The 72089-nt window shown below is 41.4% G+C and overlaps 1 protein-coding gene across 1 annotated transcript; it reads right to left on the bottom strand.

Moving 5' to 3' along the window:
* Positions 1 to 15704: 15704 nt before the first annotated feature.
* Positions 15705 to 54362, bottom strand: LOC101162817 (fidgetin). The gene is made up of 3 exons (XM_023965298.1): positions 53888 to 54362; positions 53234 to 53270; positions 15705 to 22237 (listed from the first exon to the last, which is right to left on the bottom strand). Exons 2-3 carry the CDS (start codon positions 53262 to 53264, stop codon positions 19989 to 19991), a joined length of 2280 nt encoding a protein of 759 aa, XP_023821066.1. The 5' UTR covers positions 53265 to 53270; positions 53888 to 54362; the 3' UTR covers positions 15705 to 19988.
* Positions 54363 to 72089: the final 17727 nt, after the last annotated feature.

Raw genomic sequence — 72089 nt, forward strand, 5'->3', positions numbered from 1 at the left:
TGTCTCTCTAGCCCTTGTGCTATCCTAGGCACTTTAACATTGGGAGTTGGGTCATCTAGACCCACTAGACAGTGCTCTGAACCTTTTTTCTTCAATGATTTGTGATCTTCACTGGTTTCCATGGATTACATGAAATATTTCCACCTTTATCCACTTTTGTCATGGTAGGGAGAACACGTCAATGTAAGGGTGGGGTCATCTAAGATAGCACAAGGGTTAGACCAGGGGTGGGCAATCTTTTCGACTCGTGGGCCACAAAGGGTTCTCAAATTTGTCAGAAGGGCCGTACCAGGAGGGATTTCCTACCAAAAGAAAGAAATATGTATATTTATGTATATAACATGTTTTATCTTTGATTGAAAATGATTATGTATATTTTAAAACAGAACATTTAGGTGCTTTTTATTTTTTATCTCAATACTGTGACTTTTGTTCTCATTTTTAATGCCAGTTGCACAAATGGCTTGATGTCCTTTCATGGAAAGAAGCAAGCTTTGAAAAAATGCTGCATTCATGTGCTGTCAAAGTTACTTTACTGTCATTACTGTCAAAGTCGGAAGACACGACTAAACATTAGAAAAACGAGAAATCTTCCAACACAGCATCAAAACTTGATAAGTTTCTTCACCTAAACAATAGTCGCTTTGTTTGTAAAGTGTTATCTATGGGGAGACACCAATTACTGGGAAAATAAATCAATAAGAGGTATCAATAAAAGTGATTTCAGTGTGGCGGGCCAGACTAAAAAAGATAATGTCTAAATAATACTCATGTTTCAGATGTTGCCTGTGCTTTGAGTGCACTAGGGATATGGGAGGGGCTAGTGGCAACACCCCATGCTGCATCTCAATTCACGGGAGGGCCTACTCATAGCAGCCAATGATGCCCAAACCCCTACAGCACATGTGTCAAACTCAAGGCCCGTGGGCCAAATGTGGCCCTCCATGTCATTTTATGTGGCCCGCGAGAGCATAAAAGTTTTTGATTTTTTATAATGAATAATGTGTGTATTTACTTTATAAATGTGCATTTTTTTAATTCTAAGGGGAACCAGACTTGAAATATTGGATTGGGCAACTATACGTCCGAACTTAGACACTGTCAAAATAACCTAACCTGTCAGAATCAAATTTAAAAGGATTAATGCTAGAGTAACAAGCAAACATATGTTTTCTATTCAACTGTTATCTAACATTAAGGAGCAGTTACATTTATTTTTCATTACATTTACATGTTATATATACAAGTTATATCTGGCCCTTTGAGGACAGCCGATATGCTGATGTGGCCCTCGGTGAAAATGAGTTTGACACCCCTTGTCCTACAGGTTTAGCTACTTGGATCAGTCCATCACATTTTAAGACAATATTGGTGAACTGTGGTGAGGCCAACTTGCAGAGATGGTCCACAGCACAGTTCAGTGGACCATCAGTGGGACAGGGTTCTGGTGCTTTTCTCCAAAGCTATGGCATCCAAAAACTGCAGGCCATAAACCTTTATCTTGTATCTTACAACCACAACTTATACTAAACAGTCGATAGTCATAGTGGTAAATACACTTTATTTTAATCCACCAACAAGCTCCTCTCCCGTAGCTGGAAGTCTGATATCCACTGTTCTTGTCCTATCCTTGGCACTTTACCATTGAGAGTTGGGTCATCTAGACCCACTAGACAGTGCTCTGAACCTTTTTTCTTCAATGATTTGTGATCTTCACTGGTGTCCATGGATTACATGAAATCTTTCCACCTTTATCCACCTTTGTCATGGTAGGGAGAACACGTCAGTGTAAGGGTGGGGTCATCTAAGATAGCACAAGGGTTAAGTATGACGGACACTTAACGCCAAATCACTTAAAGTCGTAAATAACACTGGATTTGATTTTTTGATAGTCTATATTTTGAAAGAGTCTAAAGAGTGAAGCCTAAAAATTAGGCATAAAGACGGAACACTAAAATCTTAGAATGGTGAGGAATGGAAACAGCTAAACGTAAAGATTCTGGTCGAAATGTTCTCTCAGTGGAATGCAGATTTGTCTCCAGCTAGTCTCAGTTTAGTTTTATGGGTTGAGAATATGCCCCCATGTTAGTCTTAATTTAGTTTTGTGGCATACCAATTTTGCCTCCAGTTAGTCTCAGTATAGTTTAATACTTTGGCAACAAAGCTGTCCAAGTTTTTCAAACATTTCTGGAGTACAGATAGATGACAGTTTAAGACAGGTTTGACATGTTCACATCTGATGGAATGTTAAACTTTTTTATTCATATAAAATTAATGGAATTAATGTGTGTCTCAATAATTGCATTAATGAGACACACACTTGTGCAAATATTCAAAAAGCTGGATGTTCCATTAGTCTTTGTCTTACAAAATCAACATGTTGGCGGTTCAGTAAATGTATTGTTGTGGTCTTCAAAAACCTGCTAAAATTCGTGTGGTTATCCCGCAGCTAAAAACTGCAAACCCGAATCCAATTTTAAACAAAAACACTGTAAAACGGTGGGCTTCTTTCCCCGGCAGATCTGCACTGTTTAACAACCTTAGTGTTGGTCTTCATTATTAATCATGTGGCTGCATCAACATGAATACACCACTCTGAGTAAAGGTACGCCATCTACTCATTTCAAATCCAAACAGCTCAATTTACAGGCACAAGAGGAGAAAAGCCAGCATTTCATGAAATATGAAAGCCGCAAACAGCTTCAGGTCTTTTGAAAGCTTTTATTTGTCAGAGCTGCTTCGTCTGTGTGCCTTTCACAGGTTTTTATGTCCATATCAGACTGCTTCCCTGAATCGCTGCCTGATACCTTGAAGTGATTAATAGGATTTTTGTTTTCAGTATCCATGTTGATGTTCACTTTGTTTTTTTAAGGTGGAATCAGTGCACATTATGAGTCAGGGTACTGAACATTGTGCATAGAGCATAAGGACAAGAAAGCCTGTTATAATTTTATAATGGTAATATTTTAAAACCACATTCAAAGAAATACTTAGAGAAATTCAGCTGGAGGTCTGTCCTCCTTAAGTCCTTCCTTTATTTTGTTTTCCTCCATCTTCTGTTGTTTTATTGCTCTGCTAGGTTCATATTTTAGCAACGCCAGTCCTCAGAACCCATCAGCCTGCACGTTTTCCATGATTACTGCTTAAACTCCACAACGATCTATATCATGATCAAGCTGGATTCAGCTCAAGAAGAAGCCTAATATTCAAAGTGGTTAGGAGTGTTTGAGCAGGGAGACAGTGGGTCAGCTTAGTGGGTCCTGAGAACAAGAGTTAAGAAACCATGTTTTAGCAGATGCTCAATTAGAAATGAGAAAAACCTTCTGAAATAGCCTATTGGTCACTTTTATGTTTGAGGATTTCTATGCAGGAAATTCCAAGGTTCTAAAGTTCCACTGCGATCATCTTTTGATCGGTTTTAAAAGCATTCCGAGTGGTCTTTCAATTATCATTATGCCGATTTGAGCTAGAATAAAAAAACATTTCTAGGACAAACTTTCTTCCTTTAGAAATTGGCCTCTGAGTTGTGGTAGGTAGACCATTGGCATGGAGCAACCCTTCCCCAACTTCCCGTCATCCATCTTTTTACACCCTGTCCCTCACTCCCCCAAGCTAACATTACCCATGCAACAAAAATGGTGAGCAATATTGGAGTTATCCAGACGTCCAGTTTTGAGCCAGATGCCAGCTCAGACCAGAAAAATGAAGATGTGCATGGATCTAGTCGTCTACAAGTGGATGCATCAGGATGGAGCGGAGAAGGAGCTTGAGCCCGCCCGGCTTATTTGCTACGTCACAAATACAGTCTTTTTCAAACAGCACTTCTTTGTCTGCTCTTGATTGGCAACGATTTAAACAAAGAGTTACTCAGAAAATACAATTTTAAGCTTAATTGTCTTTATAAATGTCCTCCATCATCAGAAAAATGCCACAAGAACATGTTAAAAAGACCCCAAACCATTTTTTTTAATAGGAGAAGATCTTTCATCTATATCTTATAGTGTGGCTGGATCACATACGGTGCATTTATTTCAATTTTAATTGTGTCAGATATCTTTAGATTTTAATGGATATTGTGGGAACTTAGGTAAATTGTTAAACATACCCTCAATTGCCAGGAACTCCTACTGGATCTACATTGTAGCTCTATATATCTATATATAAGACATATATAGAAAAACTGTCATTTGAAAAATCTGGAGTCACTTGGATAATTATGATCTGATGTTTAGGATGAAGTGGATTATAAAAGTCATAGATGTACAATGCTGCGTATTTTGGACCAAAGTACAGTTTGTTTAGATTTTTTGTGCTTAGATTAGATTTAAAAAGTTCTTTTTTCTTCCACTCTGATGAAAATGGTGTTTTTGGTGTTTTTAACATATTCTGATGATGGAGGACATAAATCAAGAAAACTAAGCTTAAAATTGCATTTTTGAGTATTTGTTCATTCAATTCGTTGTGAATCTGGACCAGACACAAAAATGGCATTGGAAAAAGACTGGGTTGACTTGAGCCTTCTTGCTGTGAGGCAAGAAGCCCCCCTGTTCAAGTCCCAGCTGGGGGACCTGAACCAGAACATCAATGGGGGACCTTTCTGTGTGGAGTTTGCTTGTTCTTCCTGTGGGTTTTCTCCGGGGACTCCAGCTTCCTCCCACCATCCAAAAACATACTTCATAAGTTAATTGGTTACTTTAAATTGTCCCTAAGTGTGAATGTGAGAGTGTGTGGGTGTGTGATTGTGGACACTCTACCCTGCGTCAGACTGGCGCCCTCTACAGGGTGCCCCCTGCCTTCGCCCACAAGTGGCCAGTATAGGCTCCGGCAGCCCCGTGACCCCGAAAGGAAACAAGATGAATGAATGAAAATGACTGTTGGTGTGACGTAGAAGCGACAACGGCAGGCCACAAGCTCCGCCCCATTATGATGCATACGTGTCAGAAGTCAGAACTCTGTCTTCCCCTCTGGTCACCTGTGGGAACTGTCCCCAGAGTTCTAGCCACTCTCCAGCTCCCAGCATCCCCAGTACATACTTCCTGTATGCCTCACACTTGATTCTCATTAATTCAATCAACCCCAGCTCTGCACTGAGTGAAGCTCAGTGCAAAGTATTGTTTGTGCCACTCTGCCTTACTCAATGAGCGTTTTATTTGGACCTCAACATCTGTCTCCTGACCCTGTATCTGTTTACCTGCCGCCTGCCCCGACTCTCTCCTGGATCCTGACCATCCTGTCTAATCCCATGCCTGTTATCAACTCCTGCCTGCCTTACCCTGATTTAGCTTTGTGGGCTTTTAGCTGATCTAATAAACCTGTTGCAATTGGATCCAGCCGTCTGCCTCTACTTGTAACAATTCGCTTGTAGACGAGTAGATCCAAGTATGTCTTCCTTTTCCTAGTCCGTGGCTGGCATCTGGCATTTTGTTATAGCGGTAATGTTAGGTTGGAAGTGCGAGGGACTGTAAGCTAGGGGGGAGAGCGCGTAAGCAGATGGTTGACGGGACATGGGGGTGGGGTTACCCGCAACTCAAAGGCGAATTTCCAGCGGAATCATGCCTCTCTGCATGAAAAGAGAGGGAATGACTTATGGGTTTTTACATTTTGTCTAAAAACAGCATCATCGTAATCAAAAGGTAGGTCAAAAAAAGATTGGAGCGGGTCTTAGAAACGGATGCATCTGTGCCGAACCTGGATCGTTGGGGAAAATGTGAGCGCTGGACTGAGTCAAGCCGGTTGGTTCTTGCCTGCCAAGTGTGAGCAGAATCTACGAGAACAGAGAGAGGGCAGGTGGAGAGAAAGAGTGCATCATATCACTGTAGGTTAACCTATGACCAAATGTAAATGTGAGTCTGTTAGACCAGCTTTTATGAGTCTTAATAGCAGGAAGATGTTGATAAATCCTTGATAATGCAGAAAAGGGGACGGACACGATGCAGCGGAGGATAAATGTGCGGCCGAACACTAGGTTGACATTCACCTCATCAGTCAGAGCATCTCCTCTCCCTCAGCTCCACCCCCTCATCCTGTCCTCTTCTACTGCTGGGGGCTTTGGCCCGGAGGCCCCCCTGACTGACAGCTGTTGATTTGGATCTCTCCATCACATGCCAGATAAAAAAAGAGGGATACGGGACTCGTCCCTGCTTTACCCCCCTCGGCTCGCTCCTTCCCTGCTCTCCCCGTCGCATCCGCAATTCCCAAACACCCGGCTTCTGCAGGCTCTGCTAATGAAGTCATTCTCTGTGCACATGATTGTGTGAGATTGCAGCCACTATCGCTGCCGCTGCAGCAAAAGATCCCCGCTCTGGGGCCCCCCCATCCCCCCACCGAATCCGCTCATGTGGAAATAGCAAGTGGTTGCATGCATTTTCTGTGCGCATCCGTCCACCCCCCGAATGTGTGTTTGTACACCCGACACACGTGTGATGTCTGTGTGCAGAGGTGGGTGTTCTTAACCAGGCTAACGCAGTCTGACTGCTACTAATTGGATGTCTCCAGCGGCAGCGGTGCACGCTGTGGCTTTACGGCCAAGAGAGAAATCACTTGCAGAGAAGAGAGGGGGGAATTTTTCTCGCAGCGAGGGGAATAACATGTGATAAAATCAGTCGGGGCACGGGAATCCATCTATTTCCGCCTGTTGGTTCCACTCTAGAGACGACCCTAATAAGCGAAGATCTGAGAAAGGTGACCAGCTAATGTCACGCAGTAAAAGAAGGGGAAAGGAACGTCTTTGGAAAGAACTACTGCGGCGGACGCTCATCGCTGCTCCTGGTAGTTCACCTCCTCAGGAGGAATCCTCCGGAGACGACCTCGCCGGCTGTCAGTCGGTCGCTCTGCCACTCTCCAGTAACACGACAGCCCGTCCCCAACGGCCTGTGAACAGTCAGCAAGATGACAACAACAACAGCACAAAGGAAAACAGCAGTGTTTCTGAAGGTAGTCTCCTGTGACACCCTCCCTACCTCCCCAAAAAAACCCTTGTTTTTTAAGGGTTATGTGTTCTCTTGCTCTGGGAGAGTAGGAGAGATTCACGTCTGACTTCCCGTTAGCAAGGGCCTTTACCATCAAATAAATTAGGCTTTGTGGCTCCTTTTGATTCTCAAAGACAGGATGGATAAAAACAAGTGGATAAGAAAGAGGAAAAGAAAAGTCCTACAAGTCAAAAAGTTCTAAATGTCAATCCAAAAAAATGCTAATTGTTGACCCAATCAAACGTATTCCTGTTTTTGATTTACGATTAATAATCCTCTAACCCTGAATTAACACAGCAATGCATTATCAATATGCCAACATCATGCATTATTAAAGATGAACACCATTAACATAATACGATTTTAGCATAATCAAGACGGCCATTTGCAAGGGAGATGCGGAAAAGCATGCAGGATCAGCAAAAGGAAGACATCTGTTTGTACTTTTCTCCTCTCTTAACACTTCACCATCAAGCTACGCTCACATTGCCCACGGCAACGCGGGTACAAGCATCCATTTCCAATGAAAAGTCTATGTTAACGTGTTTTTGGGCTTCTGCACTCAAAACGCTGGCATGTTTTTACGACTGTTTTCCGGCTTGACGTATAAAATGCGTGCCCATTTAACACCAGCTAACCCACGTCAAACTTTAACCAATCAGTGACTCGGATTAGGTAGTGATGCGGTGAAAGTCGCCAAACTCAGAGTGTAGCTGGTTTATATGGTAAAAAGACAAAGCGGCAAGGCTAACAACGTCTGTGTTTGTTCATTAAATAAAGACAAACCAAAGGCTAATCTCCTGACATGACAGTAATCCTCACCCGCCATTTCAAGGATGCTCGCAATTTCCATTCAAGAGGACCTGGCTGCAGAAATCAGCGTTCAGATGTCTTCGACCGGAACAGGAAGTTCCCCCATATCACTCGAAAATACTTTATTTTGTCTGGCGACCCTAACTGTTCAAATCAAATCAAATCAAATCAAATCAAATCAAATCAAATCAAATCAAATCAAATCAAACCAAATCAAATGAATCTTTTTTTAAATAGCACTTTTCGTCCATAACGTAAGTGCTGTACACCAACACCAAATAATATAAAACAAGCACCCCACCCCACCCCATCCAGACCCACACACACCCTCAGTTTTCCTCTCAAACCTCCCACCCCCTTAACCGACGCAAACAAACACAGGCTGAGCACGGAAGAATTATGTTGGTCGCTAATATTTTGGACCTCCCCTTTGGTCGATAGCCACATAGTCAACCAACTGAGAAGCACTGAAAACTAGAAAGATCTTAAAATAAAATAAATAAATATAACAGTAAGGAGAACAACAATAATAATAATACATACAAATAAAACAAAAATGCATGAAAATAAATACACATTGATAGAAGCAATAAACAATAAAATAGGGAATATTAAAATGAGTTACTAATCCGGTGTAAAATCATAAGACCCCAAAAAAAGATAAAGAATAAATAGAAAATTCATAAAAATAGTTAAATTGTCTAAAAGCAAGTATAACATAAATTAAGTTGTATATTATATATGTTGCAAATTGCAGGATTTGCAATGCTTCAACATTTCGCACTAGGCCTTTTCTAACGGTGGTGGCAGACATGCACTAGTTAATGTCCGGTGTGTACGTGGCTTCAGAAGCGGTGCTTGGAACATGCGTTAGGACGGGTTAGTTGGGGTTCGTTAGGTTAGAAGAAGGAGGTATGGACACTGATGCAGGAGAGCCAATCAGCGGGAAAACGCAGCCTGCAGCTAAGTTGACTTATTGGTTTTCCTCATATACTGACTTAAGGAATAGAGTCTGGGATTTTGTCGAAATGAAAATATGAAAGCCGATGACCGAATTACTCTTTTAAGTGTCAATCACTTTAAACACGGGTTAAAAAAGTGTCAATTATTTTGATTTTTTTCCCCCAAAAAGAACCACACGCTCAACCACAATACTGCCAATCCAACCCTCGACTCATCATGTTGATATCTGCGTTTGGTTGAGAAGCATTTTAGGGCAATTTACGGAGAAATGTATTTCCAATTGACCTGCAAAGTGACTTAAATGGTTTTATAATAACTCACTCAGTTTGCCTTTTTATTAAGCCGTCCAACCCTGTACACTGTGTATAATATTCATGCCAAAATCTGCCCCTCCTGCATGACCGTTGTTAATTTCCCAGTGACCTTTACTTCCTGAGGTCAAGCAGCAAACGTCTAAATGTTAAAATTGAGCCAATGGCCTCGATTTTGGCTCGCAGCTACAACAGCACTTCTGCTCTTCCACACTTCAAATGAAATGAGTGGAAGGCATGCTTTGTAGTTTAACTTTTCAAAAAGTATCAATAATGGTTAAAGTCAGTAAGTGTGAAAGGCCACATTCTGATTTAACCCTTTAACTTCAAAAATGGAGAAATCACCTAAACAACACACTGTCTCACCTATTGGAAAGGAACGACCGTTTATGTGATCATCGCAAGTCAGCTGATCCTGACATTAAGAAAAGCGGCTTTGCAACATTTTCCTAATGTTGCATGACGGCACAAAGCCGTTTTTCTGCGCTTCAAAATCCACTGGAATTACATTAATTGCGTAAATATACGAAGACTGACGGTAGTGAAAAGAATGTAAATACAACAGCGGAAGCTGTGGTGGTAAAGAGTTAAAATTTCTGTTAGCGTGACCTGCAGAACTTCAAACGACAGCGCCAACAAAGATCTTTGTTCATTTGCTTTGGACATGAGAAGGATATCAAGTGTGTCTCCATAATCTGTTCCCACATTTGGACACAGAACTGCCTTACACCGCAGTACCTCATATGACCAGTAGAGGGTGGTTTCAGAAGGAATCCAAAAAATCTCCACACCAGAAACAAACATTGAAAAAGCCAGGTGTCAAAAACCTTTTTGAAATGTTCATTATTTGATTTTTTTGTAACAAAGAAGTCCCTTGAGATAAAATCTCTCTTTTTTAAAGAGAGACCTGGTCAAGAGGGAAAGTGTGTGTGTGTCCAAAGTGCCCAAGTGTCCTTGAGCAAGACACTGATCATCAGCTTGGCATTGGTGGAAGGTTGGCGCCAGTGTTCGGCAGTGGAGCCGCCATCGGTGTGTGAATGGGTGAATGGGACTGTGACTATAAAATGCTTTAGGCCTTCGGGAAAGATAGGAAGGCGTTACACAAGTAAACGCCATTTACTGTTAATTAATGAATCCTTACAACCTTGGAGGGGTTGGGGGTTATGAAACCCTGTTTGATTTTGTTGGAGTTCAAATGTATGCGTCATTAGGGGGTTTTCCTTTTAATTGGCAGATGGATGCACTCAACAAACTCCCCATATATCCATGACCCCGACCATTTTTGTGAAAACAGACCACAGACCCTCTAGAACCCGTTAACCCTTGTGCTATCCTAGGCACTTTACCATTGGGAGTTGGGTCATCTAGACCCACTAGACAGTGCTCTGAACCTTTTTTCTTCAATGATTTGTGATCTTCACTGGTGTCCATGGATTACATGAAATCTTTCCACCTTTATCCACCTTTGTCATGGTAGGGAGAACTTGCAGTGTAAGGGTGGGGTCATCTAAGATAGCACAAGGGTAAACCAAATAAAAAAAAAAAAATGAACTTGAACACAATGATGTAGATCAGAGGCGGAAGCACATTTCTAGAAATATTTTTTTGGAATACTAAACTAGTTAGCTGTAATTTTCCTGCTTATATTACTAAAAATGCCGTGAAATGTGTTAGTACTGACTCCAGGACATAAATAACTGACAGTTAATCTTAGTTTCTGCTTCTGCAGTGGACTCTTACTGTTGCTGTGCTAATTCTGTGAATTCCAAGGATGAATCGTTGCTTAACGCATGGTCAATTTAAAAAAAACAAAAAACAAAAGTATAATTTTGAGAACTTCTTGTGTCACTTTACCAAATAAGAAACTCAAAGTTGTCATCTGTCAGACCTATGATGGGAGTAAGATGCAGGAAATCATCAATTATAGTCCATTTCTGCTGAGGAGGTCGACGCCTAGAAAGGTTTGGGTTTGCATTATAAGCGAAGCGGCGTGCTCCTGATGAAACAAAAGCAGACGCACTCGGTGCGGCAGTCTCCTAGTTAAGTTTCCCTCTCTTCAGTAATGCCGTGTTTCTGACTGATGGAAAACAAGTGGAAGGTCAAGAACGCCAACAATAGATGTTGATTCCAATTATGTGTAAAGCATTGAACAAGATGCGCTAATGATGGCGACGTCGGGAGGAGAAAAAAAAAGGTGTTTGTGCGCTTCTCTCCCGAAGCCTGTGAAACAGTTTATTAAACAAAGGCTTTATTTCCATAAAGGCTGATAAGACTTCAAATGCTCGACTGAATAACAGTCCTGGCGTCAGTACAGCAAAGTGGCTAAGTGTATTTATCTTCTGACGCCAGGAGACAATCAAGACAAAGATGATAGCAGGTTTTTGAAAAGCAGTGGAGCATAATGAGACTGCAGCTACTTCAGGAACAAAACCAGTCAGAACGCTTGATTCTTTTTTTTTTTTTTTGACACACACAACTCCTTTTATCACCCCCCCACTAAAAAAAAGAAAAAAAAAAGAAAGGCCATCGTTTTCAATTAATGAAGCAGGGGTCCGGCGGGATCTGGATTAACCACGATGGCTTGAGGGCCCAATCCGAACCTGCGCTCGCCTCGACGTTGTGAGGAAATTCTCATCCAAGCCCCCCCCCCCCCCCATTCCACATCTTAAGGTGAGTTGCTTCAATGCAGACCACTATTAGTGGAAGGGGGAGATAAAACTGTAAGTGTTGCTCCCAATTAGTGCATCAGTGACCGCGATGGTGAGGCCTGCCAGGCAGAAGAGAGAGATGGAGGAAGGAGGGATGGAAAGATGTGAGGGGTGGGTGCAGACAGATGACGGCTCGGGAAAGGTACACCGGTGAGGAGAAGAGGAAAGTGAGCAAAAAAAAAAAAAAGCCTTCATTTTAAGTTCCCAGACAGGTCCTATTAACATTTAACAGCATTTGTGCAACTTGGTGTGGAGGTTAGGATGCAAATGAGGAGGAATTAAAAGTGGCCAGAGGTTTGGCATTGATGGATTGCAGCGTGGCGCTTCTCACCACTTCCTAGTGTCCATCACAGACGATTACTGTATAATTAAACCTTATTTCAGGACTCTCCGTCGCATAATTACTTGTGTGGGAATGTAACCATCATCTAAAAGCTCCGGCAAAATGCTTTAGCATTTTAGTCTGGCAGGCTGCAGTCATCTCGCCGGGCGACTCGACAGACGATCGGCAAAAAGAACAGTCACTTTTAATAAGAGGTGGGAAAAAAATATTAGGCGACAGTGTGCTGATTATAGGAAAATTAGGCTTTCAAGTGGTAAAGCCCTTTTGTGGAATTTGCATAATTTATTCTGGCTTTACCCCTGTTCGACCATTTTTCCCCCCCTACTTTTTGAGCTGTGGGCAATTTCCTCTCATATTTGAATAGATTGCACATTTAAGACTACTTAAGGAAAACCATCATTTTGCATATTTTAATTGTTGTGCAAAAGAGTGAGCAGAGGTGTTTTGGCACCGCCGGGGGAGCCAGGGCGCTTCAAAAGGAGGAGGTGACAGGGTCAGGCCGGGTAACCACGGGGTTCACAGACATTCACACAAACCTTTACGGTGGAAATAAACGTTTTTTTTTTTTTTTTAATCCAGGTGATGCACCTCTATAGGGAGAAAAAAACCCCGGAAGGGTCAGCTTTGACGATAAGATCTTCACGCATCCTCACCCCTGCAGAGCCGGGTCGAGGCCAACCTCAGCTTCACAAATACAAAAGATGAAAAAACAAACAAAAAAAAAAAGCATTTTGTCATCAACCATGCAAAAAAATTACTTTGGATATTAAGAACCATATTAAAGTTCAAAGTGACATAACGGTTTTTAAAATAGGAAACAGAAAAAGGTCATTGCGTGATTTATGTAAATCCTTTAAATAAAACATTTAAATCCATCTGCTGCCCCTTTTTTTTTGATAGCAACATTCCTCCCATTGCTGGTACCAGACGGCAAAACTAGAAGCTAACAAATATAGATTTGTTTTTAGCACATTGTGTAGAGAAAACAAAAATATATTACTTTGAGCATATAAACCCAATATAAATAATGTTATTAAAGTCCTAGCATAGATTAAAAAAGGAAAAAAAAAAACACCTCTTGTCCCAGAGTTTACCCAAACCCATTCTGTTTCCTTTTGAATTAAGATGAAATTTTTCATTTCAAATTTAATATCAAGGTGTTTAAAGTTGTGCCCCCCCCCCACCCCCGCAGAATAGGTTAAAACCGGACCCTCCTGTTTTTTGTGGGCAACTTCATTTTAAAAAAATAAAGGCAGCAGCAAAAAATTATACTTATTTAATTAAGTCTCTTTATCAACAAGCCTTTGAAATTAAAAACTCCCTTAAATATCCTTTTAGGGTATTCCTGTGTTTAAAGAGGGAAATTAAAGACGCAAGAACCCTGATGTTTACAGAGGTTAAAAGACAAACCTCTAGAAATGTCTTTTTAACCCCTTCATGCCCGACTTTTTTGCCATTTATATTTAAAAAGTAGTCTTTTTTCCGATGAAGGTGCTGCTAATTTAGGTGGAGTCCTGGATTTGATAGTACAGTACGTCGCAAATTATTGACAAACGGTTTGTCTGGATAACTCTCTTAAACATTACAGTTGATGTTAAAATGTTGCCAGGAATAAACCCTTTTTGTTTAGTAAAGTTGACAAACCCATTCCCCCCCCCCCCCCCCCATCATCCCATCAATCAATGTTTCAAACCAATCAAGTCCCTTTTGTTGTCTTGAGGTTGCTGGAGCCTATCCTGACCACAGTTGGTCAAAGGGGGGGTAGACCCTGAATGGTTCCCCAGTCCATCACAGCCCAAAAGACTCTTAATTTGAAAATAAACCTTTTTTTTCAATCCATTGGCTGTGCTTTCAATTCATTGCGACTATGTCGGTACCGTAAAGAGTGTCACTGCACACGCAGTTTGCGCAGGCTCACTTCACCATTGAAGTATGAAAAATGCAGTGTCAACATATGCGTTGCTGTGCTTTCTGGGATAGCTTATAGTCTGATTTCGATTCGGAACAAGGTACAGTGGACTTGGCGGACGTTTGGGAACCGACGGCAGCTTTCTCATGACTTTGGATCGCTTTCACAGCTTCGCCTAAACATTCAAGAAACTTGATGAAATGCGCAACGTTTGTCGTTGAAGACCCGAGTACCACACATAACATGGTGACGAAGTTAATAAGGCGTGGTAAGGAGCGGTCACAGGTTCAAGCCCTTAAAACAGACTAATAAACTCCACTCGGCAGACATGAAGCAAAAGCATCAATGGAACGATCTTCACAAAAATACTACAAATTGCGGAATCACTCGATTCTGATTGGCTGCTGGGTGTGCATTAAAAAGTGATATACCACAGTGATAAGCGCACGGCTGGACAAAAACAAGCGGTAAGACGTGAACTTTCTCTCTGAACTAATGCTTTATTTAACCCATCGTGACGATCAGCATAGATATCGCTTTCCTTTGCCGCTGCAATCGAGGTCCGCGCCGGCTGAGCTGCTACCATGACAACACGCCACACCACGTAACAAATAGTCCCCTTTTTGTAAGAAAATGAAAATTAATAAAACCGAACCAAAACGAAAAAATAACAAAAATAAAGTCCAAAAACTGGTTGAATATTGAATTCTTTTGTAGGTGACCATGGTATAAGCGAGTTAATGGCCTTCAAAGTGTATGTTATCAGCATTAACGCACTCTACGGAAGCTTTGCGTCGGAAGGTTCAGGCTTCCACATCGTGCGTTAATTTCTGATCATGCAGACTTTGTCGGTCATTAACCCTTACGTGACAAAATGATTGTGTTTAGAGCAGATAGGGAAGATGTGGTATCAAAAAAGACAAGAAAACCTTAATATACGTATATACATGTGGTTACCAGGTTTTCCCATTGTTTTCTATCTGCAAAACAAAGGCGATCAACAAGATGTAAAATATTAATAACTTGCTTTATTTTAGGCTATTTTATTTATTTCTGTGTTCGAAATTGGAAACTCCATCGTTTGTGGTCACCAACTTTTATCTCTGCACCGTAGAAAGTTGTGGATTGTTGTTGAGTTAAATTACCGGATTTGGTCCTAAAAGACAGTCGCTCTGGGCATTTTTTTTCCCCCTCCCACAACAGCTCTCTGCTGGACACTTTCCCCGTCCTAAAGACGGCTTCCCAACATCACTTTGGACATAAAAGCTGGTCGTAAATAATTTTTGTTGGCCGCAGCGGGTTTTCAAAGGCAGATAATAAAGAAAACAGCAGCCCTTGATGCTCTTTGACCCCCCCCACCCCCATCGCCAGGCATTTGAGTTTTTCCTCGGATAATTACGGAGGCTATACGGCGGCTTCCTACACCTCACCGCCAGCTGTATAATGACACGTGCAAAATCATTTTCATTAAGAGAGCTTGCATAATCCATATTCTTTGTGATGGCGAAATATAATGAATGCTTTAATGTTTCCGTCTTGCCACTCTTAGCACAGCAAGAGAAATGAATTGTTACATTTTAATGAGAGAAGCGACAGAACCGGCTTTTGGAGCGACTCGGATGATTTTATAATTGCACACAAGGGTGACTAACTCTAGGCTCATTAAGACGATTTATCAGCTCGACTGTGTTTTCCTTTTTTTTTTCCCAGGCAGTACACTTATTTTTCCATTGTTCTGATAAATAAATTCCGCTATTAATCTTTTCTTTCCTCAGAGCAACGGTTAAACAAAGAACGCAACAAGCTAAGATATAATCTCCCAAGGAAATGTCTTTAATGGGTCGTTTGTTGCTGCTTGTACCTCAGATTACATGAAAATACATTTACTGCAAGTATGGCAACATATTCACACATATAAACAAGTGGTGCATTTGTATTGTATGTATAGAGATATGTACAACAGAAACACGTTACACTCTGGTTCAAAGTTGTGCAAGTGTGTAATATATACTAACAATTTATAAAAAATAAAATAAAAAAAAACCAAAGAGGTGTGCCCACGTATGTACACATTCACACGCGTACAACCACAGAAGTTCACAAAAGATTAAAGCAAATGTTGTGGATTACATGAGATTTCCCGACCCCGCCCACCCCCACCCCAATCGAGGCCATGCTGTAGCCCGTGGTTGCACCATCAGCTTTCTGCACAATCATCTGAGGTAGACCACGTAAAACTTTACGGTGTCTTTGTTTTTTTTCATAAATAAATGTTTGAAATTTGGACAGAAAAGGAAAGAGACAAGTGTTTTTGTGAAAATGAGGTAGAAATGCAGTAAAAAAATTAAAAAAATTAAAGGGCGGCGGGTGTCGAAAAACATCAAGAGGAGCAGAAAACATGAACAAAGCGCAGCATTGACCGCCACGTTTCCAGTGGTTGATTTGGGTAGGACGCCTGTGCCAGAGCTCCGAAAGTGCTCCAGCAGCTCTTTCCGTCCGGAGACCCTCTCTTCTCTCTCCGGAGGATTTGCTGACGGAGGGAATTCTGGGAATTGTTTTTGAGGGCTGCTTTTCTGAGGGGGCTGCTCCACGCTGCCCCTCGTCCCGCCCGTCTTTCCCCGCCGTCAGATTTTGCTGATGCTCAGCACAACACCTGACTTTGGGTTCTACTCTGGAGAAAGCAGCAAAACGTGGTCCTACACCGTAAAAGCCCCACTTTCCTTCACAGTTGGAGCTTTTTTTTTTTTTTTTTTTTTTAGGTTTTAGGATGAGTTTTTGGTCAAACACCCAGTGGATGCACAAGCGACTGATGATCAACATTTTCACAAGAATACGCATGAAGCTCAACTACAGCACAGAATGACAGAGGCGCCGAAAACAAAATAGAAAACAAAACAAAGATTTTCCAACGGGTATCAAACATCATGTTGAAGGACCCAAAAGACCTGCATCAAAGTCCCAACAGAAATGATCAAAAATATAGTTATTTTTATGCTCTGCCAATTTGATTTACTGTCAAATTATTCAGCTAACGTTTGGATTTCAATGGTTTCGCAATGACTGTCATCCGATTTTTTTTCTTCGTCTCTGAAGTCAAAAGTTCCTGAGGTCAGGTGATGAAAAAGATATGCAGAAACCTGAAAGAGTTGGTTTGAAACAACAAAAAGACAGGTGTAACTCTTCCAATCCAGTCTTTTATAACCCCTTTAATACCAGAGCTGTCGGTAGTGACAGGAAACGCACACGTTCGTTGAAATAAAGAAACTCTTACGCATTTGACGTATATTCAACTGATTCTGTATTCGCCTTTATCTGCATCAGAATCTGTTAGGATTCCGTTAATTTGCGTAAACGGTGGTTCCTAAATCCAAGGGATTCTAAAGCTGCTTTTATCTTGATTGCATTAAGAGGCTTGGTGCTGAATGTTGAAGTGGTGCAATTCTGGTGAATCTTGCTCAAAGCTTTTTCTTTCACAGCTCTATTTGGATGTATGAAAGACTTGGTGTCATAGAATTCCAGCTGGATACAAAGCGCAATTATTCATTTTTTTTCCCTCCAAGATCAATTTCTAACAGTTGGTACTTCCGTGAATTAAAAAAAGATGCCATCCACGCGTCACTACCAAATGTAGTCGCTGATTGGTTAAAGTTCTACGTGGATTAACTTGCAATGCGTCCTCCTAAAAATGTTGATTTGAACAGGAAATTCCATAGACATTTCGTTGAAAATGGCTGCTCGCGTTGTTAAGGGCGGTGTGAACGTAGCTTTATGGTCATTCATAGAACGCTAAAGCTCCAGAGTTAAATGGTTAAAACCTTGTTTTTACTGCTTTAGGCTGTTTGCAAAATGAAGCACGGTCTTGTAAATGAGCGCTGCTGTTTAGTGCTGGCATTTGTCTGAGCTTTTCTTCAGAATCTGGACAGCCATGCAAGTGGCAACACCTGTACTCCACCTGCATGCAGATTGGACACGATTACAATGGTGTAAATTTACCAAACTTTACCAAAGAGAAGACTTGAATAAATAAATAAAAAACCTAAATGTTTTGGTCGTTAGCTGTAGGTCTAGCATCGGTTCTGTCGAGGTTATTGTGTCATAAATAATGAAAAATTGCTAAATCCTTTTTCTTTCTTTGATGTGGCAAACAGAGTCAAACTGAGACAACCTTTTTGGTCGGAATATTGCCTATCCGGCATCCAAAACTGATCCACGTTTTTGTTTATTTTCCTTATTTTAGTTAGCTTTTCCGCTGTCTTTTATTCAAAAAAGATGTTTTGTTACAGATAATAAGCTTCACTTTGGTTGAAAACATATAAAACTTCAAAACATAAGGTAACAGTTTTAATTTTTTACGTTCTATAAAATAAAGCATGACATCATTTTGAACAGCCAATAAGCCTTTATTATTATTATTATTTTTGTTTTTAAAAAACATGTTTATACTTATTTTATCTTCATGTGTATGGTCAAATAGGTTTTAAGAAAATCCTTAGAAGCCACAGAAATTTCTTTTGGGGGGGGACAAAACTGACACCACTTTTAGCTCCGATTAAGAGCATTAGCGGTAAAATTTTGGATTTCTTAATCTTTTGTAATGAAAAAATGAATAAAGTGGCAAAAAAGTTGACGAAAAGTGATCCCAGTTGAACTTTACGCAGAAACACCCTGAATTATGCCAAATATTGTATGGGGGGGAAAAAAAAAACAACTAATATTTGTTTATTGTTAAGATGACTAGACCGGTCGTTGTCTGTGATGTGACTAATTTAAAAAACTCATTTTGAAATCTCTTGCCAATGTTTCAAAAATGTCAATATAATTTTGTTTTTGTGCACTTTTTCTTTTTTTTGCATATAAAGAATACGAAATGCATCTCATTTAGCTTTTCTGTGCTAGCAAACATGTACTTTCAGAGACGTAAAACATTTACTTACATTTCTTTCAATAAAACCTTCCAACTGTGCAACAAATGAGTGAAAGGGTGTGTTGATAAGCTGATGGGGCTCCCATGTAGCCTAGATTGTATGTCGATTGTGGCCGTTTTCAAAAATGTACATCCTCCCAACACTTCCCCCGCCTGTATAAACCCCACCCCCAAAAACCCAAGCTGGGCGACAACACGGTATCACATTTTTCAAGAGCAATGGTAAGAAGTCAAAGGATTTGTCAAGTAAGAACAGGTAACTAACTCAAGCACCTGCTGTGATAACAAAATAATTAAGACAAAATGATTTTATACTCAAGATAATGTTCCGTCGATTGAGAACATATCTAATACATTCATTGTCACTCCTTTGCTATCCTTAATAGCCTCTTGAACCACACCTTCCAGTGTCAGATTTTCCTCTCAGGTTTTAGTGCTTTTACGTCAACATGATCTTGAGGTACTGTACAATTTACAAAGGCTTTCCTGAGTGTTGTTTGTTTTGCAGACACAGAATCGGAGGAGAGAAATGCGAGACAGGGCCAGACTACTGCCACCCGAATGGATAACGGCGCCAAGCAGGACAATAAAGGATGAAGAACCACCACTGACTGCGACTATCAGGGTTTTTTTTTTTTCAGACTCACTGCTGAAGTTTTAAAGCTCTTAATAATCATCAGCTCATGCCATGAATGTTGACTGTGAGGCAAATTAACTAAAATCAGAAAGCACCACTTCAGGCACTTAGATAGCCAACTTAATTTCAAGAACGACAACATATTTATATATACATAGGGCCATCGGATGTGAAGCCAACTCGCTTGTGTGTAAACAAGGCCTGGCTATTTCGAGTGTCAGGTTTTCAGACTGAAACTCTAGCTCGGTAGATGAGGAACACACCAGGTTTCTGGGTGCATCTAAACTCTGCTTTCTGAAAGCACAGCGGGCTTGTGTTGGCCTTCGGCGTCCCGCTCCCTCCAGCTCAATGCATTTGCCCTGAGGGAAGGAACTGTGAAAGCCTCTTTTTCTCAAGGGCGGTGTCTGTGTTTTCACTGGCTGCAGCCAAACATTTTGTTCCACTCAGTGTAAGTGTCAATCTCTTTCTGCGATATACTGGCTTGGAATTTACAACACACACTGTCAATGTCTTGGTAGGCGAGGGGCCGGATCTGGCCCCTGGGCATCATACCAGTCATGTCCATGCCCTGTGCAGAGTGTAACAGACCTACGAGGGCCTCTTGACAAAGTCTGACCAGATCCAGTCCAGAAAAACCCTCGGTTCGCTGGACCAGCAGCGCCAGCTCCTCCTCACTCAAGCAGTATTTGTGCTGGGATTGGGCCAGAACCTGGTTTATAATTTGGTGCCGGGCCGCGTTATCCGGTAAGGGCACCAGCACCCTCCGAGAAAAGTACCTTCGTAGACTTTCGTCCATGTCCTGTGGTCTGCTAGAGGAGCATATCACCAACACTTGGTTATTACTGTCCTCCCCAGAACCCATAAGAAGGGAGTCCATCTGGGCAAGTAGCTCCCCTTTTAGCTGGTTGATTGGACTTTCCTCACTGAGGTGGGCGGACAGGAGCATGTCCAACTCACTAATGAACAGTACAGAGGGCTGACGGCAACGTGCCACCAGAAAGGACGCTCGGATGATTTCTTCTCCATCAGCCAACCACTTGGTGGCCAAGGTGGAACCACTGAGCTGGAGAAACGGTGCCCCCAGCTGAGTGGCCAGGCAGCGGCCAAGCAACGTCCTTCCACTGCCCCTTGGGCCAAACAGCAGTATGCAGCGCGGGGATGGTCCTAAACCACTAAACATGTCTGGACGCAGAATGGGCCACAGAACCTCCTCCTTTAGAGTAGCCTTGGCTAGTTCCAGGCCTGCAATGTCACTCCAGTCCACCGGGGGGCCCTGTTGAACGATTTCTGATGTCACCATGTCCAGGAGTTGAGGATTGCAGGTTTTTAGCTGTTCTTCAGCCAACCGCGAAGAGGAATTAGATGAAGAGGAGGTGGGCCCAGGCGCTGAATGAGATAGGTGCATGCGATGATCATCAGCCGACTGCTCACTCAGGGAGGGGGAGGTGAAGCTAGCAAGAGAATCGGCAGACCGGGAGCCACCGAGGGTGGAGGAGACATAGGCCGGTGGAGTCAGTGGACCCCCTGCTCCCTGACCACCGTACTTTCTTTGCTGCTCTGATGACATTGAGGACTGCTTCTGAGTATTAGAGTTCCTGTCAAACCCACCACTGGCGGGGTTGGACCCTCCATTGGTACTGCTGCTATCTGCCACCCGGTACATGGGGCTCTCCGCTGAGCTCCGAGCCTGGGCATACCCAAAGTTTCCATAAGAGGGGTCCATCTCCCCCTGGCCTGCCATGTAGAATGCCTTCCTCTTTAGTGTATTGGAGGAACTACTGTTCAAAGGGGTGGGGGCAATTGGTGTCAGGTTATGGCTCTGGTATGGGTATCCAGGTAAAGAAGAACTGGGTGGAAGAGGTGTAGGAGCAGCTATGCCTGAGTGGAGGTACGACGAGGGTGGTGGCGCTCCTCCAGGGCTATATCCTGGTCCCACTGAGCCCTGTGCTGGGTAGCCAACTGGGGGGTAGTTATAACTCGATAAGTTGGGGGAGCCTCCATTGTATGATGGAACTAAGGTGGGGTGGGAGGGTGGAGGAGGGGGCTGGAGGAGCCCAGAGCTGTGCAGTGGAGAGGGGAGGGCTGGGGTAGGGGCAGACTGGGAACTGTAACTGCTGTGAAGGTATGGGCCGCTGTAGGTGGGGGCGTAATCCTGAGAGGGCATGGAGGAGGAGTGGAGCGCCGTGGCCGAATGGCTCCCACAGCTGCTGCTGGAGTAGCTCGGCTCACTCAGGGTACTGGAGGCCAGACCAGGGGAGCTGCACATGCCAGACACCACCTCCGACGCCGCTGCCACCCCTCCTTTTCTAATGGGAACCCCTTCCGGGATGCAGCTCATGGGGTACACGCCGTCCTGCCAGGGCTCAGAGTCCCCTTTTCGTCCGTTCATCACTCCAGGAACGCCGGGCGGCTCGGAGTACGAGCCCGGCATCTCCAGGATGCCGGAGTACTTCTCGGCGTACTTCTTGAGCAGGTTGGACGCAGTGAGGGCGGAGATGTCGTCATTGGCCCAGGCGTACTGGTAGGCGGCGGAGCGTTGCAGGTGCCCGGGCACTGCCCTGTACGCTTCAGCTTTGTGGGCCGGTGAGCGAGTGGTGGAAGATATGTCAAAATGCTGCTCGGCCCACTGGCTGTGCTCGGGGGTCCACTGCATCTTTAAGCCTGAGAGAAAGAAGAAAAAAAAAAACATCTTAAAAAATATGCAGACAAAAAAAACTGTCGGAAGACAATAACGCGCCCTTTTTTGTTAAAACAGAGTAAGTTGTTTAGAGAAAAATTATATCAATGTCAAAGGTGGTGCAAACTGAGACACTGATCAGAACCTAGATTTTAACTTAATGTACATATTCACCTTTAACCTTAAAGCACTTTTTGTGCTAAAGGGATAAACAACCTAAACACCAAATTTAAAAACAATTACGACTAATAAAACACTTTATTTCTGCTACTAGAATTGTACAGGGACTCATGTCTTTGTAAATAATTCATTATCTGAAATGAGCCAATTGGTGTTCTAATTTTGAATCGTTGAATATAATTTATATGAGCTTATGGCATGGTCTGGGTGAATACTTGATTCTGATTGGTTGTCCAATAAAAAGTGACAATGGACACTTAAAGAAGTCGCCTCGATATTCTATATTATTGGCAAAAGCCTTAAAACCAGTTGTTAACCGGAACAAAAGAAACTCCTAACAGAGGTCTATAAATAATAATAATAATTCATTATTAATTATTAAAATAACTTAACTGCGTGTTATCCATCTAAAAAACTGCAAATCTTTCTTTGTATTTGTATTTGTATTTATTTATTTAAGGGACAATGCATACAACAAACAGTGTAGAATACTCTAAAGGTAATGAGACACTGTAAATATGCAGGATTGTAGCCTAGGCTAATTTCCATCCTCTGTCCCGTTCTGACCATGGCCAGCCACCTAGAGACTTAAAATAAAATGAGTAAAACAGAGTAAAAATGTACATATATAGCGTAAAATTGCATTAGAAAAATGACATAAAATTAACATAACTCGGATAACATTTAAAACAGTTTCAAATGCATAGTTCACCAAAATATAAATCAATAACATATCCAAAATCAGAACAATACTATGACAACTGTGACCACTTTTTTTCACCCCCCAATGGTTTATTTTTACTTTTGTTAGCAAACAGTTTTCTTGCATTGTCCCTAAAATTAGCTATGAGTGCAAGTTTGGTTTTCCAGCAGCCAAGATCTTAATTGTTTTGAGAAAGATGGAAGTGTGGAGAGCTGTCGAATGCTTTCTGGGATTGCGTTCCAGGTTTGAGAGGCTCGAAAGGAGAAAACAGTCTGTCCAAAGCTGCTTTTTTCTGGAAGGAATGATGCAGTCGCCTCTTGAACTCGCTCTGGTGCTTCTGTTTTCTCTTTTTTTGACAAAGTCCTGAAGTGGGGGAGGAGCCAGACCGTGAAGGATTTTATAGACCAATATGCAATCTGTATGTTGAATCATATTATTGAAGCTCAGTAGGTTGTGTTTCTGAAGTATTTTACAATTATGGTGGCTTTTGGGCTTTTTGTCCAAAGTTTTCAGAGCTTGTTTGTGAACAGTTTGTAGAGGTTTCAGAATGGTTCTGCATGCTGATGCCCAGCTGGTCATACAGTAGGTCATTTGTGAAACAATCCTGATATGATTAAAACCTTGATTTTTGGATTAAATTTTTGTTTAAGTTCAATATATGAATGACTAAAACTAATCACAAAAAAGGTACGATTCTGTTGATTTATTTATTTATTTATTTTCTAACAAGTGAGTAGCAATGAGGAAAAGCCCCTTCAGTTGACGTACGCCAAGTCTGATGTATTAAAACAATACATCCTTGAGCACAGTATGTTTTTGACACAGTCGATGTAAAAATACTGGTATGCAGTAGGGATGCAACAATACATTTTGTTCCAGACTTACCTTAGTGGTGTAACCTACAGCTTTTAAACTGAGAATTGTGGTATCCTTAATGTTTTATGCAATAATGTTTGCCATAAAAACAAAGTTTGTGGTTAGGCTTTTTCACAATGTCTGAGTTATTTTTGTCAAAGTTCATATGTGGAAAAATGAGAAGGGCGGTATTTAATTCATAGAGTTACAATGATGTTGGCTGACGGTTGGACATTCATCAGTTATCCTATCCACAATATTTGAACAAATGATGAAAAACTGAAGTGATTTCCACCTGAAACGTGGATGAACTTCTCATCAGGACTCGCCGAGCGTCAGCAGGTCTGCTGCAGCAGACGGGGACTGTGCGACGGCTGGTTACAGCAGCCTAATGCATCCCGGCCAGACCAATAAGACAGAGGCATGGAGGGTCACTCTATAATCCCCAGCTCATCTGAGGTGGCTGGAGATGGGTTTAAAAATGGGCCTGCAACAAAGCATGGCACACATGCAGCCTTCTCTCTGCTCATTGTGCTTTCATTCAGCACACACTCAGAGCTGTGCTCATACACTGAGGCGTGAAGAAAAAGAGGGAGGGAAAAAAAAAACTATATGGCTGCGCTCAGGCGTGCCGCAGCGCACGCGCACCTCCACTGACCCAGACGGACAAACACGGGCGCGCTCACAGGAGCTGCGGCGAGCTATGAATTACAACACATTGTGTCTCAAGCTTAGTTCCTGTCTGCACAGCTCCACCTTGACCTCCTCTCTCTCCACCAGCCTGCCTCTCCTCTTCCCTCTCTGCAGTTTTTTTTTTTTTTGTGGTCATTCATTTTCCACCTCCCTCTTTCAAGAGCAGTCTCTATTTCTCCTCACCTCCTTTTTTTTTCTGACTCAATCTATTTTGATATATATCTTCTCTCCTCAGTCCCTTTCTGTTCCTCCACCCCTGCTCTTATTTACTCCGCCTGCCTCCCCCCGTCTCTTCCCTCCTTGCTCCATCTCATCTCCCTCACCTGGCTCCAACCCCCCCCCCCCTCTTTTATTGCCTCGGGAGGCTGGAGCGCCACTGTTTCCTTTAATCCCAGCCGATGCCGTCTGCAAACACCGACAGTAACACTCCACCGTCGCTATCAAAGCCTCGGCGCTATCAAAGGCGGGCCGGGGCGTAATCACAGCAGCCGCGCGGCAGATTGAACCCCGTTTGATTTGACTTAGTGCACACAAATAAAGGATAATATCGCCGTCACTTAGGCCGCTTCCTCCAACTTATTGACTGGCGGAGGGCTCCATGCGGAGACCCGCGGCTGGGGGTCCGCTGAGCACTCCCTGCTGCAGAATTGGTTCATGCCGGCATCTCTGTTCGGCCAATAGAACCTGCTCAGAGAGGATCAGACGCCTTCCTCCCCTCTGTTGATGCTGCTGCAAGCATATTCCAAACACATGCACATTAACATTCTTTTATCCGAGGCCCTGTTTGTTTGGTAACAGACAGAAAAAACTGGGGGGGGGGGGGTCCCCAGACTCCCATTTCCTCTTCGATCCTCCTTTCTAGCCATGCCTCTGCAGACACCAGTGGCTAATTAGCAGAATGGCGATCTGCTAATTGTGTTAATTTACAACATTCTAGCCGATGGGGGAGTCTTGCAGAGGCGGGCGAGCCCATCAACCCCCCCCTCGTCTTATTGCCTCAGATAAAAAAAAAAAAAAAAAAAACTTTTCCTGAGTTCTGCCTTATCGAAACATGGAGAACTGCAAAAGCTCAGGTTTTAGGAGATGAAGACATGATGAGGCAGCAGGAGGCGGTTCGGATCGTCTCCAACAAAACGTGCCTGCCTGAGAGGGATGCTGCAGTTCTTCACAGAGATGGCTGCGAGTGATTCACGCGGTGATGTAACCGCTGCTTTCTGTTCCATCCCGCTCAGAGCAGATGGTGTTTGCAAAGATCCAAAACAAACAAAAAAAAACAGGGTTATCAAATCAATCAAACCCTAATATATAAGGATCAAAATAATTCTCATCGCCATAAGCTCTGTGCTTTGGCGCCACACGTGGAGTCTTGACTGTTACTGAATAATATATGTGCTGTGGAGAAAGCTCTGGGCCACAGTCAGACAGCTTTTCAGTGTCGGTAAATACACACTTTCAACACTCTCTTTGCTGTCTGATTCAGACATTTCAACAACTTCACACCTTCCTGATGCGCCAACATCCAGCAACAAAGACGCCTTGAAGGCAGCAATCGATCTTTTGGCCAATAAGCGGCAGAAACAATTATGCGAGAAGAGGACCGCTACAGTTAAGACTGACCGGCTGAATATGAGAAATGTTAAATAACAGATCTAGAACTGTCTGAGCTCTCTATGTTCACCCAAAAGCCAATGAGTCACTGAAAAGCTCAAAAATGATGTCATTCTGAGACGTCATTATTTTTATGATTTCTAGAAAAATGTGTCGATAAAAGATGGTTATTGACACTTCTTTTCACATTTTTTCTTTAAAAAAAGATACAATTGAATAAAAAAAGGAATGTATGGCAGATTTGGAAGAACTTTATATGGCAGATTATACCACAAAAAAAGTCAAAATCCAAAAGGTAAATTGTTTGTAATCACTCCACATTTTCTGAGAACTGTTTCAAGCTCAACAGACGGAGATCTTTTTCTGCTGATGTCTACCAAAACATGGAGATGTGATGCATAACTACTGGTGAGGGCTGCTCAGCCTAGTCAGATTTCTTCCACGCTACAAAAGCAGAATCTGAAGAAAGTAAAAAGAACCTTGTTTCAAGAGTAATTGTCTTATTTTCTGTCACGCAAGAAAAAAGCCTTAGTTTGAGAAAACACGGCTTTGGGGATTTGAATTGTAACTTAAAATTAGAATTCTCTTAGCCCCCCTGGCAAATTTTGTTTTTGTCTATTTAAGGAAAATCTGCCAATGGGGTAGGAATCTTTGACTTATTTCAAAAGGGGCTCTTTTTGCAGTGCAGAGATAAAAGAATCTTGGGGAAATGAAATAACTTTATTCAGTTGAATCTCAATTTAGACATCATACAATTAACTCTGAATCTTTGTGTAGATTTGTTCAGCTTCATCAACCTAAACATGCTGCCATTGCTTCTCCTTCCCAATGTGTTGGACCATTTGGACATTCCCGAATCTAACAGATACAAACCAAAAAGCAGACATTGTTTTGCAAATATCGTTGATGTCTGCAATTCCTGCTGGTCAAACATGTGAGCCACGGTGTCTGTGGGCATCTTATTGGTAATCTGTGGTAAATTACAGAAACAAACGAGAAATCAATGTGACCAGTGAGGATGTGCGCTTTAAAAATGATCCTGTATTATTTAAGAGTTTTTAGAGTTGACGTCCGTTTGACTTTTCTGCACTGTAAAGTGTGCACATTTAAAAAGAAAAAGCACTTTATAATCCAGAGCGCCTTATGTAAGTGTGCTTGCTGCTGTTGAAGGTATTTTTGATAGGCGCTCTACCAAAATGTCATTTCGTATTGCAAATAAGGTTGGGTGTTTTGTAAATACACTAACATGTAGCGCTGTCGCATTATGTGCGTTACATTTTTTTTGATGCATTACTAACAAGGACGGGAGTTAGCGTGGTCACGGTAACGTTTGTTTTAGCGGTATACGTTGTTTTGTGGTTTTTTTTTACCCCTTGCGAACATGGTTGGGAGTCCCCGGCATTGTGAATACGCCAATACGGAAAATGCTTCTGACGTGGCTAACATGTAGCGTGTCACAAACAAGTTCTAGAGCCACTGTAAACCCAATTAATAAAATCGGACAGCACCACTAGTGTGAAAATATGGAGATAGTATTACAGTCCATGACAAAAGTCTTGTCGCTTATCCATTTTGTAGAAACAAAAGCGTATAACCTCACTTTTAATTAATCCATTGGTTGAAACTTTTTGTCTTGCCAAAATGAGACCGTTCTGTGTTCATTAAATGATCAATCTTTCTTCAGTGAAGCAATTTTATTTTAGTATATTGAACATAATTTGGGAGGGTTTTAGCTTTCATATGAGACATTTCTAAAACCAATGGATTCATTAAAAGTCAGGTTATACGCTTTTGTTTCTACAAAATGGATAAGCGACAAGACTTTTGTCAGGGACTGTATAAAATGACAGTCAGGTCTTATTTTGGTTCCAAATACTGGCCTCTACAAAAGTGATAGGCCCATAGCAACTATATTGTTTCTTTATTTTTTGTTTTTTTGGTTTATCTTGAACTTATAAATGCAAAGACTAATTTCCACATTGTTATATAAAGCTCGATATTACACCTTTCCTTAGCAACCACTGTTTGCCATAGGTGGAGTGGATCAAGTTCCCAGACTGGAACTAAAGATGTAAATGGAGATTGAGTAGATTGAGTAGATGGACTTGTGCTCAAATCATTGACTTTTTTAATGTCTAGATAAGAAAGTAGTGACTTAATGTATCTTTGACCATTTTGGTTGCTATAGTGACATCTTACAACAAACAGTTATCAAATCAACTTTTTTTTTTAAATGCATGTCAAATATTGGTGATGGTTTGTTGACATTGAGTTGTATCCATTCTTGTTTTTGAACAACGTGAAACTAGAAGATCAAAGCGTAGAGAAGGGTGTATGAAAATCACCAAAGGTGGAACGAAAAAGGGGAAAATCAGGAGGACGATCACAAAGTCGGAAAGATTAGAAGGGGAAGACAAAGTCGCGGCATCTTTCTCCAGCTTGGGTTGACACTCTATCAAACTCCATTATGAGCGATGTTTAAAGGAACACAAATCTTCCTAATTCCATCATTAATAAAGATAACATATATGAAAGAGTGTGTCAGGCTCCATCAAGGCTTTCATCTCCTCTATAATGAGGTTAATGCAGAGACGCAGTCATTACCCCAGCAATGCAAATGAAGGCCAAATGATAACTTGCACTATTTAAATAAGGTAATAGCGATTACTCTACGTTATTCAAATGAGGACAGATGCTTTGAACTGAGCGCTTTGAACTCGCTGCTCCTTTTCTAGAACATATGGATGAGACGGAAGGACAGCCGACTTTGGGATCTTTCAGGGGTTTAAGCCTCTAATTCAATGTGATGTAAACCGGGGGCAACGAGAAAGGCAATGTCACTTATTGTAGAGATGCAGGCTTGGGGCAAGCATTAAATTCACTCCAAAAACCTTTTGTACACGGTTCTGACACCAGTTCTTCACCAGAGTTGACTCATTATTGAATGACTGGCCTTCATCTGGATTTCTTTTTATTACAATGCAGAAAAGTAGCTGAATCCAGTGCTTTACTCCCATCAAATGGAGCTGCAATGCATTTTCCCATACTTCCGGCCAACGAGAGACTCGCAGTGTGTTTACATTTAATCGTTTTATCCGAGGAAAGCAACACAAGCAAGGCCCGTGCGCTACAGGAGGAAGCCGGGGGGACGGTGCACTCAGCCGAGGAAAATAAAAAACCACGGCGGCGAGGCGTCGAGCCTGCAAGGGTTTTCTTTCCTTCTCCTCCAGCTTCCACACACAGAAGCCTAATCATTCTCATTATGCTTGGCGTCCATCTACATCAACAGGGCTGCCCATTACTGTGCATGTGTGTATAAGCAGTAAACAGCTCTTTAGAGAGAGCTAATGAGCTCTTTTAAGTCTGTCTGCTGTGTGATTCTGCAAGCGGGGTGTCGGAGCAAACTGCCCATTTCTGTAACGTCATAATTAAGTCGCATGTGTAAGTGTGTGCTAGAGAGATGCGCACACACAAAACGCCGAGACAAATGACTTCTTTGTCTTTCTAACTTAAACCGGCATAGGAGACCTTCAAAAAGTTTTTTTTTTTTTTGTTTTTAAAAAAAATCCTTCCTGGTGTCTCAGAGAGAGTTCAAGAAGAGGAGGAGGAGGAGCTTCATGACAAGCAATAACTTCATCAAGAAAGACCTGCTTTCTCAGACCACCTGGGAAATCTAAGCAGCCAGTTATTCAAATCCTTATCAAATACACCAGAGGGCATCTCCTAACCTCTCAATCACTGCACCTCAATATGCTCTGCACTGTATGTAGCTTTTGTTCACAGACATCTGTGTGAGGGTGTGTGTTGTCGTGCGCACAGGCTGTGTGTACGCGCTCCACAACCTCTGGACTGCCTTGTTAATGAGTCCGGCACACTGTGACTAAGCCACAGGCTACGCTGTACTGGCACGCAACCTGCGCTGCAGAGTCAAATAATGCGATTAGGTCTTCCAAAAGGCAATTAATTATCAAATTAGTCATGAGGTTGTGTCACTCAGATTCTCACATTCATAGAGTGCAGAATTCCTCTCCGGAGCATTGGTAGGGGGACCAAAAAAGCTCATATTCGGTAAGAAATACAGAGTCGAGCTGCACTGGATAACCGTCAGTCACAGCTATCAGACTACAGACTGTAAATATGACAAAAGTCTGACAACAGAACCTGGTAGTGTCGCCATTTATAGATATAGATAATGTGCACATAGGAAACTTATTACAATCAGGGGATTTGGTCAATATTGGTCTAGCTTTGGGAGATACAACCATCAACCATAGATACAAGAGCGCGGATTATCTGTGGCATCCACCCATGGGATTCTCAAGGCAAAAATGAAGTTTGAAGTGGCTCTGGCACGCTGACGGGAGACCGCTCCGCTCGAGTCAACAACGTGCTGACAAATGCCTGATTGACAAAGTAGGGGAACTAATTTTTGGGCATCAAAAACATTTTTGTGAAAAAGAATCATCTCACACTCTTAAGCCTTAAAGTCAAATAAAAATGTTTCCTTTCTGAAACTGGCTTACAGTGGTCTTTAGAGAAACTGCAACAGTTGCTTTGGGTTTCAGACAATTTTAAGTAAGGAATTTGTTACAACAAAAACTTAAGTAAAATATTAAGACATTGTTTTGTGTTCTTATGACAAATTTGGGCCACATAAGAATCAAAATGTTGTAAAAGCTTAAAAGAACCCAAACGAAATGATCAAATAGTGGTACAACAACAAAAAAAAAGAAAGGAACTTGATTTAATTTAGACACGATGTGGTTCATCAATACTGAATGCAGCTGATCTAGTTTTGAAAACACTAAAAAAGTTCATGGCAGATGTCTGAAAAAGAAGAAACTTTGAAGAGGTTGGAAACGTGGCGTTGTATGGAGGTTTTCATCAACATGACATTCAGAGGAATAGACCATTTTTTGATGCACTTTTAGTCCAGCTGGTTTTGGGCATCAGCATCCCCAAACAAACTGCTGTTGGAACTGGAACGCCTACCTTCCAACATGTTCAAAGTAATTTAAAAGAGTTGGAACCATTGACTGCATATTGGAACTGGACAAAGACAGTATGGCGTCATAGATAATGGTTTCCTTCTGGCTCCAATAAAATGAAGTCAATTCAGCTGCCATGTTGGAGTCAGACATCGTTAGTAAGCAGCGACTGGTCCGATTCAATGTGTCTATGGCAACCACTTACCGATCAGCTTGTCGGAAGTCCATACCACTTCCACTTGAATCTGACAACCAAAGGTTTCAAATGTCCAATGTGGGGGCCACCACATACTTTTATTGAGAAGTCTGATTGGTCAGTTCATGACTTAAATAATTTGCAATAAAGAAAAGAATATAATGAAAACAATTAGGATTAGCAAGAACCTTTAAATAAAAAAAAAGGGGGCAGAGCAAGAATGGTTATTCTGACAAATAGAATAGCTGACTATTAATGAGTAATAGCTGTTTATTTCTCTACACAAGTCTATGGGATTCTGGCTTGTTGGAGCCAGCTGTCCTGTTTGGACAGTCAATGGTTGTAACCAATCCTCCTGTCAATCAATAATTTGGGGGTGGAAAACTGACAAGAATTTCCAACTTTGAGTCAAAGTGAAGAATTTTTTTGTTTGTATGAGGGTCAAAACCATCAAAATTCACACTTCAACTTAAAGTCCTATTATAAGCTAATTGAACTAAAACAAAAGAGACTTGATCAGGCCTGCAACAAGGCAACTAAATTGACCAAAACAAAATCATACACGTCAACTTTTTGTTTTCGAAAAATTAGACGTGTGCTTGCAACTTCAAAATAAAATAAACCAAGCATCTAAACTGGAGTGACTGCCGCTCCCTATGACAGTCAGAAAAGCGATGCGGACTTCTGAAAACGTTCCCAATCTTTGAGGACTTCCATTAAACATGAGCCATTGTAGGAACCAGCATTTTGCAAAGCGGCAACAACAGAAACAAAAAAAAAAGAGTAAACATGTGGAGTTCAAAGTCTAGACAGCAAGCAGTGACCAGGAGAGATGAGCTGTCACTAACTCAAAGACAGTATGGGGGGGTGGGGGGTGGTGGTAGAAAATGACAGCTCTGAGCTGCCATATAAGAAAATGTGACGGATGACAGCAGCTTGAAAAAAAAAACAAAAAGAGAATCAAAAATTCATTGTAATCAGGGATCTCTGACCTCCAGAGAAGTTTGCACAGCTTTGACCATCAAACTTTGAAATGTTTTTGTCGAGCTGATGTTTAGCTGCGCTACAGAGGAAGCTTAAAAAAAAAAAATATTGGGGCTTGTTTAATGATGACTCTAAATTTAGCCGGCAGCAAAAAACGAAATTCCAGAGGCGTATCATCGCCGCCCCTGACTGCGAGAATCAGATCTTCTTTGGAGCTGTATAAATTGACACTGTTGAAATTTCCTTTTACTAGACAGACTATTGAATGGATGGGTTAAATGGGTAGGGCGCAGTTAAACAAATGCTCCGGATCAAGGAAATTGTGCGTGCCTTCTTTTGTCATTCAGAGAGGAAATTGAGAGATATTCGGTGGGGGCTCTGAGCCACCAACGCATGGCATTCATCTATAATGCACTCGGCCTGTCCGTCAGATACTCCATTTCCTGTGACTAGCGCAGCGTGCCTAATCACCCGGCTCCACACAGGGCTCCTTCCTCAAAGGCAGCCCTGCTCTCGCACACAGACACACACCCGAGTCACGGCGGCAACAATGAAGACGGACGCACACAGAAACATCAGGCCCGCTGAGGCAAACAGATTATTCTTATCTGCTGAACAAAACATCTGTAAAGACTCTCACCACCACTGTGCTCTAACAGTGTCACGACCCCAGCAGCATCTCCACAGCTCCTCTTTCATCACTCAGAAAAAGCGAACCTTTCACGAAGCAGCGAAAACCCACGGTCGCATCATCAGGAGGGGGGGAATAAAAATAAGAAAAAACACACATGTGTGACTCGCGCTGAAAGACGAGCTGCTGCAGCAAGAAAGGAGGCATTTTTCCCTCCTCTTTTCTTTCAAACTCCATGTAAACAGCAACAAAAAGAGGCATGCACTCAATGTCAGTGTGTTTTCATCCAGAACGCCCGTCTGAAGGATAAACCGGCGAGAGCCAAAGTTGTCCTTTGATCCGAAGCTTCCTGCAGATCCGAACGGCTGAATGGAGGAATCGTCCGCCTTCAAGCACAAATGAAACTCCAAACATAAAAACAACATTTGGTTAACTCTGACATGGTGTGATCGCTCAGACGAAACACCAAATTACTTTTATTAGTGGTGTTAGAGGTTTTTTTCATAAAACAATAAATAATTCTAGGATATTAATTTCTAATTTGCCTCCAGAGGCCCAGAGTTTATTGTCGTCATAACGGATTGAACGCAAGTAAGAGAAAAAAACTTTAAAAGAAGCTGAAAAAGAAAACAAAACTTTAACTTTACAGGAGCAGAATAAAGAACTTAATATGACAGCCAACATATAAAAAATCGATTTTAAAGCAAACAATTTTTAACTTATTTAGTCATTTATCCATTTGTATTGAATATTTTATGATGAGTCCTTGGTTCAGAAAGAGGTACACAGGAAGGTGGAACCAGTGGCTGTAAAAGAAACACAAATTCTCTATGTTTGTCTAGGATCGGGTTGATTTTAACTTCATTTGACATAAACAATTTTACATCCAAATTATTGAATATATTAGAAAATGAAAAACACATTCCTACTAGAGACAAGAAAACTATGATAAAGAGCCAAATAAGTCCTAATCGTGTTATTTTTTCCTGTCTTTTTCATTTATAAGACTCAAAAACCAATGAAGTAACAGTTACATTTTTAGTCTATGCAATGTTAAATGTCTTTTTATTCAAATAGTAAAAAAACTAAATTCTGTTAAAAAAGAAATATTTTATAGTCTTTCTTAATATGTATACACATGAATAAATGTCACTTTCTTTAAAAAGTCAGCTCTATTCATAAAAAAAGAATAAAAAGTATCTTTAGAGTTGATTTTAGAATTTTAAAGTTCTACTCCAACCGTATTTTTTGCAGTTTCACGCTGCAGGTGAGCAAAAAATGTAATGTGTTATTTTGATAATGAATGAATGCTTTTATCAATATGTTTACTTTTTCATTCTCATTTTTATTTCCGGCGCTTCCTTAGTTGGGACCTCTCTGGGTCGGCTGCTGTTCAGCCACTGGATGGGAACCTGCATCATTGCTTAGCTGTGGTGGAGCGGTCCCCGCCTATGATGCTGTATTTGGCTGGTTATGTGGCTGTTCACACAGAGGGAGGTTCTGATTATTAGCGTTTCCAACATCTGGTTTTCGTGCTCAGCCTATTTCTCGTCGTCTTTCCCCATCAGTTAGGGGGGTGGGAGGTGTGAAAAAAGTGGGGGGGGGGGGTGGTAGGTACGGGGAGAGGGCCCTATTTTTTAAATTTTTTACTGTTGTGCTTGTTCATTTTAATTATCATACTTGTTTTATATTAGTTATTTTGTTTTGTTTTAATGTAAAGAACTTTGTGTTAAACTTTTATATGAAAAGTGCTTTATACATACAGTTTGATTGATTGATTGATTGATTGAAAATGTAAATACTTGTAGCAGCAAAGTCTGTTAAACTTCACAGCTGACGGTTGAGCCGCCGAAAATCCATCGGCATCCCCTTAAAACTGCTTCCTGCTACTTCCACCTGAGGTTAAAGGCAGCGGGAGCCTTCAGAGTGGCCCCCGAGGTTAACGCGGGGCCACGTGCCATCAATACTCCTCTGACGCCCGGATCCATACAGGCGCGCTGCGGCCACTTTGTTTACCTGTGTGTTCAGTAATTAAAATAGATTTCCTACAAACGCTCTAATCTTTCCAGAAAATGACATTGATCCAGCGTCCGATTCAAGAGCACGGCCGTGTAATTTTGTCGGCTCTCCTCTCGCTGGGCCGCCTCCTCCTTGGTGGAAAGTTTGGAAAGTCCTCGACGTGAAGGACGTCATTTAGGGTCAGGAGGGAGGGAGTGGAGCATGGAGGCTGCGGCAGAGGGGTGGCAGGAGGAGATAATAGAGAGGAAGCCTCTAACCCCGTCTAAAGCTGTCCGTCTTCGCAAATAAAATGAGATAATTATTGAGTGAACAACATTATACGCCGACGACGCACTCTTTCTTTCACCCCCCTCCAACGGGCGCGGTTGTAAATCTCAACAAACGCGGTGCTTTTGGACATTAAGTGCTCACTAAGCACAGTGGATGCATCATATTTCAAGAGCAGGCGTTGTGTGGGTGAGGAGCTGGGGAAAATGGAGTGTAATAGTTATCCATTATCTTATACGGCAACGGTGGCAATGATAATTTTCAAGTGACTCATTTCTGGAAGTACCTGCCTATTGGCCACTTGGAGAGAAGACTTTGATGGCTAATCCAAAACAACTATTCAGAGGTCACTTACTACTGAGACACTCTGCACAAGAGAAGGCTCCAGCCTCCCTCATTATTCAAATACAATCCTCACAAAGATCCGCATCACAAACAGCGGCGGCGGCAGCGGCGGCCCCCGAGTGGGCGATTACCTGCACAGCATACTCACTGGCAGAGTGGAAGCATTAACAATGCATCAACAAATGAATATATCACATGCACAGAAAGAGAGATTTGTCATCGGAGTGAAACTGTGACAGGCAAACGGCATTAACATCTCCATCATCCGTCGCTGTGAAGCAGTGTAAACAAGTCCTGCCTAAAACAAAACTTCCATATTATTCAATCCGGCTATTCTGAACGTATTTTTAGCAGGTTGGTGGCGGCGGCGGCGGCGTTTGTTTGTGTGTGGTCTCGGCTCCACATGAATGGTTACTTAACACCACACTGGTTTCCCCTCAGCAGTTAGAGAGGAACCAGCCGATGCTCAATGATGCGTCGCAGCGTTTGTTGCCGCCAGCTCCCGTGTTTGTGTGTGCATCTGTGTGTGTATGTGTTTGACGCGCTGGCATCAAGACAGACAACCCAGGAGTGAATGCCGGAGAGCCACCATCTGTGGATGCATTTATGTCTGCATGCACCGAGCAGCGACTCCACAGATTTGTTATCTCTCAAAAAAGGCCAAACAACTTGGTGCCAAATCTGTAGTCATGGAAAAAAAAAAACCCTGTCCACTTAAATGAAAGTTTTCACACTTTTAATGTTCTATGTAATGCTATGATAAACATGCCCTTATGTTTACATGCGCAAAATATCATTTAGTGAGAGTTTTTAAGGTCTAACAACTTGTTAATCAGGGTTTTGTAGTGTATCAAATGCTTGGCAAGCAAGTGAGATTAGAGTTCAACAGCAGTTGGTGGAGATTAGCGCTCGTCCTGTGTGTGTGTGTGTGTGTGTGCACACGTCTGTGTGGTGTGTTCGTGATGAGGCCCGGGGATAACCTCTACGTCCAGCTTGTGTTAATGTTTGAAGTGTCAAATCGTCTGGGTTTCACACAGATTCTCTGGCAAAAATCTGCCGGTCGGCCTCTTTGTCTACCCGTTTTCCCGTTTCTGCGTGGAAACAAATGATCCGAATCATACCCATAAACAACAGGACAAGGTGAAAGCTGGATGATAACCAATAAAGAGGTGCTTGACTGTTTTATAAAACACTGTTGAATCCTCAAACATTTATACTAGGCTAAATAAAAAGTCACAAGTACACTCTTGTTTTAACCCCTTCCTTTCATATTTGGCTTTTAATTTTGTGAATATCTCAAGCAAAGCCAAAATACCAAGCTCCAGGAAAAATGCCACGCCATGTCCTAATAAAAATAACTGTCAATCACTACTGAAAATCCTTCTGACTGCATTACAACCATAATGCACATGCTGTAAGGAGAAGCAAAGTTTGTTTATCTTGATAATACCTCCAGATCTACAACTATGTATCGCACCTTTCCCTGTCTGTCTTACTGCTAACATAGCAGGTTTTGATGGACAGTACACACCTATCCAAGATGTTTGGAGTATGATAGCTGGAAAACAAGTACAGGAGGTTAGGAGAACCCTCCTTTAACCCCATAACGCCGGAGGAGGCGCCAGCAAAACCTAAATAACAGCATTTGACTCTTCAATCGTCAATTCTATCAACGTAAATTATCTGATTCTGACGTGGAGAATAGTGTCTTTTCATATCACCCTACACATTACTATTAACTCAAAGTGTATAATGCCGCAACAGAATCAGCTGATTTATTTTGATTGAGTAAGACCAATCGACTTTTCTCTGCTTCAGAATCTGCCGGATTTACGTCAATTCGGTAAATGGTGGAAGACTTACGGTAGTCGAAAGAATGTCAACGCTGCAGCTAATGCTCCACGGTTAAAAGCTTAAAGACTGGCCAATGCTCCAAAAAGACATGTTCTGAAAAAGAATTATTATAAAGTTTAGGGGTTTATATACAAATATACACCCCCATGAGTCCACTTATTGCAACATTAACATTTTTTCCAACACAAGAGGGCATCAGCCCTTCTCTGTTTGCTTAGCTGGTCGACGGGACAAGTACAAAAAAAAAAAGATGAGCTTACAAACCTCACTTTATTCATGTTTTCTAAAGGGAAAATAGAAAAGGAGTCCTCTGTTTGCAGGATACTTGGCTGTTCCTGGAATTTCTACAACTCAAACAGAACCAGAGTCTTTTAGCTATAAGGCTCCTTTATCCTCCTTTGTTTCTGCTCAGGAGGCAGACACTGAAGCCCTCCTGTTTGACGAAGCTGACAGTTATGCTGTCATGGGGTTTCGACTACTCTGGGTTGATCTAGGAGTTATCTTTCTCATGGAAGACTCCCCTTGAGCTGCTTTTTCGTTGCAAATAATAATTTGTCCTATTTGTCATGTAACTGATGTTTGTGTTACTGTTTTGTCTCTGTTACGTTCAGAATCTAATTGTTAAGTAAGAGTAGTTTGGTTGGGGTGTTAACACCCACTTTTTCAGGGGCGGTTTCCTGCATCCTTCTCATTGGTGAAAGGATGCAGGACACTGCTGGTATAGCAGCGATGTCTGAATAACAAATACTCTCTGAATAAAAATGGGGCGGTGCACCATTGATTTAGAGGGTCTTTTCTTCTACCCCGTCACCTAATTCCATACTCAGCATTGGGGGATTCAAGCAGGTCCTGAGGGTGAACCAAACTATCAACTTGAGTTTCATAACTTTATATTTATTTTTCCTTTTTCAACCTCCTTGGGTTGATGCAAGACGAATAGACTAATCAGTTCAGATGCTTTTGAAAAACAATAAACAAACAAGCCTCTCACTTCCTTGTCTGGTGTGGCATCATTGGTAAAGATATCAAGTATACAAGAACAAGTAGCGGTCACACAAACATGCTTTGTGCTTGAATCATTTAGAGATGTCCTTGCAAAATGAATTTTGCTATGAGTAAGACTGTTTTCTGAAATGTTAGAAGACAAGCTTTCATGTGGCTGGAGTTTCATGTCTTATACATCTATATTTCTAATATTCCTGTATATTTTATAATACGGTAAAATAGATCTTTTGTTCACTTTATTTTCAAAAAAAAAGAAAATGCTTTTATATTAAATGAAAGGTTATTCTGGGTAAGTTTATTGATTTATAAAAAAAAGTCTTAAATTAAGTTCTTAATTACAAGGCAACAAAAAATGCAGTTAGTCCACTGTGAGCTAAAGTTGTATTATTCCTTAAAAACAGGTATTGTGCTTTAACAAGTACCAACATCTACAACCCAGTTGCTGCAGGAAGTCCTAAAATCCAACATTAAGAAAAGAATGAAGACTACATTACAGCTTCTGTAGCGGGTCACTTATTTGGCAACAAATATTGGTATTTTAGGGCAAAAGAAAACGTTTTTTAACCATCATTCCTTGCTGCTGGCAGCTCACTTTTTGGCTATTTTGGTGGAGAAAGCTGGAGAGATAAAAACAATTTAAAGAAAGTTATTTTTTTTACCTGTGGGGTGCAATCCTTAAATACCTTCTACTTATTTTTATTGTCTCTACAGTCCTGAATGAGTTTCATGTATGAGTGAGGGACGAGTGACGGCACGCTGACTCTGTGTGCTGTCGTTGCTAAAGTGAGGCCTGCACAGCAACCCTCAGTGCACCATACATGCTGGAATTCACACAGGTTGACTGAACAGTCCAGCAACCGATCAATAACGGCATCGATCGGCGGCATTCAGACTGAAGTGATCCTGTGGAGGGGGCGGGAGATTCTCACCAGAGCTCTCTGCAGTGGCGGGCTGGAGGACGCATTTACAGAAGCTTTAAACACATCGTGCGGATTTAAGTACCACACGGCTGAGGAGGGGAGGCGTTTGGCCGATGCATGCGTACAAATTTATCATGCGTTTTCTGCCTGTCAGGCCACTGGAAGAAGAAGCCTGGGCTTCCATGAGACACGAGCGAGCAGATTCAGGTCCTGTCTGCTCGAGTCCGAGCAGTCCGCCAGCAGTTTGTCTCAAAGCGAGGGCATCCAGTCAGCTTCGGCAGCTGAATATAAAGTTGGCTGCCGCCGCGTCTCCTCGCACTCAACTGACACAGTCGATAGCTCTGCATAATTCATGGGGACGACGGGGGCCGATGAGATGGCCTCTCGCTGAGGGCTGGATTTCAACAGTCCCAAAGTTTACTGGGGCTGGCAGACGTGTGACACCTTCAACAACTGTTTAGTGTCAGCAAAAACCTGAGAAAAACAGACCGCGTCCAAACGCTACGGCACATTTGTTGGCTTTTAAATGTGCCTCCAGGTTGAATTTTGTGCATTTAAGACACACTCCATCAGAAAGAAGTCATAAAACAAACAAAAAAAAGAGGGGGGGGGGGGGGGGGGGGGGGGGGGGTTTCATGACATCCTTGTCAGCGTCTTTTTTTGGTTTTGCAATCAATAAACACAGATCAGAAAGTTAACATGAAACCTGGAGCTTTTCTTTGCACGAATAAATGATAACACATCAGTTCAAACACTGCTCCAGTGCTGATTTCCATTACACAGACATCAATTAGCCAAACACCGGCTGTTCACAAAAGAAGATGCAAAAAAAGAAAGAACAAAAACAGACAAAAAGAGTTATTTGGAGTAAGTCAAACAGGAGGCAATAAAGAACTTCAGACTGCTTGATATCAGATCTCGGAGGAGAAATTTGATGGGCACCGATGAGCAGAAGGCATCTCAGGAGAATTGGACGAGGGAGAGATTTAATGTGATCATAGGGGACGCTCATCTTTCAGGGAACGGGGTAATAATGAGCAATCAATAACGTCCTTAACAGAGTTAGAGCCAGTGGCTGACAGCAGATGTAAGGCTCCGGCTAACAGGCTACGTCTGATCTCACATTACCACGCTGGATCTGGCTTTAACAAGCGCACACGCTCATGTTCAGGCGTAAAACATGAGCGTGCGTGCACGGACACCAGCATATGGACCATCGCACGGCAGCATGCACTCTCCCTCCTGTTTCCTGTGTTTCTCAGTCACCCACACATTTACTCTCCTCAGGTGACTTCCAGCAGCATCGTGTCATCGTCTATTGATCACTCGCTGTAATCACATTCGCGGGAGACGAGCGGTTGACTCTGCTGCGTGCACAGACTCAATGGCTTATAATGGGGACTTGGTCTTGTAGCGTTTGCAAAAAATCTAAGAAACTTTGTAATATTTTAAATATGCATTATGATTAGGTCAGACCAAAACTACCACCCTAAAGACCCTACTAAACTTAGCCTAGTAATAATCTGGTAACCAGATAAAAGTCAAAAGTCAAAAGTCTAATGAATTCAAAACTCAAGTTTACAACTTATTTTTTTTTTTTAAGATTAGATACATAAAGACTAATTTAGTCTGTTTTTAATTTAGCTAAGCCTATGAGAATTAGGGTTGAGCTAGGCTTCACAGTTCTGGTATCTATCATTCACACTCCATTAGGAGTAAATGGAAATTGGCCGTGAAGCTACATTCACGCCGCCCTCTGCAACGCGCTTTCAAGAAGCCACTTCCGATAAAAAAAGTCTACGTAAACATACATTTTGGGCTTATGTGTTCAAAACTCTTGCGTTCACATGTAGCTATGCAAGTTTCTACGACCGTTCTCAGGCTCTAGGTACAAAACGCATGGCCATTGAACCTGCATTGACACTTAAACCAGGTCGAACTTTGATCCATCAAGGAACTCAGATCTGGTAGTGACGCATGAATGATGTCTTCTTTGATTCACTGAAGCACCAACCATTTGAAAATTGATCATGGAGGAGAAATTAATAATTGTGGCTGGAATTTATGCCAGCAAGTCTTTCGTATGTCGGAACAGTGACGAGAAAGAAAAAGCCTGGAGCAAGATTCACAAGATTTGCACCGTTCTGACATTTGGTACTAAACCTCCTTCAACTGTAGGTGGTGGATATGCGCCTGGAAACAGTACCAAAAGAAAAAGAAGAAGAAGAAGACCCTCCCTGCTTGTCCATTGTGAGCACATGGGCTAAAGACATGTTAAAGAACCCACATTTAGCATGATCTTGAAAGCGCGTCAAATGCTTGGTGTGTACGTAGCTTTATGCAACAAGAATCTGACAATGATTCTCCATTTTTACGACCTTTCCCACCACTTTTTTACTAACATATTCTCAACTATTAATGTTCATGTAAGAATATACATTCTGGAGGGAACCAAACTATTGCAAAGTATAACTAATCAAATATATTAATAGGTCAGATAAAATGTTCTAATAAGTAGATAAGATAATATTATGTTTAGGTGACTACTTTTATATTCTGATAGCAAATAAAAATCTGAGAATAATTATATTTATTGTGAACATATTTCCAAGTTGATTTTAATGCCAAGAAAAGACAGCTCATGGTCTATTTGTTCAAAAGCAAAAAGAAGAAAACAAAAAGAAAATTGAAGTAACCTACTGATAAGTTAAAATGAAAATTAATTGTATCTTTATACATTAAAGAAATGTGTACTTCTTTTTTTTTTTTTTTTGGGGGGGGGGGGGGGGGGGCAAAAATTTAGGACTTCACTGTTCAAACCTAAGTTCACCAGATGGTGTAAATATATAAGATCAGAACATAAATTTTGTGTTCAGTCTAGTAAGCTATGTAACATCGAATAACATTTGATTTGTCCAACAATTTTTCAATGTTTGAATTTTTGTAGTCAACAATAAATATATCTTGTAATTACTGACATTTAAAAAATATTTCTAAGGTTTTTTTTTCTCATAAACATTTGACAATTTCAAGTAATTGAAGAGCTGTAACCAGCAAATTTGTTATGCACTATAGAAAGGATCCCTGAAAGTACAGTCTTAACCAGCAAACTTGTTATACATTTGAAACCGTTTAACATCAGAGAGAGCTGTCACTACAGGCAGGAAATAACACACACTCTTTGAACTACTGTAACTCTTCAATTAGCTTTGTTCCGATGTATTCTGAAGCCGGGAAGTACCGCTTTCCTCCATGTCAGCATCAGCTGGTTTAGGTTGATTGCGTAAACACTTCACTACTGCACAGTGACGCATATCAGAGCAAAGCTGCCCTTCTCGGCTTCAGCATCTGTGTGAATTGTAAATGGTTGAAGAGTTACAGTAATTCAAAGAGAGTCAGCACTGTCCCGGTATTCATTGGTTAATCAATAACAAAAATAAAATCTAAAATACACCAACATTTGGCGCCCTACGTATTGCCATTTGTGTCTTCTGTCATTGCTTTGTTTCGTGCAACTCACTGCAAAACCCCCACAAGGTTGTTCAAGATGTGCCTAGCGGTTATTTTGGGAGATGATTCATGATGCTAATTGCCTCAAGCCAGGGCTAACATGAAATTCTACACAGTTTTAAAACTCCTTATTAAATTTTGTAAAAAAAACAAACAAACTTACAGCTGAGTTTGACAGAATCTTTAATCTGTTGTTAGAAAAGGTAGAAAAGGCGCTATCCAAGTAGACGGCATTTACTTCAATAGAAGATCTGACAAATGGAGATATTCTTGGCAGAACACACCTACTTGCCAACTGAAGCCATTCGTGCCAAAATGGGTATTAATACTGTGCTCTCCTAAAATGGTATTTGCCACACAGAAACAAATGCTTTGACGTGTCTTCACCGACTTTCCATGGGCGTCCACTGGACCGTAAAGATTCTAGGTATACAATCAGATACGAACGTAACAGACCAGTGCAAGGAAGACAGAAAAGGATACAAAATATGAAAGAAATGAGCTGAGACAGACTCTGCAGGCCTGTATCAAGATGAATGTCATTCCACCACTGAGGTCCCATGGGGAAGATGAGTCAAGGATGAGGAGCGAAGAGTGGACAGAAAAAGCCCGAATTTCAGGCTGTGATAATTCCATTCTGGATGCTTCTACTCATCCCTTTCTTCTCTTTGTTTAACGTAATCCATCTTGGTAAAACAGTTTTTGAGCGGCAATAATGCCATGGCTCTTTTGGGACTCGTCAGCCCTCTGCACATCAACTGACAGACACTCATTCCATAGACAGTTTCATTTAGTAAACAATGTCATACTGCTGCAGATGCCCCGGTTCTTGTAAACATTTTGTACTAACAGCTGACCAGATGTGTCCTGGGGTTGCGCAGTCTCCTAGCAACAATAAAAAAAAAAAATGCTCGGGCACAACAGGAGAATATCACGTCTTAACTTGGATTTTTCAGTGTATGTCAGCCATGAAGCTCTTAAAAAAAAAAAAGTTGCTCCAGCCTGTCATTGAGCTCAGATTTACCCGTCTGTGTTTGGAATCCACCCAACCCCACCTCTTTGTCCTTGACCTAATCAAGGGTTTAGCTATCCACTCGTTGGGTTGTTGGTAGCTCCAAAAGTCTTTCTATCTTATCTGTCAATCAGCTGTACAGGAAATGAGACATACGCACACACGTGTGATGTTGCCAACAAGACACATCTGTCAACACACAGCCCGATTTCCATACTCTAGTTCAACTGGATAAATAGCTGTAGTTGTGCTTTTGATGAAAAAAATCCCAAAAAAATAGAAGACTTTTGCATTGTGTGGAAATGCAACAGGAAAAATGGCAAACTTCCATAAATCTACAAGCTCCTTATCATGAACGTGTTTGCTTTTCTTGTTTTAATGCATCATCTTCACATTATGGCCCCCCGTTTGCTCTGTCTGTCTCAAGCAAAAAAAGGCAATATGGAGAGAGAAGATGGATAGAGGCAGAAACAGAATGCTGAACAGATACACACACAGAGAAACAAAGACAAACACATGCAGTGATGGGGAGAGATAGGGAGGGATGCTGGATGTGCTTCCCGAGGGATCACTTACTCAGTATAGACACAGTACTGGAGGACGGAGCACAACAAGGGCTTCATTGGCCAAAATCTCTCCAGTTTGCACGCACACACAATCCCTCCAAGCAATATTCCTGCAAGCGCTCGTCCGCAGAGAATAACCGCATTGACTGAAGTGGAGATGAGGAAGCAGTGTAAGAGGATGATAGAATGAGGGCTGGAAGAAGAAAATAAAAGTGAAGGGGATCAGGAGAAAGCGAGAGGAGGAGTGTCCACCTGGCTGGTGTCCAGGGGAATTAAACAGTCTGTTTACCACTCTCAGCGCTCTGTTAGCCTAATGTACGGACATGTAGCCAATTGATTTGTGCACCAATAGACCTGTCCCACAGCTCAGGCAGATTACCTAGATCACTGGCTCTGCATTGAATACACATGGCTTCTCGTTGGCCCCCCACAGGCAGAAGAACGTGGATGTGGCAGGCATGCATGTACGGGTACATGTTCAGCTTACTTTCCAGGTGTTTAATGGCTGTTGACGGTTTCATAAAAATGTGGCGATTGTCATTTCCCATAAGGCAAGGGTTTAAAGCTCTGGAATATATGTACAGTATATGTTATAGACGACGCCACCCAAGTATGGTTTTGTCAAACACTTCAATTTTTTATGTATATCTAATAACAGGAAGCATGGCAAATGTTACTATGACCCTTTAGGCAGAACATTTGAGTTCTGGCTCCTTTTGGTTCAGATGAAGTTGCACATTGATGCTAGAAAGAAAGAAAAAAATCTTTGCATTTCAGGTAACAGATAGGTTTAAACAGTCCAGTTACAATTTAAGAGATCAGCAATAAATCGTTTTTGGAACAATACCATAGCTATAGCTTCAGAGATAAAGTCACCAGGTCAAAGATCAAGGCGGAGATTCCCCAGCACCTGTCTCCCTATCCACGTTGTCCAGCTTTATGAGAGGAACTCTAAGGTGTCTGGTCCTGGTAGGACACATCTTAAACCTTGTGCAATCCTAGGCACTTTAAAATTGGGAGTTGGGTCATCTAGACCCACTAGACAGTGCGCTGAATCTTTTTTCTTCAATGATTTGTGATCTTCACTGGTTTCCATGCATTACATGAAATTTTTCCACCTTTTTCATGGTAGGGAGAACACGTCAATGTAAAGGGGGGGTCATCTAAGATAGCGCAAAGGATACAGACATCTGTTGAAATGTGTCATCCATATTACCAACCCTCCCAAACAAGACAGTTTCAAGCGTACAGTAGCAGTGACTCTGCAACATGACCTTTAGGGTTAGACCTGCAACCCAACGAAGGAACCCATTTTTGTCTGCCTTTAAATGGTTTTTAGTCCCTACACAGAGTTCGTGGCTCTATACAATAAACCAGCCTGTAAATTGACAGCTTATCAGTGTGGCAGCAACTCCCAACCTGCTGTCAAGCTCCTACTTTTACCACACAAAACCAAACATTTTCTAACACAAAGAAGACAACCAACATTTGTCTGATTGGATATGATTGACATTATACTTAGATGTTCTCATTCTCATCATACCTTCTTTAATTTTGTGAACTGCTACAAACTTTAATACTATTTTAACAATGGAATGACATTCTCTCTCTAAAAAAAAAGAACAACTACACTGACTGAAATATAAAACCATTTTGAACTCATAAAAACTCAAAGAAAGTCCGATCATTAATGAATGGGAATTCTGACACCAGCATCCAGTGGTCTTTTAAGGAACTGCAATATTTGATGCTTTCTGGTTTGGAAACATTTGTGAATGGAAGTTCGGGTCTTTCAAAAATACAAGTATGGTTTCTGATTTTTATGAAGTATTTGAATTCCCTGTCTGACTGTTAGACCCTGTGCCAGACTGGGGACCGGCACAGGGAGACCCAGACTTGGGGCCCAATATAATGGATAGGCAGTAACGTGAAGGCTCCTGTGTCAAGCGATTTTTGTGTCAAGCTCTTGTTTTGGTTTGATGTATATTTTGTGTATTACAAAACATACAACTTTTTTTTTAATAACAATAAAGAAAAGCCTTTCAGTTGGCTTAATTTCAGGCTGGTGTAATGTAAAAAAGTAATAAAACAATAAATCCTTCTTAAATTTTGCAATAATTCACTTTCCCCACTGGTGTAACAAATGAGTTAAAACTGAGACTAGTGGCATCCCTAAAAAAAGTGTTCAAGTAGAACTACAAGTGAGAAACCTTTACATGTCACTTAAATAATTAACAATGTGCAGATCAATTTAAAAAAAGCACGATATTTATTAGATGTCAAATCAGATCATTCATTTTTAGCACATTATATTTTCCACAGGCTGATGATATTTGCAACTATTATGGCGTATATTGTGTAGATTTGGATTGAACGCTGCACCCGAAAAGGACAATGAAAGACCACACACGCTTAAAACTACAGTTATCCATGTGTACGACCGAATGGTGAGAATAATTCCACATTCTCCACACTTTTCACTCATGTCAGTGTCCCACTTGATAAGCATGAAAATCCATTTATCTACAAAGGAACTGTACGGTCTGTGTGGGACAATGTCTCTTTCATAGTGGCTTGCAGGCCCTTTTTTTTTTTTTTTTTTGGTCCACAAAGCCACCCAACTGACTCCACCACGTCTGTAATAGGCCACATGCATTTGATATGGACACATCAAGGGATCTATTCCGGTGGGTTTCGCCGCGCATCAAGAGTAGCAGGACTGCTTCACAGTGAAAGCAAGATGCTCTAAACATAAAAGAACAACGGCTGCAACGGCAGACGCAGCTAAAGCAAAGAGGAAAAAAAAAAAAAGAACAATCGCATTCGAGTGCCGTGTACGCTCTCCCTCATGGTCGCAACACGAGAAAGCCACAGAGAACGGGGGGGCCTGCTGTCCGGCTCCAGAGTTATTTTCGATGGCTCAAAGTTGAACTGAAGGACACCGATCTAGAATTAGACCTTCAAGAAGAAAGAGGAGGTGCAGCAGCCAGATTACAGATTACAAAGTGGGATTAAACGTACGGACTAATACAGCTCACCTACTGTCGTTCTCACGTTCAGCCCTTTGGATTATGCTTCAGACAAATTGCACAGACAGCAAAACTCGTGAGAAGAAGAAAAAAAAAAATCCCTGGAATTTTTCATTTAAGATCCATCCACAATATTTTGGCTCATCTAATCCATATTTGTGTAAATGAGATGCAGAAAGCTTAAACACACTAAAACCGCAGAGACTCTGGTATTAACAATGATGCTGCGTCTTAACCAGCCTCCGGCTTAATGCAACTAATGAATGAGAAAATGCTAGCAGGCTAACGGCACTAATTCTCCTTCACAGGCTATCATGTTGCAGCCCGGAGACGGATCAATACCATTTGCTCAACACACAGGAGGCCTGGGAATCTATAAAAGGGCTTTTATTGAGTAATTAAACACCCATTACTGTCCCGTGCAGCCAAACAATAAATTTGATCAGCCTCTCAGGCGCAGATCCAGCCGTGATTAATACTCAGTACATGCGTGACATAAAAAAGACCACAATGACATTTTGCTACGTCCCATTTTAGACCCTGTGTACCGAACACGGGACGGGAATGCAGCAGTTTGAAGGTTGTTTGGTGTCACCTTCCTTTGGGGTTTTACAGGTTTTGTGTTTGTTTTTAGAACTAACCATCCGACCCTCAAATAAACTCGCTTTTACCACTTTGGAAAATATTTCAACGGCTGCTTTGTGAAATCAATCACTTCAAACGCAAACGGGTTCAGGGACGCCCTTTCTTACGGGACAACAATTAAACAAAACCCAATAGATAAAAAGAATGTAGCACCAGCAGGCTGGACAGAATGTAATAAGGGTCAAAAAAACTGATTACATTTTTGACTCAATTCTACACTTTTTACATTTTTAAAAGAAAACGTTTCTTTTTCTGCTTATCAACTAGTTAAAATATTTAGCTTTTTTTTTTTTTCAAATCAATGACTCCTTAATCTACAGTATGTAGATACATATTTTTAGAATCAACATTTTATTCAATTTGTGAACTTTGAAAATTAATCCAAACAAAAGAGGATTAGTTGTGCAATAAAATATATAACCATCACTGTCTGGAAAATAATTTGTAACAAAACAAAAGTTAAAAAAAATTCGAATCGTGACTTCTTTTTTTTTTCATGCTAAAATTTTGTAATAGAGGTCCAAATTACCTGGAAACCTGACTTTAATCTCATTTTGGTCCAGTGATATTTGGCAGCAATAGCAGAGAGAAGTGAAAATGTAAGATATTTTACCAAAAATAATGCATCAAAACTTTTTCACTGCTATTCGCGTCTATAAGTTTGACACAAACGTACAAGGATTTGTATCGCTTGTGACAAAACCAACTGTTAAAGTGCTGCCGTATAACAGTCGTCTTAGCTTTTCTGAGTAAAAAAGCCAGAGATTTGTTTGATTTTTTTTTATTCTTGTCGAATTTCCCATTTCCCACATTTCTTTCCACACTTTCACAATTCACAAACCTGTCACAATCCCATCCTTGTTAGGGGGAATATTGAGCCTTGTTGAGCCCACAATATGGCATCTGGGTGATTCTCCTAAATATGAATGGCCCATTCAAGGGGCTCAATGCAGGCGCTTGGCAGTGGCCCCCTTCCCCCCCTCCCTCCTCCGTGCTCAAAACAATATTCCTCGCAGCAGTCTTGGCACTTTTCCTTGAAATCAACAAAAGAGGAACTTGAAACTGTCCCTGAAACCCTCAAAGCATTAAGCCTCTGTGAGATGCAAGTACTTGGCACAAGCAGAGCGATTTAACAACAATGGGCAAATCATACAGTGCTTTGTGAGATTTAGGGGATACAATAGCACTCCGTTTCCAAAGCACACATTAGTAAGCATGTCATTGGGACCCCCCGGGGGGATTTGAGCAGCCTAGAGGATTGTGTAGTGAAGAGGATAAATATATGTTACCGGGCAAGAAGATGGCTCTCTGCCAGCGCCTCCCTCCCTCAACATCTTGTGGGTTAGAGTGCGAGGCATACATTAATAGAATAATCCTGCAACCGCACAAACTTACCCACAAACTGAACCCATTTGGCTTTTAAAGTGTGTGCATCGCATGACATCCAAAAAAAAAAAAAAAAAGAAATCAATTTGCGACCATTGAGCAGAGCTCAGGCGCCGCCGACGAGCGGAGATTATCGCGAAAAACGGCTCCAGCCGAGCAAATGAAACGGGAAAAAGAAAGAGTTGATAAAAATGTTAGGCGCTTGCAGCCATGCTGACCTCGGAGCGCTAAACAAAAACCCAACAACGGACAAGCAGACACCCACTCAAAAGTCAATACCATGCGTGCCTCCTCTTCCTCTTGTATGGTTAATGCATGATGCCAGGTAGGGGAGACAGACGGAGAGTAGGATCTCATTATGCGCTGCGTGCTATCATTAGCCATCTACCACATGTGTCCATCCTGCCAGCGGAGTCACACAAGCAACATCCTAATGTTCTCGCCGGCTTCCTGTGGGGAAACTTGGCCAACACACACACACACACACACACACACCCAAGCATGCAACAACACAATCACATGTGTGCATACAAACACCCTCCTGCCCAAGCCAACTCGGATTTGTGGTTTAATTGACGTGGAAAAAGATGTTTAATTCCATCCTAATAAATATTTGATTTCACTGCAAACTAAATGTCTTTATAACTAGAATATAAAGTCCATTGTCTGGTTTTAGGCTATGAAAAAGGACACAAATACGCGGATTTACCTACTTTAAAAAAAAGTTATACATACTTGAGTAAACTAGTCTAGTAGTTACACTATCACTACCAAAAAAAAAAACTAAAGGGGTTTGCTTGTATTTGTTCAGAACCAAAAAAAGGGGCATATGAAAGAGTCATGCTAAGTGCCTCAAGCCCCTTGCTGAACAAAAGTGTTTACAGAGATTGAGAGTTCGCCGCAGCCCCTGCGCTGGAGCTGCAGTTGTGCTTGCAGTCGGGAGGCCACAGGAAGCCGGTGATGCTGCGCCACACGCCCAGCCACTCAGCATCCTTTGTGTCCGTCCGCCTGGCAGCCCTCCAAGCTCAAAAAAACACACAGAGATGGGCTCTCGCAGCCAAGCAGCCATTGTTGGATAAGGCGCGCGCACCCACCCAACAAAACGAAGAAAAATAAGGCAGAGTTTTGCCAAGTTCGTTTCCAAACGCTTGGCTAATCGAGACGTTCAAACTGAGCCAGGAGGTACGGAAGAGGAGGGGGGGTAAGAGGAAATGGAGGGGGCAGCAGACTGCCACCTCCTCTCTGAGGCTCTCCGCTCATCAGATCATGAAATAACCCAGCCAGATCCGGAAAGACGCAGTAGAGGCCAGTTTTTTCCTTCAAAAAATAGTCATATGAAGGAAAAAAAACTAAAGAGCTGCTGATGTTTAGACATTATTTCAAAAAAAAATTTTTCAAAACAAAAAAAATCTGTTTTACATCCCAATAAAGACGTTTTAAACCATCATTACTTTTTAATGACGTTTTCAGCATATTTGACACCTACACGAAGCTAAATGTGTTGATTTCTTCTGAAAAAACTGAAGCCAGGAAGGCCGCGGAGGAGCAAAACGGGTTTAGTAAAGCGAGGGGGGAGCCTGCTTAAAATGACGAAAAGATGGGAATGAAAGTCTAAAACATCCAAAGCTTTGATTTGATTAAAAGCAGAAGGGAAGAACACACATCGAGTTGAGTTTTAGAGGCAAAGGTGATGCTTTTAAGGGTGGATTTAGGGCGCAAACGAAGGCTTACACTGATACAGAATTTTAAGTTAATGTCCTATTATTTTTGCCAACTTCCTGTTGTAACTTCTGCATGAATTTGAAATGTGCAGGCGTGATTTTCGAATCCTCTTTGCGAGAAGCATCAGCAGGCGTCCGACTGATAACTCCAGAGTTTGTAGAAGAAGTTGGAAGACATAAAAAGGAAGGGGAGGGGGGGGGACTTTGTCAAGAAAAAGAAACTGTCAGGACTAAAGATAAGCCCTCACCGGAGAGTAAAAAAAAAATTTTTAAAAATGCAGCCAGCGTGGAAGAGGGGGGGAGGCAGAGAGGATCACGGTGTCAAGGATTTTTCAAGAATTGGCGTCCGCTCATCTACGGAGGCAGCGGTCCCGCCGACAGCTGCTTGCCATCTCTGGGAAAAAGGACCTGGGACGAGTGAGGCTGGGCGTTGGGGTGGGGGGGAGGCGGGGGTGCTTGTCAGCGAGACGCACAAAGATCTGCACCGCAGTTAGCTGACACAAAGCCCGGCACCGTCTTCTGGGACGGACAGAGGAGGGAAAATAAGTGGACAAAGAGTGAAATAGATGAGTCGAGGCAGGCTGACGCACTGTCGAGCGGACGGGGAGGGGAGATGGAGGAGAGCGAAACAGACAGACAGCTCCAACGGGGGATTTGTTTTATTTGCATGCGCGGGGCTCCCGGGGGGTCCAGCTCCGCTCGGAGAGCACGGAAGACAACACTTAGCATATTTGCTAAAAGATGACAACCCCGCCGTTTGAAGACGCTGTCAGGATGAGGACGAAAGCGCGGCAGCAGACGCAGAAAAATGTCTTTGTCTGAAAAAGGACCACAGCATTTCTTGTGCTGGGAGTCCTGCGGGGCAGGCGGGATCCTCTGCTAAAACAGCTTTTAATGGTAAACATTACAGACTGATAGAAGGTGTCAGGATCATTTATTTATGCGGCCCCTCTGGGAGCGTCTCCGCCATCCTCGCCGCTCTCTGCTCATCCGAGGGTCCGGATTTGGAGAAATAAAGTAAAGAGGCACCTGTTTGGGAAGCACAGTCTCTCCTGGTTCTGTTATGTCTGCTCTCTCTGTCCCCATTAGCGAGTCTGCCGGAGACGCCAGTCGATACGTTTGGCGTATAATGAGAGGGATCATCACTGCTGTCACCGTTCCACCTGTGCGCAACTCCATCATCTCCACCTGAGCTCTTAGAAACCCTCCAGACGACCATGAGGGTCAGTCATAGCAGCGTAGAAGCCGTACGCAGAACATATATATAAATATATATATATATTTTTTTAGTTTCTTAAAGAAGGCCACGTAAGCAGGTTGCAACACGCGAGCAGAAGCAGGTGTGTGCGTGGCAAGGAGTAAGGTCAGAGGTCGAGTCCTCACTAATGGTTTCCACCAAAACGCCTTCAGATCCCTGCAACCCGGCTGATGCAGCCGCATGGACCATGTCCTCTAAACATCGGAAAGCTCGCGAACAAAGAGGCTGAAAGCCAAAACTCTCCGTCAAATTACAGAAAAAAATGTGATTACTTAATGACTTAATGTTGCGTCTTCCTCCTGTCAAACTCATGCAAAATATTTCTCTGCACACGTTCATCCCACCCGATAAAGTTGAGAATTTTAAAAGTAGAATGAACTGATTTTTATAGGAAGAATTGAATTAGAAAAAGATGCAAATGAAGCCGTCAATAATTTAAAAACATCATTATTTCAGGACTAATAAAAAGGTAAGCTAATAAAGATTAAAAAATAAAAAAACACACACACCAAAATAAAAAAAAGAAATGTTTTTGTTCCCTTTTGAGTATGAAATGACGCAAAAACATATAAGGGTCAAAAATAACAAAAAGAAAAGATTCTTACCATAGACGCTGCTGCTGCTGCTGCTGATCATGTCGTGCTGAAAGAGGAAGAGGAGATGAGAGGGGGTATTAATTTGGGGGAGGAGGAAGGTTTTCCTCTCAAACACAGGAGGAAAAAAAAAGCTTTAGATTACAAGATACTGTTTGGATTTCAGGGTTGGAGCTGCGCGTCTGAGCAACTCAATAGTCTAACCTACATGCATCTCATTAGAAAGTGGAGCCGAAAATCAACTGGTGCCGCTCCGTGACTGACTGCGGTCAGCCCGATCCTTGATTTGGAAATGGCAAATGAATCGAGGGGAACTTGTTGTAACGGCGCTGGCGCAGCCGCCGGCTGAACGCCTCAGTCTGCGCGCAAGTTGGATTTATTTATTTTTTTACGCTCACAACGCAAAGCCGAAAATCCTGCAGTTGGGTCTCCCTCTGCAACAACTGAGCAGCGGCGCAGGTGCGCGGCTTGCTGTCAGATTACCGCAAACACCGCAGCTTCTGCGGCGGTCCAACCATCGGGACAAAACTTATCAAACCGCAAAGGGACGCGCGCGTTTTTTTTCCGCCCCCAGAAACGGCGTCTGCTCTGACCGCTACGACTACTATCTGCAGACGCAGCGGATACGCGCACTGCCCCCCCCCCCCCCCCCCCCCCCCACCTTACCTGGATGTTTCTTCCCCCTCTCTTCTTTCTTTCAGGTTGACCTCTCCCGTGGGGGGGTTAGGGTCGCATCGATCCCGGAGAGGAGCTGTGCCGATGAACGCGCGGTGGAGGTTAAGCCGGGCTGGCGCGCAGCTGAAAGCATCCCAAGTTTACGCAGGAAGCTCTGACCGCAGCCTCTGCCATGTTGGAATTTCACCAGCCCGAACAGCTGCTTCTTGCAATGACCAGTGCGCTGCCCACTGCGCATGCGCTCTGTGCGAGGCGATGTGTGTGCGCGCGTGAGTGTGTGGGGGGAGAGAGGGAGAAAATTCAAATTACTGCCTGTAAGGTTATTATGAGCGACCGGTTTGAGCGGTTAGATGGTAACATGACGGAGGAACGGATTTGAAAGGCGAAGGCTGGAGGAGAGAGGGGGTGACAGGGGCGGCTTTAGTGTTTCTGTGGCTCCAGGCAAACATAGGCCCCACAAACACACTTCAACACTGTTTCCCCCTCCAAAATTAAATATATACTTAAAAAAAATAAAGACAAAAAACGGAACAAAGTTTATGCCCAAACCAAACTTTTGCTTTAATACACTTGCACTTTTTTTTACATCAAAGAGACGTTTTCCCTGCATAGCTAAATGAAGTATCTGCTGCTTTGAATAAAAAAAAAAACCTTGTTGACTTAATGTAAATGGATGCAGAGTTGGATTCACATCACTAAAATACCTTATTATTATTCTTTTTTTTGTAAAACTAAAATACTGTGATCCCTCACTTTATCCATCAAATATTTTCTATGCCATTTTGCATCCTTTTTTTTTAAATTAATTTAAAAAATTGTTAACACTGCACCCTACATCCTGATTGGTTGTAGACCTTGTCAATTAGTCTCCTCCATGCCGTGTCTCCAATACAGAATGTGTTCAGTTTACTAAATTAATATAAACCTTCGATCGCGATAAGATCCTTATTTTCATTTTAATAAACCAGACTTATTTTGCTGTGAAGGTTTAAGCTTCGAGAGTTTAATCAAGAGAGAAAAGGGTTAAAATGTTCATGTATGTCTGAGAAAAGTTTAGAAAGCGTGTAGTGAGGGATTTTACAGTCTTCAAAAAAAAAAAACAGCTGTAAATCTACTTTGTGAATTTTACCTACCGAGGGTTAATTTTAGCACGTAACTTTGGGGATAAAAGAGGGTTTTAACAACTTAAGAAATCTGTTTTATTAAAAACCAAACTGCAACAGCTAATGTATTGGTCAATATCCAGAAGATGTTCATTAACAGCTCAAATTATATGTATAAAGTTATTTAAAAAAAATAAAAAAGTGGCCTCCTTGAACATACAGTAGTCGTTCCTCAGAACTAATAAATTAGAGAAAAAAATAACGCTGACATGAATCAATAGACACTCTTGGGCAGACAGACGATGAAATGTGAGTTTTACTGTTAAAGTAGCAAAATAAAGGGGGTTGTTTGGTCTGCTTTAAGCTTCAGTTAGATACGGGAAGACCTGCTTAAAGTACTAAGCTTTTACAGTTGGGGACTTAGGTTGTCCACGACACGTCAAAGCCAGGATGGAACGTATGGATCAACTTGTGACCTCTAGGTCAGATCTGGTCCAATAGAGAGCTTTTTAACTGAGCCAGAATGTGCCAAAAAAGTCCAGATTATCTTCTGCTATTTGGAGGGTTCACTCTGAGTCTTCGTGTGTCAAAACCCAACTTGGTGGTGAAACTGCTGACCAAATGAAGGCCAATGTCAATTATTTGTTTGGTTCTCACAGTTACAGGAACTTGTCATACAATATTTTATAGTCTTCTAGCCCCTCTGCTAAAATAACTCCTTAAAAAAGGGGGAAAAAATCTTCTATCTAGACTTCTTTTGGAATCTTTTGGCTCCACAAATGCTTAATAAGTCACTTCCACTCAACTGAATATATCAAATTAACAAATAAAGATTATATGCTTTTTTTTTGGGTCAACGGTGCATGAAGTTCAGGCGGCGATGTAGGATCATTCAAAAGTCGTCACACAAACTTGAACACTCACCTCCCAGTCGACAAGAGCATCCGTGGGCGCCCGGAGCCAGTCCTGCAGAACGGAGCGGCGGCGAATATTTCCCAGAGATAATTATGGCAGGCAATATGGAATTAGCAATCGAGGCTCTAATTAGAATGGAAATGTCCCAGTTAGGGCTTTATCAAAGCATCAGCAGGGAGAGCAGGTTTAAACAAGATATCAAAGACGGAGGAGCTGTCAGTTCATTGGTCCCAGTAACACCCCCATCATGGCACGTGGAGAGAAAAAAAAAGCAGAAGAAAAGAGTTGTAGGTGTGCTGAATTTGAAATAAAAAAAAGAGCAGATTTATCTATTTAACCACCTTATAAAAAAGTGGACAAAGCTGTAAAGTTAGGAATTAAAATCCACGGAAAGTCCTGTCCTGGTGGCTTCATAAAGATCCACAAAAGAGTGATAAATATTTGCTGGGGTGTGAAATATGAATGTTGCGATGATTGTAGTTTTGAAAGTGGGAGAAACCCCCGGCCTTTGTGCCGCTCCGGCATTAGCGAGCTCTTGCATCTCTGCTTTCTGTACCAAAATGCAGCATTCAAGTGTGTTTGATATGCAGCATCGCTGCTAGAAACAAAAACAAAAAAAGGCTCCCGCACAGGTAAAAAAAGTGCAAATAACGTGTGTGTGTGTGTGTGTGTGTAAAATATTAGCTGCAACATAAATCTAAATAGATTTTAACTCATTAGCCGTGTAATGATGTAAGTCTGCCACTAATGAGCTTAAGCTCTTAATTGAATAAGATGGAGGGAGGGTGTTGCAGGTACACACATCTACTGTACAGCCTTATGGTCACTTATTACCCAGATTTGGTGGTTTAATTTGATCAAACAGCATCTTTGCTAAATTTTATTTATAGTAAAAGTAAATCTTTCTTTTTACAGCAAAAAGCCTAAATCTAATTCTGTAAAATTGACTTTTACAGTGGAGAACCCTCAAAAAAAGTGGCTAAAAATTAAAATGGTGAATGTTTTCATTTTCCCCTCTCCCCTTCCATACTTAAAAAAACAAACAAACAAACATCCAAATCTCATTTGTGTTTCATAAAATCACAGCTCTAAGTGGAATACAAGAGGCGTTCTTTCATAGTGGGTGGAAAACAAAGCGCCTAATCCCCAAACGTCACACTAATCAAACCTGGACTGCAGACGCACCGTGTTCCATAGAAGAGGGGGAAAACGTGCCTTTGATGTCGCCTCGTCTCATTCTCTGTTTTTCTTCATCTTTTTTTTTCTTCTTCTTTTTAATTCAAATAATTATCGGCACTTAACCTGCCGCGTCTGCCAACATGCGAGAATGCCAGAATCCATTTGGATAAAAAAAGGGAAAGCTTATGGGATAAAATGTCTTTTCCCTGCCTTATATTTGAAATAGACAGGGTTCCCTTGGTAATACAGGCAATGAAAATGATGATATCCAATTTCATAGTGCCTTCTATCAAATATACCCTGATGTAAACAAAGCCCCAGTGAATGGGGGACAATAGAGGAGGAATCTCAAAGCCAGGAAATCCGCTGGGAGGAAAAAAGGAGAGATTAGAAAAGCCCAGACAGTGTTTCCAGTGGCTCAGATAAAGAATAATGTAAGAAAATAGAAGAGGGGATGAGTCGTTGCTGCTCAGAGCCTCGAGTGTGGCCAATCCTCTTTTATGAGCCCAGACTAGCGCCCTGATGGGACACGCCGCAGATCTGAGCAGAGCCTATTGAGCATAAGCTGCTAAATTTGGCAGTGAAAGGAATGTGATTTACGGTGAGCTCCAGCGGGCCGGCGGAGGACGCACACACACACACACACACACCTGAGAGCAGGGAAAAAACCACACACACACCGACAATAACTCGCTTGCTCTGTTCCCGCCTCTGGCTCTCTGCCTCGCTCTGCCCGGCACGCTCGCAACGCCACTCATGCAGCTCAGCAGCTCTGACTTTGACAAATAACCGGGAAGTCCTGGTGTTGGCTTAAAAACTCCAACTTGCTCGGCTGCAGTTCTGCATTCCTCCTGCTTTAATGGCTGTGGAAGTGGCTGTGGAGGTAATCTGTCAGTGATTGATTGGAGTCAGATCCTTCCTCGCGTCTGAAGGCCGCAGGCCTGCTACTGCTGCTGCAGACGCAGAGATGACTCAGAGCGGGAGCAAATGCGCATCTCTGAGCGGAAACGCTCACCTGTTGATCAGGATAGGAGGGTTTTTATGCTGCAAATACAACTATTTACTAAAGTTGACTAAAGGTGCTTAACAAGGCCTGTTTCTAGTGTTTAGATTTCCTTAACGGAATAATCCCTATAAATTTACAGTAAAATGAAAAAACATCAAAGTAAATTGACATTTCATTTCTAGCTTGATGGAAACCCAGTTTTTAAACTCTGTAAATAGGAAACCCAAAACTGTGAGGAGATGAACAGTAATATTATGTTTTTGTTTAGGAAATAATCTCTCCATCGTCTCCTCGCAAAGATGGATGATCCAATAAAGGAGCATTGCAGGTGTTTTTCTCCAAGCGCTCATTCTGTTGTTGTTGTGATCATGGAGGCTAAACGGTTTCGCTTGTTGCTCTCAGGTTTTTGCCTCTCCACGATTCCTTGCTGTGGATTTACAAACGTACCTTTCCCAGTTTTTTTTTGTTGTTGTTTACAATTTGGCATTTTTTCAGCTTTGAGATCAGCAAATCAAACGTTCATCAGTCAAACACGAAGGGCTTCTTTCTTCCTGTTGCTTTTACTGACAAATCTTTTTTTGCCAAAGGGAAAAACAGTTTCCAAGAGTAAAAGGACTGACTAAAAACATTTATCTATTGATTGCAATCAATGTGGACTTGCAGGATAAGTTATCGTTTAGATAAGTTTAACATTAAATTTCTCTCAATGCTCATTCTGGTACTTTTGCGATGAAGAGAAGCTTCATTAAGGCAAATTTGTGGTTTATTTTTAGTAATCAAATGTCTTTTTATTACAAAGTTACGGAATGAATCCATATTCATTCAAATGTTATAACATTTCAAAATGGAATTTAGGTCAAGGTGAAGTGAAAGAACTCAGGAATTTTCGCAGTGATCCTAAAATCTAAAGCTAATATCTGTGCCGTTTTGTGATGATTGTGATGTGTGGTATCTCTTTGGACTATTGGTGGCTACATAGGAGCTGCTTTGACACAGCTCTTTCCAAAAAATCTCGAAGGTTTTCTAAAAAGGAAAATTTCCCTTGAATATTACTGGAGAATTGAAAATTGATCAATTCATAGAATGACCTTGGTTTAAAAAAAAAAACAATCCAAGGCACGTCAGGTTTCTCTAACAGTTCTTAAGTTAGTTTCTAAGTAGAAAATTGCGCAAAATGTGGGTCAGCTTTGTAAGAGTTTGGTGACCCATTAACCCTTATGGTATCCTAGGCACTTAAACGTTGGGAGTTGGGTCATCTAGACCCACTAGACAGTGCGCTGAACCTTTTTTTTCAATGATTTGTGAACCTCACTGGTGTCCATGGATTACATGAAATCTTTCCACCTTTATCCACCTGTGTCATGGTAGAGATAACACGCCAATGTAAGGGTGGGGTCATCTAAGATAGCACAAGGGATAAACAAAATAGTCCCTTACAGGGGCCAAAAGCAAGACGCTGACATGCCAGGTACACAACTATCATGCAGGTGATGAGTGTTGGGGGGGGGATCTTTCACTCAAAATGCCACAACGTGGGCAGATTTTGTGCAGGTCAGGGTCAGATTCGAAATGTAAACTTTCCATCTACTGTCAAAGGGTTCCCAGTGGTCTTTTTTATTATGATCATGTAATTTTTATCATGTGGTTTTCTATAGGACATAGTTTGTGCAGAGCACCATGAGTTCATGAGAAATCCGCCTTCGAGTTGTGGGCAGGGCCGTTTGCGTGGAAGTAAGCCTCTGCTGAAATCCCATCGACCCTTTGTTTACAACTTCTCCCGCTTGCTCACGGCTCCTCATAACTCCACGCTAACTTTAGCGGAGCAATAAAAATGGTGAGCAATATTAGATCTAATCGAACTGAACAATTTTGAGCCAGACGACAGATTGGATGAGGAAAACAAAGACGGACATGGATCTATTTGTCTGCAAGTGGAGGCTATAGAATGGAGCGGAGTCGGGAAACTCCGGGAAACAGCATTTTTTCATCAGCTCCTGTTTCATGACGATTTGAATTAAGAAGGGAACGACCCTGGGAGTATTTCGGGCAGACAACTTTAGCAGTGCGTTTACCTGGTTACTCCTCCCTGTGGGCGGTTCAGTCTAATCAACTCACCTGTTCAGCGTTCTACTTAACTTCCAGGTGTGCGGTCCAATCCTCTTCTTCCATTTCCGCGAGCTCTGCGTTCAACACCCCACCCTCCACCCCAGCTTCCACCTGTGAGCTCCGTTAAGGGTAGTTTAATACCCAAAGTTTTCTACGGAGATCTTTGTTTTATATATCTGAACGGAGCCTTATGCCAAACAAAAAGAAATATGGAATAAATCTTCTTTACTGCATGAGTTGCTTGACTGAAATACTCAGAAATGCAGTTTTAAACATCATATATGTCATCCATGAGAAGAATGTCACTGGCTGCTCCAAAATTTGTCAGAATTTTCTTTCTACCACCTGCATTGTAGTTGCAACTAAGTGTGATGGCCTTACATGCACTAAAATTCACATGCGTTTAATTGAAGAATGCCAAATGGTTCTCTGTTGTATCTAATCAGTTAAAATTGAGTTCCAAACAACAAAAAGTTGTGTCAAGCTTGTTTTTTTTCCGTTTTTTTACTGTGATAGGAAATATTAGATGTTATTCCGAATGCTTACATTGATGCAGTTTATTCTTAACTGGTAAAAGTTGTTTCCTTTTTTCAATAACAAACTTAAAATCAACATGTTTTTTTCCCATTTACGCTCCAAATGTATTCAGATCTCAGTGTGTGCCTGTTTTACAATCGACGCCAAACGATGCCACTTTGAGTCCAATGTGGGTAACGATGTTGGCGCTTTGACATTTGTGCCCAAATTCATTTGGGGATAATGCTGGATTGAGATTAGTTCAAGACAGATTTGAGACATCGCAATAACTGACTATTTTAAGAAAAAGAAACAAGGCACATGGTTACCGAATTACCAAATTCTTCAAAATATTCTTTAGACTTCTTCATGGCTGCTGCTTGGAATTGCAGCTCAGATGTCACCAATGAAAGTCTGACAGTAAAAAGCAAAGTGTTATTGTCAGATACTGCCACTTTGGTTTTTAGAAATATATATATATATTTATAAAAAATATCCAGCAGGGGTGAAAAGCAGTCATTTAATGTGTCTGCATGTCCACAAATCTAACACAAGAAGAAAACAAATTGTGTTTGTTCAATCTGACAGTGAAGCCTGGTGGTAAAAATAAAGAAACAAATTAAGATTGTTTCAAGTTCGGCACAGTCTCTTAAAAAAGTGACTCTTTATTTGCGCATTTGTAAACACTCTACCAAACTTTGAAGATGAATCATTTGGAAATAAAAAAAAGACCTGCTGTCCAAAAGAATCATAAATAGCAAGTATTTCAAAGTTGCAGTGGGTGCAGACAATTCTGACAAATGTGAAAACATCCAAATTCCTAAAAAAAAAAAAAAAAAAAAAAAAAAAAAAAAAAAAAAAAATCAAACAATTTTAGTGTTCCATTTGTGGATGAGACAAAAGCCTTCTTCTGTCACAGTGGGCTCCGAGTTGAAAGCCCACAACAGATTTGCGGCATTCATTACGGAGCAGAGACTAATGACAACACGTCGTGTCACCTGTGACATTAGCCAGGACTGATCCGAAAGCCAGCGCCGCGTGGTCATAAATAACTGTTTCCCTCTGGATGCATCTGTCACATCCACAAAGTCTCTCTGCAGCTAAAAGGCCATATTGTCCTCCTTTATGGCTGCACAGATTCAATCAATTGTTATATTTCACACACAGAAAATGGATTAGTCCGCTGATGATTACGTCCTCAATGATGTCATCGTCAGTTTTCAGACTGAGTGGAAGCCTGTTTTTGAATTTTACATATTGAAATATATTGGTTGTGCCGTAATCTAAGTAAGATAATCTTTTATATTCCATGACCTACTTTTAACTTTACATTAAAGTGTATTTTTTTCCCCCTGCAGTTTAAAGATAACTATTCAGCTCGCAACAGAACTGACAACACTATAGAATTCAATCAGAGCCTGTTCATAATGATAGTCATTACAAAAATAATGAAATAAAAAGTAATAATGCCATCCTCGCTTGCATTCATTCATTCTTCTCGTAAATCTCCATGGTGATCTCAGTTCTTTTTTTTTGTTTTTTTTTCACCAACTCTTGGTTCTGGCTGCTTTAATCACATTGTTTATGGTAAACCAAGCGTGGTGTGCTCGCTCCGTGCGTGGACTCGTTTAATTAACCACCGGAGAGGTGGAGTCGAGCCGACAGTGGTGGAGCGACGCGTCCTGCAGTGGCGAGTGCGGGGTTATTGTCGCCGACTGGTCCGGCCTTTAACGTCTTTTTTTCCCCCCGAAAGCCTCCCCATGCAGAAGAGCCGCGGCTAATGTGAAGCAACGTGTGACAATCAGGAGTGATATAATTATCATTAGAGACATCTCACCAGGGTTGTGGAACAGCAGATTATGCATGCTGGGATTAAATCATAAATCAGTGGCTGCATAACTCTATTACAGCCTCATCGTTGAAGGCAGTCATTTACGAGAGGCACGTTATTTTCACTAACTGCATTTTCAATTTAAATGTTTTCCTTGTGTTTTTTATGTACTTTGGAGGGTTGCTGGGGATGCACTCACATGAGGCACCTTTTTCACCTTGCCTAGCTTTGGAATTAAAAAATAAATTAATAAATTCCCCTAAAAATAAAAGCTAGCTGGGGGAGGTGACAAATGTGCTGCTTGGATGTGACAGATCCTTGTCTGAGTAGAAATGTAGTGAGCGCGCTCAGAACCCACTGTCTCTTCCTGAGCTTTCATTTGCATGAGTGTGGGACTTTTCCCAGCTCGCTGAACCATGTCCTTGAGGTTTACTCTTTTGATTCAATAGCGCTCCACATGGACGGACTCAATCAGATACCTCAAACTCAGTGAAGGGTGATGCTCAATGGAGCTGAAGTTACACTAAATCAGCGCTTCAGTCAAAAAAAAAAAAAAAAAAAAAAAAAAGGGTCGCCTTGTTCTCAGACAGTGTTTATATGTAAAGACCAGGCAAAAACTGGAACTTTAGGGAGGTAAATAATTCAGTTTTTACTTGACGTGAAACTAGTGGCAATAATTGTGCTTCATTGCTGTCACTGACATGTAAAAGTACTTGATCCCAGTGAATAAACAACATACTCATGTGTGGCTTTTTTACCTCAGAACTTGCTGATGTTGAGGATGTGGTACATGAGTGGAAAATTTGACAATCAGCACTTTAAAAGATGACAAACTGTGATCTGTTTTTTGCTTTATTTTGCCTTTCAAAAGCTGATCCAATTTTGTGGGTTTATTGAAATGTTCCTGACAAGCTTTGATCAACACAGCACAGACATCCACAGCCAATGCTCCCTTCCCTGTTTCACCGCTCTGCTTACAGCAGATGGCTTAAAGGAATTCAGGGACTCTACCCATCTCTTCCAAAAGGTTGTGGCTCTTTCCAAGTCGATGTTTACATGTCTTTAAACTATAAAGTGTAACCACACAAAAAGAAGGAAAAGATTTCTATTTTTGAGATGAAAAAGAAAAACACTTCAGTGATAAGGAAAAAAGAATCTGTAGAAAACAAGTTAGAACGGTGTGAAGATGCTGTTGAAACCTTTTTAGTTTATATTCACAATAAACATATTGTATAAATTGTATAAATATATTTAGTTTAAAACATTCACAATAAATATATTGAATTAGCAGCTACGAAAAAGTAGGCTGCCATACATTATTCATTTAATGCAAAGGGTTAAATTTTCAGGATGGGATGGGAAAATAAAGCTGTTAAATTTGATTGACTATGATTTCTTTTGATGGAAATGAGAAGCCGTACATCACTGCTGCGACCGTCAAACACATGGGTGGTAACATCATGCAGCGGAACTGATGGACCTAAGGCACTTAACAAAATACGCACCATCATAAAACCATGAAAATTATGTCACTTTATGAAAGCCAGCTCCAGCTAACCTGAGTTCGGTTTGTGTTTGTTCTGGCTCTTCTCCAGACCCCCTCCTCCCAATCGGTCATGTTTGTCTTTTAGGGTCATCTCCAAGCTGGCCGTTTTAGGGAGGTGCTGTGAAGATTTGATAAAAGTTCAGTGTTAAAAGAAAAATACGGAACTTCACATTAATTTTGCATTTGCGTAATGTTTAGTTGACTGTTTAAATTCCCTTTTAACCCTTTAACACTGGAGCTTTAGCGTTGGAATTATCGTACCTCTTTATCCGTTTGCGCAATTAACGCAATTCCAACAGATTCTGAAGCGGAGAAGAGCAGCTTTGCAGTGATTTGCAACACTTTAATCGATGGTCACAACTGCCTTCACGGGTGGATACGGGCTGTCTGCGGGCGAAAACTGGGCAAACCTTTACAGGGCATGCAGGTGGCCTGAACAAAACATCAAGGTTGTGGTGAAACACAGAAGTTTACAATTAAATGCACAATGACTGGCGGCTAATAATGATGTCATCGAGTGATTGTAACGTCCAACTTTGAAGACACTATTTTTCCATATCTTTCCGCTGGGATGGCTAAATGTAGGAGTAGGGAGAAGCCGAAAGGGTTGATAAAGGCCCAAGAACCCAAAATTTACAAGTAAGAAAAAAAAAAGGATGTGACTAACGGTTAGACATATTGTTCTGCTTTTCCAAACACAAGCAGGTTCTGAACAGAAACTTCCAAGACCTGACCAGAGAAGTTGAAATAGCCAATAGGTTTGCACCCTGACAAACCATTACTCTTTGAATACCTTGAAGGTAATGAAGTTGGGCCAGAGAAGAGTGAAGATGGAAAACTCTGCTGTTGGGGTGCACTGAGCCATTGCAAATTTCAGTTTGAACCCATAACACTGTGGCCATGTGACAAATGATAGCAAACACAGAGCCTGAGCCATTTAAGGGAAGATTATAGTCAGATGGACTCCAACTGAAAACCTGCAACCCCTCCTTTTCTTTTTTTTTGAGGTTTTCAATGTTCATGTTTCCAATTACTTTCCCCGCCTCTCACCACAGTCTATTTGTATTTCTGCAACAGGCGATCAAGCTGCCTTCAAGGATAATTTCATTTCATCTCACCCAGATGTACTTTTATATCTAGCCATAAATTACATTTTAGCAATCAACTGAAAAGAGTTGGTGCAAAATAAAGTCCACTGCTTTGAAAGTTTTCTCTAAAGATGAACAGCACAGAAAGCTGACCATCAGCTCTGTTTTGTGAGTGTGGATGAAAATAATTGCAGTTAAAGAAAGCTTGGATTAAAAAGAGGTTTTTATGTGTAAATATTCTGTGGATCAATACAGTTAGTTCTATCAGACTCAGAATGATTAACACCAGAGGATTTTTTATACACAATCATCTGGGCAGTCTTCTGTGGAGAAACTGTGGAGAAGGGGCAGACCTAGTCAGAAAAGAACTTGGCAGATGATAGGATAAACCAACTGTCTATCACTGTTTACTATCGGATGACTTCTTAAGTAAGTCATCTGCATTTGGTTCGATAAAATCACAGTCTCCAGTACTTTTGTAAAATTTGTGATGACGCCCTGTAAGCTAGAATTCTTGAACCACCTTTCCTGGGAATTACAAGACTTTTACATTTGTAATAACACATCATTTACAACATTTACTTAAACATCTAATAATAATAATAATCATAATGGATTAGATTTATCACTGCTTTTCTAGACGCTCAAAGCGCTTACAGTGTGTCCATTATTCATTCACTCCTCATTCACACACCAGTAGAGCAACACTGGAGGCAGGGAAGGTGAAGTGTCTTACCCAAAGACACAACGACAGGGTGGAGTGGGGGAGTGGGGATCGAAACCGCCAATCCTTCGATTATTGGCCGTCCTATTCAACCACCTGACCCACTACCCTCCGACATCTGGATCAACTGCAGTAGTAGTGTGAGAAAACTAAAAACACTTTCTTAAGGTACACGGGAGCAATCAACTGTTCATCAATCTTTCTTGATAAATAGATCATCATCAGCATAACATTTGGGTTTTCCCCAAAAAAAGGTTAGTTCTTTTATCTTAAAGCAATTTTGTATTAAAAAAATTACTGGAGCCAGGTCTGTTCATTTCATTATAAAATGGACTTACTGGATTACTGGGGCAAGCGTGTGGGAGTGGGGGGGCTTTAATGACTTTTATGAATCATTTTAAGTTTAACACCACATTAGACCTCCAATTCTTAGCTCTAAAATGGCCATACCAGTTCACAAACTGTAACTAAAGAGTTACATAGTAGTCGTCTTGAATTGGTCTTAACAATTTTTTCTATTTCTGTGAAAAAATTAGAAGCAGTAAATTGTGAGGAGTTGAACTTTAAAACTATGTTGTTATTAACCCTCTTCCACCAGAGCTGTCACGACTACAGGAAATAATACATGATCTTTGAACTACCCTAACTTTATGACTGTTTACCCAATGACCGTCATTCCAAGGGTTCTGAATGCAGCACTTTACTATAATAAAGCTTGATGATGACCATGATATACAACACTTCACAGTGGTAGGTGTTGCATATCAGCGCAAAGCTGCTTTCTCAACCTGTGGGGATTACGTTAATTGTGGGAACGGTCAAAGAATTGCATTGACATTGGATATTAAACTCTGGCGTTAGAGGGTTTAGTCGAAACAAAAACATACCGGTAAATAGGATGGCATTTTGCAAATTTCTGGTGATTTCAGAAAACATTTTACAGATGGTTAAGATTCCTGCCAAACTAAATCCATAAAATTCCCCCCAGATTTGTTTTTTAACATTTGCCTTTTTCATCAAAAAAAATAAATAAAATCTTCAGCAACATAACTTTTAAAAAAGTAAGATTACTTATGAGCTGTTGAAGCCCATTAAAGAACAACCTTAAAGCTTAATTATGGATGCAAAGTTAATTTGGGTAAGAGGCCAGAATCTTGTTTTCGTTTGCAAAGTAGTGACTCAACAAAACTTTGGTATTGTACAGACTAATGATAAGAAAAAAAATGTTGGGATTTGCAAGAAAACAAACTGAAGCAAAACCAAAATCAGACATTTTTAGATTAAAGGGTTAAGGTGATTATCACCCCAATAAATTAAAAAAAAAAAATTAGACTTTAACATGATATAAAATTCTAAATTCATTAAAAACAAGCTAAAAAAGTGGTCCTTGTGTGTTTTTTCACACAAAGCTTTGACATTTTAATCCATATCAAATACGTTTATTCTTGTTTATCTGAGGCTTTTTACCCTATTTAAACCTGGTAAAAATCTTTGTGTGAGCCATTTATAATGAAGTTTTGTAATAAAATTTTAACTTTTTAACACGCGATAAAAGAAATGAGTTATTCTGCAGTAAAAGCATGACGGACTTCCAGTCTTCCTCTGCTGTGAGTCACATGTCATCCTGTACCAGTTTTATCCAAGAAATAAGCATGGGCTGGGAGCTGACTTTCTGATTGGTCATTTCGAGGCAGAGAAGTACGTCTGCATGCGCTGACCTCTGCCCGCTGATTCTTCATGCTCTGCTGTATAACAAGACCAGCTCACAGCTCTGATGGGAGACAGGTCTCAGCTGCTCGCGCTCTTATCAGAGCCGGCTTGGCGGAGTGAGACGCCTCCAGGAAGTATCAGTAAACAACGCTATAGGGTTCCAGTTGCTATACGCTCAAGCCCTCATGCAAAATTCAGCACTTTTGTATGTACACTGAGAGGCTGCCGAGGCAGGAGGCAGGGGTTATGTTTTAACTGGTAAGCCTTCAGAACTTCACAATTTCCTATCTAATCCTGATAGAAATGTTTGCAAACTTGACCTGAGAGTGTGAAACAGAAATATTAATTGCTGCACTTACACATGAAGACATCCAAGCAGCTGCTGCAGTTTTCTGAGCTCCAGCTCTAACCTGTTATCTCTCCCTTTTCTGTCTTCCTCCCGAGTCCTTTAATGGTGTGATCGCCCTTAACTCCACTGTAAATCTCTCCCCAATGGCTTATGGTTCAAATTAATGGTCCTGCCATAAGTGTTTGAATTTCATGAATTGTAATAATACTTACATCACAAGACACATGAAGTCATGTCTCCCTCTCTGCAGTGGAGATATGATACATTTCAGAGCGATGCACAAAGTGGTCCCCTGGTACCGTAGTGATGTATTCTAATAGACTGTGCTGGCCAACCTCCGGCTGCAGATATTCATGATTCATATTTGAAGGCTGCACAACGTTTAAATGGGACATTAAGTGGGGAAGAAGATTAAAACACCGTTGGCTTTGTGGAACAACTGGGACGTTCAGTTTTTCTCTCCCTTTATACGTCTGTCAAACTACATTTGAGTCACCCTAAAAACTGAGTTCTGCGTAAGGCGATATAAATTACTGTAATTCTATGGTGCTGGGGAAGGTTTTCTTCTGTTTCCTCAGTTGTCAACAAGCTGTCAGCTCACATGCCGAGGAAGTGAAGGATATCAGGTTGTATTGCATATAAATGTTGCTGTTAGGGTGTCAGATGTTGGTGACAGAGGTTGAGCTCATAATTTCAGAGGAGCCATCATAGTATCTAGTCTGAAACTGGCCAAAAGTAGAACTTGCCAACAGGTTTGTCAGGGTTGGTGTTCACTCTCCTTTTCTTGAAAGCTTGTGGCTATTAGGGAGCAAAATGTTGATATCTTGGTGACATGGTATTGCAAGAATGTCCAGTTGACTTCTGGAAAGTACACCTTCTGCATAATGCCAGATTATTTTTTTTCCCCTTTACTCCAAATTCTTAAATATTTGGACTCAAAAGTTAATCTGAGAAATATCTTGTAGGCACCTATGAAAAACTTTTACTACTTTGCGAGAAAACTTGAGACTCAGTGATAAAGTGGAAAAAGACAGTGAGGTATCTCTTGATTTCTGACTGTGACTAACTCGTTTATTAAGTATAGCCATATTGTTGAAATAATTTACTGTATTTTCTATACTTTAAGGCATACTCAAAAGCCTTAAAAGGCATACTTCAAAAACAACAGTGTGCCTCAAAATCTGGAGTGCTTAATATATGGATTGATTTTGGTTATGCTTATTGATATTGAAGTGATCTGGAGAGGTACATTGCACCCTGTCAAAATGTTTGGTTGGGTGTTTGTAAATAGTGTTAACTCGTAGAGGAGTGTTGGATTGTGTTTTATTTACGTCTCCCTATCAAGTCACATTAACGTGTTTTAGCTGCATTCATCTGGTTTTTTTTTTAACCTGTTGCAAACAAGGTTGGTAGTTACAGTTATTGTGAGTACGCTACTACGGCTAATGCTTCTAACGTGGCTAACACATTGCAACTTACTATCTAGTTCTTAAGTTACTGTGAACACAGTTAATAAAGTCTGACTAAGAGACTTGTATTTGAAATTTTTTGTCTCGCTTAATGCATCTTGTAGATTGGTGCGCCTTATTTGAATGGCATAAGTTCAAAAATAGACAATTCATTTATAGTGCGCCCTATAATCTGGTGCGCCCTGTAGTACAGAAAACACTCTTGGACTTTGTTCTAAAGCAACTATGGGTTTGATGGTTTAAATTAAACCAAGGTCATATTATCATCCTTTAATTGGGATCTCAAAAGGCAGTGAAAAAAAAGATGAGGGAAAAAGAGGGTAAGTCCCATTGATTTGTTTTGGGGTTAATTAAAGCAGGTTTACAGTTCCACATTGGTCATTTTAGCACAATTTTTGACATAATTTTTTTTTTCATTTGTATGTTAAAACAACGGTGAATTTAATTAAATACATATTATATGTACTTTGATACTAAAATTACCCAAAGAAGTAAAAAAAGGAATTAATACTATTTTTTTCAGTTTTGAAGTTGGGCTGTTTCACAACGAAGGGAACTGACTTGATTTATTAAGTGACAACCATGTTACATGTTACATGTTAAGTGACATTGGCTACACTTTCAGCTAAACACTATCTTGACCCTTTAACACCAGAGCTGTCAACAGAGACAGCAAAAGAAACCATTCTTTGAGCTACCGTAACTATTCGACTATTTAGGCAATTGACGTAACTCCAACGGATTCTGACACAAAGAAAAATGCTGCATAACGACGCAGAGGTGCTCTTCTCAATGACAGAATCAACTGGTTTATGTTAATTGCGTAAAGATTTCCCTATTGTACAGTGTTGCATAACACTGCAAAGCTGCTTTTCTCATCTTCAGAATCCATGGAATTATTTTAATTGCGTAAACGGTCAAACAGTTATGGTAGTTCAAAGAACATCAACACTGGAGCTAAAGCTCCGGTTCTAAAGGGCTAAGGAGTAAGTGTTGAGAAGTGTCTAAAACCAAAAGTTCAAACTAAAGCTCTGCTTCCGAATGCTTTAATAAAGCTTGTAATTCAATATCTGCATTTTTCTGTGAAGTTCTGTGAAGTTCTGTCTTTAGAAAAAAGAGAGATGAACGCTTGTCCATCACAATGAGCCCACGAGTGAATGTGGACATTATTATAGGTGCTTGTTGTGTGTTTATGCCAGCGAACGCATGAACACAGATGTGTATGTGTGTGATGGAGCGGGAGGACACACTTGATGATCCCCTGTCTCCTGGTGACTGTGTGGAGCCAGCCAGCCGTGGCGAGGCTGCCATAACTACTAGTTGAGCTCTGTCAGGGAGATGACCCACTCTCTTTTCAACAAGACCTGCCACGCTGACAGACAGACAGACTGCGAGACAGGCAGGCAGGCAGGCAGAGAGAGGCAAAAAGACAAAGCATGTGAATATTTTAACTGAATAAGAGAACTTGCCGTCTCGCTCAAAAGAGCTAAATACAGGAAAAAGCCGTAGGTGTAATTGGAGTGCTGCAGAACGGGTCAAGAGTCAATGGTCTTATTTGAGGGCTAACACCATTTAAGACTAATTTGAGACTATGTGTTATTGTGCCTTTGACTAAGTTTCTAACCTGATCTGTACAGAGGTTCATTGTGCTTTTAAAAGAGACCTGCTGCCCTGCAAAAGGCCATCTAATGGTTTTTCAAACCATCAGTATTACTTTAATGTACTGCGGATCAAAGGATAAAACATCCACTTCTGCAGATGAGCTTGAAAAAACGGAAGATTTTAGATGTTCTTTATGGGAAGTCCATTTGGGTTCCAGTTGTTAGGAATGATTACAGTCTCGCAAACTATTAAAAGGCACTTTAGCAAAAAGAAAAAAGAAAATCATTTGTGACATATCTTTGCTCTTACCGTTTCAATTAAAAACAAATTTAACAGAGAGAGAATTTTATTTTCATGCTTTTGGAAGTTAGCAGAGTATTCCAGTTTGGCAAAGGCCGTAATCAAATGCATGGGATGTACGGGGCAGTGACTTTATAAGCAATCAGCCGTGTGCAGTCATTGCTTCAGCATTTAGAGGCTGTGTGAGTTTGTCATTGGTGTTTGTGCGCGAGCACCAAGGTCAGGACCCGGGCTCCAGGCTTGTCCCCAGGGGAGCTCGCCTCCAGCGTGGCCGACTAACACTACAAACAATTAAAACCCGCGGCTGCCTTCCCCCCGGGGCGTTGGGCTTTATCCTGCTCAGGTCGGGGGGGAAACTGCTGCGTGTAAGACTCCAAACTGAAGCCGCGGTATCTGGTCTATAATGATGCTGGCCAGAGCAGAAGATGGAGAGGCAGAATCGATCCGGCTACAGCCTGTGGACCAGTGTGGAGACATGAGGGCTATTATTAGGGCGTCCTTTCTTTACCACCTGAGCCACTTACAGACTTAGGATAGTCACTCCCAGTGCAGACATTTCCTCAGTAAGGGGATGTAAGAGGCTCCATTCTGACCCAAAATCAACACTGTATCTCCTGTCTGTTGCTATGTATCCTCTCAAACGGCAAAGTTTAACCACAACATTAGTGCAGGGTCTTTCCTGACCTGGAATAGCAAGTGAAGTCTGCTTGAATTTGGATTTATAAGTGGTTAGTTTGTAACATAACCAG

Source organism: Oryzias latipes, chromosome 2, assembly GCF_002234675.1.
Source record: "Oryzias latipes chromosome 2, ASM223467v1".
Classification (NCBI taxonomy): Eukaryota; Metazoa; Chordata; class Actinopteri; order Beloniformes; family Adrianichthyidae; genus Oryzias; species Oryzias latipes.

Excerpts from the sequence above, each read along its gene's own strand:
- LOC101162817 (XM_023965298.1), bottom strand. The coding sequence starts at position 53,264 with ATGATCAGCAGCAGCAGCAGCAGCGTCTATG. Across the intron at positions 22,238-53,233 it reads CAGCAGCAGCAGCGTCTATG|GCTTAAAGATGCAGTGGACC; the intron begins GTAAGAATCTTT and ends TCTTTCTCTCAG.